Source organism: Globicephala melas, chromosome 17, assembly GCF_963455315.2.
Source record: "Globicephala melas chromosome 17, mGloMel1.2, whole genome shotgun sequence".
Classification (NCBI taxonomy): Eukaryota; Metazoa; Chordata; class Mammalia; order Artiodactyla; family Delphinidae; genus Globicephala; species Globicephala melas.
This window is the reverse complement of record NC_083330.1, coordinates 62,665,272-62,737,360: the sequence shown is the minus strand read 5'-3', so window position 1 is coordinate 62,737,360 and position 72,089 is coordinate 62,665,272. Positions and strand designations below refer to the sequence as shown.

General features: G+C 39.5%; 1 protein-coding gene across 1 annotated transcript; it reads left to right on the top strand.

The window, feature by feature from the left end:
* Window positions 1-13,528: 13,528 nt before the first annotated feature.
* HAS2 (hyaluronan synthase 2) lies at window positions 13,529-41,677 on the top strand. Its single transcript, XM_030875702.2, has 4 exons — window positions 13,529-13,967; window positions 26,741-27,367; window positions 38,154-38,255; window positions 40,190-41,677. Exons 2-4 carry the CDS (start codon window positions 26,741-26,743, stop codon window positions 41,117-41,119), a joined length of 1,659 nt encoding a protein of 552 aa, XP_030731562.1. The 5' UTR covers window positions 13,529-13,967; the 3' UTR covers window positions 41,120-41,677.
* Window positions 41,678-72,089: the final 30,412 nt, after the last annotated feature.

Below are 72,089 nucleotides of genomic sequence, written 5' to 3'. Positions count from 1 at the left end.
CCTATAAGTCACCTGGCCAAAGGCAAGTAATTTGTCCTGATGGTAAGATTCTTATCTGCAGAATGGATGCAGTGGTAGCAGTTTTATCCTCTCAGCATTGCTAGGAAGGAAGAACAAATAAACACACATCACGTTCACTGCAAATGTCTCTTACTCCGTTTATTTCATGCCTTACTATTTCCTTTTTTTCTGAAATTTTTGTCTGTGTAAAAAAGTAGCATAGATCTGGATTGGCTCCTCCCAGAACATCCAACCACAGTACTGCATTAGGTCAGTTATATAAAGAGATACAAAGTAACCAGCTGCGACTTTACTCTTGAATTTATCCATTCAGCCACTATTTATGAAATACCTGTTATTTTCAAGGTTTTGTATCAGGTGCTCCAAGAGATACAGAAGAGAATGACGCGATTCCTTTCATATTACAGAAACCCTAGTTTTAAGACTTTATCCCAAGGGGACAATTGTACATACCTGAAAATATTTTAAATGAAGGTCATGTCTTCAGCACTTTTATAATAGATAAGAAAGAACAGAATAAACTATCAAGCAAGAGAGATTGGTTAGATATACTCTTGAAGTATTACTAGTATAGAATCATATACAATCATTAAAAGGATTATGTAGATCTCTAGATCATTAACTGAAAATATACAAAATATTCAGTTAAACGAAGAAAAATTTACAAAAAGTAAATGTTCCTCTTTTTGTAACTTCTGTACATCGACCCATGTGTCTATATGAAAAAACTGGCACCATTTCGGAGTTTTTATTCTTTCTGTGCTCTTTTGTGGTGTTGCTCATTTACAACGAATAAAGATTTCTACAAAAACAATAAAGCTATTTTCAAAGAGCTGAAAATAAATAAATGACACAGGAGAGTCTTCAAAGATTCTACAACCAAAGCTAGGAGAGATTACGTATATAAACATGACGATAAAATTAGAAAGGGGTAAGTATGATGTGAAAGATAGGCATGGAGCATCAAAAGAGATGAGAAGAGGGAGAGATAAGAAGAATACTGTTACAGGCAGAGATGGGAAAAGAGTATTTTAGGCAGAAAGGACAAATGGACTAAGGGTTTGAGATGGAAACGTGCTCTAAGTTGTTTAACCTAGTGTGCTCCACATGGAAAGGTTTGCTATCAGATTGGAATGTTTAAGGCAAGATCAAACTAAAGAGTTGGGCCTTTGCTGAGTTACCAGTGGAAAGTGGTGATATTCTAGAATAGAATAACGGTATGTTCAGATTACACAGTGTAACGATTTCACCTTATACGGATGCCCTGACACACCGACTGGCAGTACAACCCTTAGACCCAGGCATGAAGGCCCGCAGTTCTGAGCCTATTTTCAGGGCCAGCATAAGCTGCTACCCTGGATTTGGAAGTCGGGGGTCCAAAGAATTGTGCAGTGGGTGCCTGATATGGGGAACGATGGATGTGTTTGGATGTGTCAGCTGGTATATTCAATGCATGTCTTCAAGGCCCATCACATTATGGCATATAGTCAGGAGTGGGAAAAAAACATGGATGGTCTCAGGACCAGAGGCAGGAGACTGGTGCCAGGGGGCTGGTGGCTGGTAGTGTGTTTTTTCACTGCTGTTCTGGCACAGAATGCTAAGGTTTTTGAGAACTCTAACTTTGAAGACTTGCAAGTTTATACAAAGGTATATTTTTCAAGGTAGGAAGAGGAACTAATTTCATTGAATACTTTGCCAGCTTGATCTATAAAGATCAAGCATTTAGACACATGGCATGTGAGCCTCTATTAAGACTCCTGTGCTGAGTTCTGCACATGTTAGCAGTAAGGCTGTAGATGGCGCATTGTAGATGCTCAATCAACTTTTGGTGGATGAATGCTTGGCAACAATGAACACAAGGACTCCAAATGAGGAGAGATGACAGAGAGTAGACCAAATTGGCCAGAATTTCTAAGAGGGAAACTTTTCTGCTATACTTCCAGTTCCATATCGTCAAACAGCCTAAATTCAGTTATTTGGAAGAGAGTTGGGAAGTCATGCTCAGGTTGTTATATTTAGAAATATCTTTTATTTTATTTGGGAATTTAAATAAAGACATGAAAAATAGCAAATATATCCTTTCTTTTTGCTCTAAAAGCAGAGGTGTAAAGAGGAAACTTTTCTGCTATACTTCCAATTCCATATCGTCAAACAGCCTAAATTCAGTTATTTGGAAGAGAGTTGTGAAGTCATGCTCAGGTTGTTATATTTAGAAATATCTTTTATTTTATTGGGGAATTTAAATTAAAAAGACATGAAAAATAGCAAATATATCTTTTCTTTTTGCTCTAAAAGCAGAGGTGTAAAGATTTATTTTCAGTGAAACATTTATTTTTGGACACTCCTACCAAAGAAACTTGCCAGAAGCCCTGGCAAAAAAATCCTTGATTCAATCTGGCCTGAATCACTGACTCATTGCGTGTGATGTGGGGCAATTCATTTGACCTCTTTTCACCTCAGAGCTTTTCAGCTGGAAGCATAGGTGTAAAGCAAGAATATGCTGAAAGCCAGATGCTCCATCTAAGTTAGCTTCCTTGGGTAAATACATTATGCAAAAAAAAAAAAAAAAAGAACATTCAACTCTTTCAAAGAAGTATTTTAACTTTGGCTTTTAATTCTTAAACATGCGGCTTTTTATAATTTAGGTAAACTCAGTGAACACTCATATATCAAATAGCTTCTGAACTATATATTTACTGCTGGTGCTCAATAAGTATTTTAACAGGATTTTCTTTAGGAATTGAAAGCCCAGTCTGTAGCTTTTACATCTTCAAAAAGATTTGACCAGCTTCTTAAGTTTTTGAATTCTGATCATAGTCTAGAAGTTACAGTAGCAGGAAGCCTAACCGGAACAGGAGAAATTGAACATCTCCATGACACAAGGGAGGAACAAGTTCTTAGGCGCTATCTTTTCAACAACACCAGTAATTATGGTTCACATTTATTGCACACTTATCAGAGCTTTACATAGATAATTTTATTTACTTCCAACATGAACTTCTAAGGGAAAGTTTTACTACTTTCCACATTTTACATAGACAGAAACTGAGACCTAGAGAGATCAGGCAATTTGCCCAAGACCACACAGGTAGTAACTGTATGGGGACCCAAAACAAGTAGTTTGAGTCCAGAGCCCTCAGGTGTACACGTGAAACTGCCTCACTCCTGGTCGAAATCAGTAGATTAATATGCCAGTTGATAACCTATTGATTATACAAACCTCATCATGTTCCAGATAATCATACTGTCATTGAACAGAGAAATTCTTTGGAATTCACAATTCAACTGTATTTTGCAAAAGAAGAGTTTTTGCTCTTTTGTTTTCCAAGTAAAGACCCAAAATCTAGTTTTAAAGAGTTATGTGTAGAAAGCCCAAGAAACCAATGTCTTCATCTACAATATTCTTAAAGCAGAAGTTCCCAAGCTTCAGGGTGCATAAGAATTACCTGAGGAAGCTTTCCAAGTAGGTATATTCTCAGGACTCACCACTATAAATTCTGGTGAACTAGGTCTGTGGTTTGGACACAGAATCTGTATTTTTAAAAGCAACCAGGTGATTGTGAGGCAGGAGATAGATGGGCCCCAGGCTGAACGTTTCTCCCCTGTGGACAGAATCTCCACAAAAGCAGGATAATGGAGGAGGCTGGGCCCTGCCCAGATAGAAGATAAGAGACCACATATTCCTCATTCTCAAAGTCAGGGAGACCTCCCTGACCACACATGCTCAGAAAGGCTCCCTGGAGGTCAAAAAGGGAGTGGGCGCCACACCATAGTAAGTGATGCCAACTACCCATAGACCTCTTCACTAGAATCCATCTTGGCTAAGAGATGCGCACGCACACAGGGGTGGACCCTGAGATATACCAGACGCGGACTCAGAACAAGGCAAAGCAAGATGATTGGTCAAAGGAAACCAGAAGAAACGCCCCATAAAAGTGATTCAAACTGCCATGGGGTGCGACTCTCTCTCTGAGCGCCCCCCCCCCCATGTGTCTATCCACACATACTGTACCCTTTTTCCTCCTAATGGACACTTTACTTGTTTCACTACTTTCCATCTCTCTGTGGAAATTCATTCCTTCATAGCTGATGGGCCAGGGCCTTGTCACTGGTGGTCTGGTGGCTAGGATTCAATGCTCTCACTGCCACTTCCCGACCTTAATCTCTGGTTGGGAACCGAAATCCTGCTTCAAGCCACTGCAGGCCGAGGCCACCCGAGATCAGTTGCGCTGCAAGCTGCCCTCAGTCCACACTCTGAGACGTCTTTAAGTTTCTTTTCACCTCTGATTCTTGGAGTCACCTGGCTTTTCAAAATAAACAACATGGCAACTTCCCCATTTGCTTAATTAGAAGTCTTGAGAAATTCAGTGTGAACAAACAACAGGTGCCGTCTGCAAGAAGAGAATCGGGAACAAAATCAAAATATGTTCCAGTCCTTCGCTTAAGCATAGTATATAGTTGGCACCACTGCATACTAAGTTCTCAGACCCACATAGATCTGGGTTGAACTTTGAAACTTTAAAATACTGGAAAGCAATGCTATGGCAGAGAACATGAGAATGTCATTCCTTTGACTAGCATGACAATACTTTGCTTTCATCTTCACATTATCCTGAAGTCTAAGGTAGGCAGGATGTGACTAAGGCAATGCATACAGTCACACTTCTTAATGGCATTTTTAGGGCTGACAGCAGCAGTACCAGCCCTCGGGTGCCTTTGGAATGGTAATTCTGCTAATTGGGTTTTGGAGCTAACACCTCGCTTGGACAAAGGTAGGAAGTCCCACTTTACTGAGTTGGTTCAGGATTTTCCTCTCAAGGATTTCAGCCACCTGTATTTGAAGGCAGGCTTCTTACCCCAAAAGCTTGAAGTAGAATTTAGATTTTCTTGTTCTCCTAAAAGTATAAAATCAGGTTTCAATGCCCGAGGAAAGGGAAATGAATGGATTCTTTAAAAATCTTATATTCCCGATTTCCTATTACCCTTGGATGGCTTTCTCCCCAATGCCTGATTCCCTTAATTTGAGATTTTACTTCCCCCAAATTGAGGCATGAAAAAAAAATTAGTGTGAATCATTAGAGAAAATAAAAGGTTTACTTAGTTCCCCCTCCACCTTGTGTTTTAAAAAAGTATATGATGTGGTCTCTAAAGAAATAAAAGATTTAGAGTTTCATAGTATTTCCGAAGACTGAACAATACTTCTCTTGGACAAGAAAAACTTTAATTTGTCCATGAACAGATTTGAGGGAAAGCAATCTGTAAAGCCCCTGAAATTATGGACATTTTTGAGCGTATATTCACAGTCTTTTTTTTTTCTTAATTATCAATAAAAAAGGTTCCTCTACCTAGAAAACTTTTAACTATCCCCTCTAATAAGAAATACATTAGTTTCCGGAAATTAAGCATATCTTCAAAATTTTTAAAAGCTGGAAATCTTGTCAAGCTTTTCAGGAAAAAGGCGAAATGCCACTTGATCTCCAAAGAAGATGATTTAAATTATGTGTTTCTATCTCCACAATTACAGCTATTAGCAATTGCTTGTGGGCGCTTCCATTTCAAAATCTTCTCCTTAGTCATTATAAGGAAGACTATTAAAATATCAAAGGACAGTTAGTTTCAGACTTCCCCTCAAGTAGTGCTCTCTACTTTTATTGATTTGTCATGTAAAATATAAACTCTTGCTGACAGAATTTGTTGGTATTTAAATCGAGAAAAAACAGTTTTGTTCTTTTCTGTAATCTGGATCAGAAAAGGCAAGTGATAAAAATGTCATTTAGGCTGTTTGAAATAACTTTATCCCTCTCTAATCTGAAACACATAGACCCAAGGGATAATTCTTAAAATTTAAATAGTCCAATAACATGAAAGGAAAACTCCCACATATTCAATGCTTTAAGGTAAAGTTTTAAAATATAAGGTTTTCTCTTCTTTCCTTTTTTTAAATAATTCATTCAGATGGTTGTATTTGGGAATTTTGATGTCAATCAAATCACAATCGTAAGTCTCAGGTACTTTTGAGTATTCATCTTTTAGGGTTTAGACTAAGTCATATAATATTTTAAAGCTAGTTTCCTCACCCATGGAAAGAGATGTTGAAAGACAATTATAACACACCATTGTAAAGCAATTATACTCCAATAAAGATGTAAAATAAATAAAAAAATAAAAAGAAGCCAAACAAGAAAGAGTGAAAAAAAAAAAAAAAAAAGAAAGGTTGAAAGAACATTATCAAAATGTTTAAAAGAGTTTATCTCCAGGTGATTGTATTAAGAAGGATTTTCTCTGCACATTTCTGATCTTTGTAAAATTTCTACATTGAATGTGTATGGCTCTTGAATAAGAAAATAAAAATTTTTTAAAGATATATATAAAAAGAAGAGTGTATATGATGAGGAAAGGGAGTTTTTGTCCCTTTTCTTTCATTTGGGTAATCTTTAAAGCACAGCTCTAATAATACTCAGAATCTAATTTAAAATAATCAACAATTGACAAATTATTCTATCTGATATAGTGAGATCTTCAAAAACTACGATGAGAAGTAAAATCATCCTCTTCTACCTATATAAGTGTATCAATAAGTATTTTGATCTCTTCCAACCTGTTCATTCTAATTTCCCGGGTATCTGATAGATGCTTCAATATCTCCCTCTACCCACAGTGAAAAACACAGCCATAGCTTCTTCAAAATTTGGTCTGAATTAATCCTAGAGCCTCAAGAGTTCAGCTTTGGAATTAACATTAAAAGTAAGCAGTCCAATTTCTATGAACTACTAGAAACTTCTTCACATCATCCAATTTGGAAAACTAAATTCCAGAGCAATCTCTTTCCATCTTTGCACAACTCGGATTCTTACAAAATTCTACCTTTTAGGAAGCTGAGATATATTGTGTTTTAATCCCTATTTGCGTACTGTCTTAAGCTCATAGAGAATATCTTAAATCTCACATGTATATGCCAGCACTGTAAAAGTTTTCCAGTGTCTGTTAGGTTCTCTGAATCTTTTCTGTCAATCTAGGCATTTCTATTTCCTATAGTCATGTTTCATATGACAGGATTACTATTAAGATTCATCTTCCCACTGCTAGATCTCTACTCAATGTGAAACAGTTTGCCTATGTTCTTAAAGTAAAACACTCAGATTTATACATTACTGCATCTGGTATGCTTAACATAAACGAGCATTTTCCAAGGCAGAGTCTGTAGATGCTTGGGAACCCCAAGACCCTTTCAGGGGACCACCAAGCTTAACACTATTTTTATAATAATAAGACTAAGAAATTATTTTCATCTTTCAACATGTTGACATTTACACTGATGGTGCAAAAATAATGGTGAATAAAGCTGCTTATACCATAGCATGAAACAAGGCAGTGCATCAAATTGTACTATCAGTCTTTGTATATTTTACCCCCATACATTTACAGGAAATAAAAAGCGAATTTCATTTAAGAAAGTTCTTGATAAAGCAGTAAAAAATTATTAATTTCATTAAATGTGAATTCTTGAGTGTATGTTTTTTAACATTCTGTGTGAAGAAACACCGAGCTATCATGTTTTCTGGAGGAAAATCTTTCATGTGATTAAGTTGTGAGCTGAGCTAGCCACTTTTATCCTGGAATACAAGAGCAACTCATAGACAAACGACTATTATTCAGACTTAGGTATTTTGGAAGACATTTTATTTTTTTGAAAACTAAGTGACGTGAACTTGCCATTACAATGAAAACTACAGTTACTGACATTATTTGATGCTAGTGAAGATATCTGAGCTTTCAAGAGAAAATTAGAATTTCAGTAAACTTTATTTGCCACCATGACTATGACAGTTTCCCAATATTGGAAGACTTTTTTGGATAAGACTGGTGGTGATTCAGTGATTGTGATTTTTTAAAATATGGAATAATGAAATATACCAACAATTGGAAAATCTACATAACTTAGTGAACTGATATCTTATAAATGATTGATACATGATGTCACAAATTCATTAATGGTTGTCAAAGATGCATTAAAGTGTAAGATAAACCAGCAGATTTTAATGTGACAGAGTACACAAAGTTCATTCCTATTGTTTTAGATTCAACATTGCAATTTACCTTTAAAAAATTACTGTTTGTCAAGTTTTGACATAGCATCAAAGAACAATAACTAAAAAGGCTATTAAAATACTTCTCCATCCTAATTACATATCTGTTTGAAGCCAGATTTTTTTTAATATACGTCAATCAAAACGATTGAATATGAGGCAGATATGAGACTCCTCCTATCATTAAGCCAGATAGTAGAGATTTGAAAACATGGAAAACAATGCCACATTTCAAAAAAATATTTTATTAAGTTGACAAGTCATTGTGTGTATTAGTTTTAATGAATTAATAAATATTTTTAAGTTGAGACACAGATGTAGAGAACAAATGTATGGACATCAAGCGGGGAAAGCGGCGGGGGGGCGGGGGTGGTGGGATGAATTGGGCGATTGGGATTGACATGCATATACTGATGTGTATAAAATGGATGACTAATAAGAACCTGCTGTATTAAAAAATAAATGGAAAAAAAAGAAGGAAAAAATATTTTTAAACTTTTCTAGTCAGCTTTTTAAAAAATGTATTTGATTCAAGTATAGTTGATTTACAATGTTGTGTCAGCTTTTATTTCTAACATGCTAAATATTGATGCCTATAACCTATATACACAAGTTTTTTGAAGCCCTCAATAAGTTTTAAGAGTGTACAGAGGTACTTTACACCAAAATGTTTGAGAACCACGTATGCAGAGAATTATGAAGGTACTAAATCCTTGTTCTGGGGAAATTCCCTGGTGGTCCAGTGATTAGGACTCTGAGCTTTCAGTGCCAGGGGTGCGAGGTCAATCCCTGGTTGGAGAACTAAAATCCTGCAAGCCACGCCACGCGGCCAAAATAAAAAGAAGAAGAAAATAAATCCTTAAATCCTTGTTCTGGAAACCTTGTCTCTCAGACACATACACACTTGCTCTGTGTTGTGGGAGGGACGAGCTCAGTAGCAGGTCACATCAACTCCAGCAAATCTCCTGCTTCTGCGGTTCCTTGCTACATTGTCTTGTACAGCTGAAAATGTAATAGATACAGGTTGGATATGGTAGGTCTTAGAATGTCAGAACCTGGAGCACCTATCATCTTCTGATCCAAGCAGCTCATGTTCAGAATAGTTAAATTGTAAATTAATTATCGAATGTTATTCAATTGGTTGATGCCATCGCTTGTTTGTGAACTGGATCTCACGTCTCCTAATATGTTGCTTACGAGTCAGTACTAGATGGCTGATAGCCATAAGTCAGGCCGGGACTCAGAAAGGAATCTCAGTTAAATGTGAAGGTTTGGGGTATATCTGTGGGCACACAGAAGAATTTAACCTATGAGAGTCAGTGAGGGGGCAGAAGAAAGCTGAAGTAGGTCCAATAAGTGAGCATAGGGTAAAACTTTAGTTAATGTTTATCAAGAATAATATAAAGACTAGAAAGCCAGGAGAAAGGTACTACTATTGTTTTGAATACCCACAGTGGTTATATTAGGAACCATTGGGTTACATTAGGAAGCTCTACCTAAAGGAGAGGCACCACATTAATCTCTTCATATAATTTAACACATTCTATCATCGTAACAACTCTGTAAAGCAGGTATTCTCCATTTATCAGCTAGGAAATAGAGGTCTAGAGAGGTGAAATATGATTTCAGGATTACACAAACGGATCATGCAATCTTGCATCAAAAGTGGGATTTGAAGTTAAGGTCTTTCTTATTCTGGATCCCCTCCCTAAGAAAATCTGGTAGATACAATATTCTGCCTTCAGGGAACTTTCACCTCTGGCTTTAAATTGTGCTATCCTCTTCCCTCTTCTTTTGGGGGTGGGGGAGGCATTGGTGGTGGGAGGGGGAAGAGACTGATAGAAATACATGAATGTGTAATTAGCTTTTATACTCATCTATAGTTAGGGGACATTTTACTTTTGCTTTATGAATCATGAATTACAAGTAGAAGCGGATAAACAACAAGTGTGTTTTTAAGAAAAGAAACCCAATTTTACTGAACGTTCTCATTGCTTGAACTCTTAGCACAGAAACAGTTAAATGCTACCAAGAAATAATGAACAGTCTTGCATTACATATAATATTCATGGAAATTTAGAGGTGAGGTTGTGTTCCTTTGTGGGGATCCACAGCTAGACACTTGACATCCCACAATTTCCACCCTACTTCTAAGTCAGTTTAATTCACATTACATGTAAGAGTACATATGTTAGATAATATATTTTAAATTATAACTTAGCATGTAAAAATCACCATACAACTAAAAATCACAAAGCCGGAGTCTGATTCAGTGAGACGAACTTGGGCTCTGAAATTTAAACCAGTTTCTCAAGAGTTGACCACCTAAGGCAAGGTTCAAACAAAGCCTGAAGTCTTCAAGGTTTGCAGGAGAATATTAGTAAGTGAGTTTCCCTGCAGAGGTGTGAACTCATCAGGCCAAGGTAATACTTCTCAGAGGTGTAACTGCTGTGTGTGGGGGTAAGGTGGAGGTGATGGGGTAGAGGTAGGGTGGAGGTAGGGTGGAGGTGAGAGGGTAGAGGTAGGGTGGAGGGATGGGGTGGAGGTAGGGTGGAGGTGATGGGGCGGAGGTAGGGTGGAGGTGATGGGGTGGAGGTAGGGTGGAGGTGAGAGGGTAGAGGTAGGGTGAGGTGATGGGGTGGAGGTAGGGTGGAGGTGATGGGGTGGAGGTAGGGTGGAGGTGATGGGGTAGAGGTAGGGTGGAGGTGATGGGGTGCAGGTAGGGTGGAGGTGATGGGGAGGAGGTAGGGTGAAGGTGAGAGCGTAGAGGTAGGGTGGAGGTGATGGGGTGGAGGTAGGGTGGAGGTGATGGGGTGGAGGTAGGGTGGAGGTGAGAGGGTAGAGGTAGGGTGGAGGTGATGGGGTGGAGGTAGGGTGGAGGTGATGGGGTGGAGGTAGGGTGGAGGTGATGGGGTTGTAGGTAGGGTGGAGGTGAGAGGGTAGAGGTAGGGTGGAGGTGATGGGGTGGAGGTAGGGTGGAGGTGATGGGGTTGTAGGTAGGGTGGAGGTGAGGGGGTGGAGGTGAGAGGGTAGAGGTAGGGTGGAGGTGATGGGGTGGAGGTAGGGTGGAGGTGATGGGGTTGGAGGTAGAGTGGAGGTGATGGGGTGGAGGTAGGGTGGAGGTGATGGGGTAGAGGTGGGGTGGAGGTGATGGGGTAGAGGTAGGGTGGAGGTGAGAGGGTAGAGGTAGGGTGGAGGTGAGGGGGTGGAGGTGAGGGGTTGGAGGTAGGGTGGAGGTGATGGGGTTGGAGGTAGAGTGGAGGTGATGGGGTGGAGGTAGGGTGGAGGTGATGGGGTAGAGGTGGGGTGGAGGTGATGGGGTAGAGGTGGGGTGGAGGTGAGAGGGTAGAGGTAGGGTGGAGGTGAGGGGGTTGGAGGTAGGGTGGAGGTGATGGGGTGGAGGTAGGGTGGAGGTGAGGGGGTTGGAGGTAGGGTGGAGGTGATGGGGTTGGATGTAGGGTGGAGGTGATGGGGTGGAGGTAGGGTGGAGGTGATAGGGTGGAGGTAGGGTGGAGGTGATGGGGTAGAGGTAGGGTGGAGGTGAGAGGGTAGAGGTAGGGTGGAGGTGAGGGGGTGGAGGTGATGGGGTGGAGGTAGGGTGGAGGTGAGGGGGTGGGGTAGGGTGGAGGTGATGGGGTGGAGGTAGGGTGGAGGTGATGGGGTTGGAGCTAGGGTGGAGATGAGGGGGCAGAGGTAGGGTGGAGGTGAGGGGGCGGAGGTAGGGTGGAGGTGAGGGGGCGGAGGTAGGGTGGAGGTGAGGGGGTGGAGGTAGGGTGGAGGTGAGGGGGCGGAAGTAGGGTGGAGGTGAGGGTGTGGAGGTAGGGTGGAGGTGATGGGGCGGAGGTAGGGTGGAGATGAGGGGGTGGAGGTAGGGTGGAGGTGAGGGGGTGGAGGTGGGGTGAAGGTGGGGGCGTCGGAAACCGTAGTACTTTGCAGGTTGGTCCCTGGGGACGGGCTGACACCTGGTGTTGTAGTAAAATTCTTGACCTCTAATCACAGCCCCCTACACCACATCCTGTGAGACGTGTTGAAAAGCATCGCTCCCAGTTTACTGACTTTTCTGTTTTGACTTGTTCATTATTGTAGAAGATACATGATAAGGAGCAAGAACTCAGTTTTCAAGGCCTAGTCGAGTTCGAAGGAAGTCCACTCCTCAAAGGAACCTTGGAGGAAAAGAAAAAAAAAATAAAGAAAGAAAGAAAAGAAAAGAAATCTCTTTTATCCTATAGTAACTTCCAGGAAATCTCCAAAAACCGAAATAGTTAATTTGTAAGCTCCCTTTCATTTTTTCCTAAACAGTGCCACCTACTGTCCATTTGAAGTCATCAGGAGGCTTGCTGGCGAGGACCAAAGAGAAATAAAGAAAGGGGAAAAAAGGAACAGAGAAAATTAACTCCCAGCCTTGGGTCGTTGGAAGAAAGATGAGAAAAGACCATTACGAAGCAAAAATAAGTATTTTGACTCGTTATCTGTTTAAAAGGCTCGCGAGAAGCAAAAGTCACTTAAGACATTCCCTTAAAATAGCTTTTTTAAGGGCGCTATTTTGGAGTCCTCTAGAGGACGGTTTTTATTTTGCTTTATTTTCTTTATAATGCTCGCTGTTGGCGTATTTTAATGTTAGGGGACCAGGTTAAGAAAAAATACAATTATTTTTGTACTTTTTCGCTCACCCAAAGCGAAACTTCCATGTAAAAGGGACTTTTGACACTAGACATCAGCTCAGAAACTTTTGAGTTGGTGGGAAGAAAGGGTTAACAAGTGGTAGAGCAGTCACGGATCTTTTAGAGTTTGAGCCGGCTTTCGGAGGCTCCAGGTGTATACACACACACACACATACGCACACACGCACACACGCACACACACCTCCCAGCTCTCTCTCCCCAGGGCAGTTACGTAGCCTAAGGGCACCATTTGGTTAAAGCAAATTACTTAAACAGAACTGGCAGGGCATCGCGAAGTGGGAATCCTTGCAGCTCAGAGGAGTCAGTCTACACAGCGTGGCCTCCCGGCTCCACTGCTGGAGGAAAGGAGGGAATCAGGTGGTGGCCAGCATGTGTGCACAACATTTCTCTGCACACGTTTGCAATCAAGTTAATTGAATTCATTGGCGTTTAGAACCGGTCGCTAGCTCAGAGAGAGCTTTGAATGGCCAATTTCTCTCTCCCTCTCCTCCTCCCCGTCTCCCGCCCGCCCACGCTCCCAGTTCCCTCCCCTCCGGGTTCCCCAGTCCGCACCTCCCTTCTCCACTCCCCTCACCCCCACTCCCTCCTCCGCCCTATTAAAACACCCACCAGCTCACTTGTTAAGACCCCCTTAAGTTGGAGGAGGCAGAAAGGCAACAACCGCGAGGAAGGAGAAGTCAAGACGTCTGGAAAGAATTACCCAGTCCTGGCTTCCAGCAGCCCATTGAACCAGGGACTTGAACCAGCCCCAGCCAAAGACTTTCTCCCGATTCTACGCTTCCTGGGTTCTGCTGAGTTTTCACCAGGCTTTTTTTTTTTTTTTTTTAATACGAAGAAGAGACTTTACGATATTAGGGGAGGGGGAACTAGAGCATAAAATAAAATAAAGTTAATTTATTTTCAAAGCACAGATAACATTTTCTTTAAGAGTTAGAAGATTGAAGTGCAACGGAAATATTAAAAAATACTAGTGATTTTTTTTAAGTGAGGGAGACCTAAGCATTTAAGACTCCCCCAACCTTTTTAAATGTTGTTTTTAATTTTTTTATTTTTTTTGGCCGGTCGTCTCAAATTCATCTGATCTCCTATTACCTCAGTTTTGGAAACTGCCCGCCACCGACCCTCCGGGACCACACAGACAGGCTGAGGACAACTTTATGACCAAGAGCTGAACAAGGTACGTTACGCTGGCGCGATTTGGTGAACGGTGAGGGTCCTCGAATAGGCCAGGGAGAGGGAAGACATTATTCACGTTAAGAGTTAAAAACAAATTTAAGTCAGTTTTCGACAGAAAAGTTTGAGGTCTGAAAATTTCCAACAGACTGCAAATCAGGGGATATTTCAGATCACTGTCAGGCTTAGCAACATTTCCTCTGTTTTCTCCCATCCCTGCGGCGCTCGCCAGAAATCCGCTGCCTTTCTGGAACACAGGTAACCTCTTTGCCTGGGAAAGGCTGCAAGTCCTTGGAGGTACTTTTCCATTCCGCATCTTCCCGAGCTGCAGAGGGGCTCACGAGTTAGGAAACAAGAATTTCCACTGTGTATGGAAAATGCATTCCGCGCAGCCTCCCCCTTCCCCCTTATTCCCATCACTTCTCTTCTTTTTTTCCCACACATTCTCTGTGGGAAGGAAAGCCCTGGACAGCCTAGCGCGTTTTGCAAGTGGGAAGCCTGTTTCTTACTTGGAATGCAAAGGGTTAAAGCGATCCTGGGTCCCAGCTCTGGCCCCAGAGAAGGAGGGTCCTTCGCCACCTCGTCGCAAGCTACCGGCCTCGTTCGGCCACTCCCCGTCTTCCCCTGGCCTCCCTCCTTTGCACTCCCTGCACCCCATTAAAGTGTCACTGTGGGTCTGTCCGGGCTCAGCCCGGCTCCAGAAGCCATACTACGGTCTGGGGTCCCTGACCCAAGCAGTGGCACTCGGAGACCCGAGCGAGAGGAGGGCGCGCATCCCTCCTCTCGGCTGCAGGGCTGCCCGCCGGCCCGCGAGGGCAGGGCGTGCGCGGGGACCGCGTGCTGCGCGCAAGCAGCTGCAGCGTCCCGGGAGCCAATTCCGACGTGGCAAAGAGCACGCTGGCGCCTCTTTCCGCAGCTGCAGCGCGGGACACAGTCGGGTGGGGATTTGGGGGTGCCTTCCCGAGCGCCCAGCCCCGGGTGGGGGATGGGCTGTGGGAGCCGGGGTGAAGGTGGGAGGCGAGCCAGAGGCTAGGTTGGGATGGATAATCAACACCTTGGGCGGAATTCGTCACGGTGGTTCCCGCCCAGCGCGAGCGAGGGCTACAAAATGGGTCCCTGTGAACCGGAGGGCGGGTCTGAAAGGAGGGTCTGTGTGAGAGCGAGGGCTGAGAGGCTAGAGGCTTTTCCTCAGGCTGAGGATACGCAGCCGAGGGGAAGTGGCTCTGAAGGGATAATGAAGGCTGGAAAGAGAGGCTGGGAGCTGAGAGGCGGTGCCTGGGGAGGAGGGTTTTCAAGACCTGGGTCCTATTACACAGCCTTAGGTGCCAGCTTCCCGCGGCCGCTCCCTCCATCCCCCAGACGCCCGCGCTAAGTACGTGGGAGTCACCAACCCCACGCGCCTCTGGCTGGAGTGAGCTGCTACAGCCCTGCTCCCAGGAGGTGGGTGTAGGAGCTCTGCTGGCTCCTCCCTGCCAGGTTCCACACCCTTGGGGGCCATTGCTGCCGGGTGTCTCCCTAACAGCTGCCCAGAAAGGCTACACTACTCCAACCCACGTGACTGGCCTGGGATTGCCTTTGACGTCACACCTAGGGGGGAGGTGTGACGCAATAGGTCGGGAAGTCCTGATTGGCGACCGAGGGCTTCCCCAACTTGAGGCCTGAGTATATATACACTTTCAGCTCAGCCTTAGAGTCGGTAGTTGAACATTGCTGGAAAAGGGAAGCGACAGATAAGAACAACTTCACGGCCCACTGTAGATTTCAAGGCTTTTTTCCGGCAGATTTCTTATTGTAGTGAAGGCATAGGATAATGTGCCTTTGAAGGTTTAAAACAGGATTGAGATTTTTTGAAAAGGTCATTTTAACAAAATATTGTAAAGGTCAGCACACATTCAAACATGCCAATGATGAAAGGCTAAAAATTAAAATGTGTATTTACATAGAATTGGGTAGAACAAATAGTTACGCCCATCAAACTATTTGTAGATACAATTGAAAATGTGACAATCGGTTTGAAAAGAGCTCTTCACTTCTAAACTTTTTTTTCCTTTCATTCCAATTTGTGCAGATTGAATCATTCATTATATTAGTTTTCACTGCATTATTCTAGAAGCTAAATAAGATTACTCAGGCAGCTGAAATACTGTCTTTTCTTTTTTAATACTTATCATATCCCACCAAAGGTTTTCCTAATATTTTGGCTATTCTTTTAAATTTTCAATAAAGTTTAACTCTTTGAAGTACAAATTTTAGTATGTATAGTTGTGTATGCATTAAGCAATATTGGGGCTAATAGTTCAAAATTCTGAGACATTTCTGGATTAGAGCATTATAATGAGGATATCATTTCTCCTGTTTTCTTTCTCTTATTTATATAACATCTGAGTTGGGTGAACAGAAAAGCTTATTGTAGAAGTGTTGACATGTAAATTACCAGAATTACTTCTATTGTACCTAGAACTGAATCCTTTCTTATCAGAGAAAGCTATGGTGTTTATAAGAATTCAAGGTCTTAAATCAGTGACTAGCATCAAATTTGAATGTCACTCTCCACAAAATGTTTAGTCAGCTACCTTCCTGGAAAACAAGAATTGTGCAACAAATGAGTAACAGACTTACTAGAAAGTAAGTCATATTGAAACTAATCATTAATGTTAAGTCTGTAGAATAGTCCCACGATGTTGAATTTCATAAATATTTTTTTGCCCATGGTTTCCTTATCAGCTAAGTTTATTTTGAAGAAATATTTCTTGACTTGTTAAATTCATGCCTGTCACTGATTCATTTATTTTCTATCATTGGCACTGTGAAGAAAGGCCTTATCTATGGATTAATGGGGAGATCCCCTTTAGCAAAGCTATATTACACAGTTTTATATATATATATATATATATATATATATATATATATATTTTTTTTTTTTTTCCGGTACGCGGGCCTCTCACTGTTGTGGCCTCTCCTGTTGCGGAGCGCAGGCTCAGCAGCCATGGCTCACGGGACCAGCCGCTCCACGGCATGTAGCATCCTCCCGGACGGGGGCACGAACCCGTGTCCCCTGCATCGGCAGGCGGACTCTCAACCACTGCGCCACCAGGGAAGCCCCACAGTTATATTTTTAATCTAAGAACAAGTAGAATATTACATTATTAACTTCTTGAGTTTTATACAATGTGGGAGCTATGAGTTAATGTAATTGCAGAATAGAGCATGAACCCCATTGTCCCTTTCTGGGTTCTCTTTTTATCCATGCACACCCAAGCTGTGTTCCACGAAGAGGCTGTAAGGACAGAACCAGTGGCAGTGCTAGGACAGCTGAATGGGGGGACAGCTCCCTGCAGGAAAATCATTTCCATCACCCCAATTTGGTTTTAATCCTTTCCTCTGTAGCAGCAATCTGCATAGACTTAGTATCATCCCACTGCATATACCATAAATTCAAAAATATTTTGAATGTTACTTATAACTTACTGTTAGCTATAACATGTGGAGTTTATATACTGCCTTACAATCTAAGAAAATGTCACTGATATATGAGTCAAAATAAATACAAGGTCAAACTCAAATATTTTTCAATTTAAATAATAAAATATTTAGAAATGAATGTCTCTTAAAAGCGTAATCTGTACTGCAGTTTATTTAAAAATGAACAAGATGTAGTGCATATCTAAATCGAATTCATCATAGAAAAAGCATACTCAGAGAAGTTTAGTGTTTTTTTTTTAATTTATTTTTGGCTGTGTTGGGTCTTTGTTGCTGCACGTGGGCTTTCTCTAGTTGCGGTGAGCGGGGGCTACTCTTCGTTGCGGTGCGCGGGCTTCTCATTACGGTGGCTTCTCTTGTTGCGGAGCACGGGCTCTAGGCGCGCCGGGCTTCAGTAGTTGTGGCTCGCGGGCTCTAGAGCTCAGGCTTAGTAGTTGTGGCACGCAGGCTCTAGAGCGAGGGGTCAGGAGTTGTGGTGCACGGGCTTAGTTGCTCTGTGGCACGTGGGATCTTCCCGGACCAGGGCTTGAACCCATGTCCCCTGCATTGGCAGGAGGATTCTTAATCACTACGCCACCAGGGAAGTCCCTGAAAGAAGTTTTTAAATAACCACAGTATAAGGCAAAATGCAATCTGGCCCATAAAGAAGTAAAGTAATAGCTACTATTTATCACATGTCTAATACGTATCAGGCATTGAAGTAGATACTTGACATACATTATATCTAGTATCCCTCCTGCCCACCAAAGAAAACTTTATGAAAAAAAGGAACCTTGCCTCAGAAAGCTTAAGTAACCCACTCAAAGTCACAGTCACAGTGTTAATAAGGAGAGTGGATGAAATTTAATACAGGAATTCTTGAATATAACACCCTTGAGCTGGACTATACTGCAGCTGGGTTAGTCAAGTTTTATGGGGGTTCACACTGAGGAGAAAACACATCTGACTGAGAGAGATCAGGAAAGATTTCATGAAGAAATTTGGCATTGTGGTATATATGGCTACATAGGGAATGACCTATAGAGACAGGGCCCATGATGGAGGAACATGTAGAGCTAGGATTCCATGCTAAGTCTTCCTGTAATTTCCCCCTTTGCCACAGCGAACTTTAGGATGAAGTTGAGGATGGCAAAATTCAGGAACCAATAGGGCAGTTGGGAGAATGGACATCTTAGAAAGTCTTTGATCAATACAGCTGGTGCAAATGAAGAGAAATCTGAACCTAAAGTTCTGGATCCAGAGACAGCCCAGGTGACAAGGTCTTCGAAAGGTGTATTGCCTAACCCTGCAAGCTCTGGTCCAGGTCTCTGCTAGAGTAAGTGCAGTGGGACTGGAAAGACAAAGGCCAGCTTCAAAGCCAGAGAGGGAGAGGAGGTCAGAAAGGGAGAAGGGGAGGGTCATGTGCTCTAACGTGTAGAGTGCTGGGAGATTTCATCTGGGTACTTCTCTTAGGATTTCTAGTTGAGGACGGTAGCAGAGGCAATACACCTGAGGGATGTATAACAATGCAAATGAGATCATGAAAGTTTTCATAGACTTTAAGCCAGTGATTGCCAAACTTTGTCACAATTAGAATTACTTAAGGAGATTTAAAAACTCCTGATGCCCTTGTAGCACCCCATGCCAATTAACTGGGAATGTTTCAGGAGTCACACGTCAGTAATATTTACAGATTCCCTGGTGATTTGGATGTACATCAACATTTGGAAACCACTGCTTTTTGATCTTTTGCTCACCATGCTTTCTAATCCACTGTTAGCAGACAAATGGCCACAAGCAGAATATGTCTTGTTACAAAGAAGTACATTTCCATATGCCTTGCTAGTGTCACCTGCCTAAGTAAATATTCCTAATTCTAATCATTCTACATGACTTGAGGCCTATTTCCCCCTCCTCCCACACGACACCAGTTTACGAGTAAAGAAAACCTGTGTTCTAAAACCATTTCTGCTATTTATTTATATTAGATGTGATCTTGAGCCATGCATTCACTAAACAAGCATTTTAAAAAATATCTCCTGTTGTCCTTTGTGCTTTTGTCTGTTTAAATATTGGCTACAAGTAAAAGGACATTGATCTTGTCTTTATTAGATTTTGCGTGTCAGTCCCTGAGATCAATCTATTCCCTCAGTAAAGCTTCCTCTAAATGTGCCTTTTACCCCTCTGTACTGTGATACTAGGCAACAACAAGATACCTCGCAGAAGTAGAAAGTGCAAGTGTTACTTGTGCAAGAGTAACTGTTCCTTTATGTTAAGATATTGAAGCCATTAATATCCCATTAACGCTGCAATAAATATATGTATTCCTTACCTGGTTACAGTAAGCCTGCAAAAAGTATCATTCCCATTTTGCAGATGAGGAAATGAGGCTCAGAGAGCAGATCCCAATATCAGTTTGCTCTTTGCATTCACCCTTGCACAGGTGACTATGATGAGACTGCCCACAGTGCAGCCTGCATCCATCCTTCTTCTAGACACTCAGCCCTGGTTAAAATCATTAAAATGAACAAATTGAATTATACCCCAAAATATTTGATGTCAGGGATATTAATTGTCCAAGGACACATGGCTCTCATTCATAGACCCCTCAAGTGCTTTGTTTAAAGTTGGATGGTTAATATGAGGCAGAACTTGGGCTTGAATCCATCTCTTCCCTGCCCTGTTATTCTTTCCATTATGCCAGAGTTACCCCTTGTTAACTAACAAACAACAGCTTAAAGGGGAGGAGAGTCAGGCTGATTAGGTAGGTACTGGCAGGGTATTAACCCGCAGAGAGCTGACATCACTGAGCTCTGCTGATGATTTCTTTTTAGGTATTTAAATGAGCTCCATCTTTTAATCTCATAATTAGGTGAAGTCCATATGACTAGTTCCATTTTATAGATGAAGAAACTGAAGATGACAAGTATTATGTAGCTTGTTCGAGGTTACCCAATCTTTAAAAGAAACCATTAAAAGATAGCCAGGAGTCTATTCCAACTCAGTCTGGTTCCAGAGGCCAATATATGTGGGTGTGTACACCCAAACACACACATACACACACACACTCACAAGTCATTAGCACTAAACACAAAGCGGAGTGTAGATTAATGGACAATAAATATTGTAAGACAACTAGAGTTTAAATGGAAAAAAAGATGATCTCATTATCCCTCATGCTCCAAACTTGACCCCTGAACTCATAAGATTACTCAGACTACAACTTATAATTTCAGGAAATGCTGTTAGGGACCATTTGACTTTTTTTTTTTTTTTTTTTTTTTGGCGGTACGCGAGTCTCTCACTGTTGTAGCCTCTCTGGTTGCGGAGCACAGGCTCCGGACGCGCAGGCTCAGCAGCCATGGCTCACGGGCCCAGCCGCTCCGCGGCATGTGGGATCTTTCCGGACCGGGGCACGAACCCGTGTCCCCTGCATCGGCAGGCGGACTCTCAACCACTGCGCCACCAGGGAAGCCCCCATTTGCCTTTTTAAAGTCTGTTACCCAAAGGTCTTGTAGAGCCTGTCTGGTACCCTCTACAATCATGACCTTTAAATAGCTGGGCAAGAAATCATAGAACTGGTTTTAAAAGAAGGAAAAAACCTGCTGGATGAAGGATACCCTTAAGGGCTCAGCATATTCATTGCCCCTGCAGCAAAGATAGAGGAGGGCCCTGTGCTCTGTCAGTCTGCATTGACAACGTGGGTCCACATGATTTATTCACTTATTTAAAATGTGTTTATTGAGTACCTACTATGTGCCACACCTTGTTTTATGATACAGGAACACACAGTTAATTGAGATACGCAAGTCCCTATGGCCAAAGAGTGTTCTTAGTGTAACTTAGAAAATCAAACAGGGTCAGAAGAGAGAGTGACAGGGAGTGAAGAGAGGGCAGGGTGGAGGAGTCTTTTTTTTTTAAATGTTTCCTTTTATTAAAAAACTTTTTTTTGGAGTATAGTTGATTTACTGGAGGAAACACTTTGGAAGGAGTGGTAAGCTAGGGCCTCTCAGAAGAGGTATCACTTGGCCTAATGCCTGCAGCCTTTCCTAGATGCTGACTTGACTCATTTGAATTCACTTTATCTTCTCCCTGATCCAAAACAGAAGGCCCCCTTCATGAAAGCTGAGGGAACTCGGTTCTCACCACTGCACTAGGGCAGTGAGAGCAGCTGGTAGTCTCTCTCATCCGCCATTTGCTGTCTGGTTAATACAAGGAAGGTCAAGGGGAGGAAAAGGCTCTGATGCCCAATGACCTATAGAGTCCCACTTGGGGTATACGAGCAAACAGCAAGGCTTATATCTGCTCTACAGGTGGAACCAATGGAAACCGAAGCACCTCTCTTATGGTTAAACAGGATTTTGACTGTTGGCATTAAGAGCAACACTGATGCCACGTAGGTGGAACCAGCAGCCAGCTCCCTTTCGGACAACATCACTCCAGGTCCCTTTTGACTGTACGCACATAGGAAGGTATAGGACCCCAGCAATCTTCTCTGAGTACAGGCTGGTGTTGTATCTGTACCTGAGTACATGATATCCATTTTTCCATTACAGCAGGAAAACAGTTTTCAACGTTCTTTTCTAATCTTTCCTTACACACATGTTTATTAATCAGAAGCAAAAGGATGTTGCCTATTTTGTCATGAAGGTTCAAGTCTGTTCAGCCAACATTTATTTACTGAGGACAGTCTAGTCACCTGGCATTATGCCACCATGTGAACCCTACTCCTGGTTGTGTGATTTGGGGTAAGTTACCTAAATACTCAGTCTTGGTTGCCTTGTCATATGTATATGTGATTTGTAACATGAGATTAACAGTATATTTATCCCCTAAAGTTATTAAAATTAAATAGGATTTTGCTGTTCAAGTAAACAAAACTTGCTTCAATGCCTGGAGCCTAGTAAATGATGAGTAAAAGTTAGCTGACATAATAACGATGCCAATGATGATATTTAGGAATAAAGTCACATCTATCATTCAGCAAATATTTCCTGAATACCAACCATAACCCAGGCAATGTTCTATGTCCTTGGGGCACGTTAGTGGAAAAAAAATATATAAAATCTGTTGATTTTGTGGAGTTTACATTAAGGTGCACCAAGCTATTCTTTAGCACTTGGTTTGGCCTAGAATTCTGTGAAGACTAGTCCTTGGTGAATAATTGGTATCAAGTCCAAGAGCAACTTAAAAATCAATTAATAGACTAAAGTCTAATCCTGGGCAAAAAAAAATCCAAGTTTTATATTTTCAATCTTTATGGGAGGTAGATTTCTAAGTCTTCTATCAGCAAATGATCTGGGGTGAAACTAACCATATTTTCCAATTTAGCAATAAACCATATGTCTGAGAAGGAGGGTTTGCTTATGAAACAGAGTATTTGAATTGGGGATTGTCTCAGAAAGTCTCACACATATGGTGCCCATATCTCTGAAATTATAAAGAAACATCCTGTGCGTCAGTCCCTGAGATCAATCTATTCCCTCAATGCAGCTGGCTCTTTAACCCTTTGGCCTGTACTGAGATGCTACATGTGTCGTGCTAGGCAACAACGCGATACCTTGCAGAAATAGAAAGGTTCTATTGCTGCAGTTTACTAGCAATTTTTCCCAGGCTGAAAAAGGACATTCTGTAGACTCCTATGATAGAAGAGGGTGTTCCCACTTCAGCAGTGGCCAGCAGATGCTATGCGAACACTCTCTGCGTCCACACGTGCTGATAAAAGCAAGGAAAATGTGAATAATGGAAAAGAATAGCAGGCGGTTCTTTTGCTGGCTATGCTGATTTGAAACACAAGCAGAACGCACTTTTAAGCTTCTCCCAGGCAGAGAGTTTTAGTCGCCTTGAAATTTTTCACTCTTGGGAGAATGACTCATGTCTTGGAAAAGACAAGTTCCTAGTCTGGTGCTCCCAGCACCTTTAGGCATTAGTTAATGTACACTTTGGGAGTTTTCAGCATCCGATCAGAAGTTTTAATTAACAAGGGATGCTGTGCTCTCTTGCCTTTCACTGAAAACTCAGCATTTCACCATTGCCCAGCAGCTTGAACTTTCCATTTGTGTCATGATTACCTTTATCAGGGTACTTGTTGCATTCTATGAAATCCTATATACGTGCTAAAAGTGGAACGCACATTTGGTTTTTGTTTTGCTTTGTTTTTTTAGCTTCCATGTTAGCTGATACTTTGTATTGTGTTTCTGATTTTTTAAAAACAGTTTCACAAACACTTTGATTTTGCTCCTCACTGTAGCCCTGTGAAGGGTTGTTGACAAGTACCATCATCTCCATTTCACAAAGAAAAATAACGTCCACAAGCTCAAACCCTGGTCTCCAGCCTGCTCTGCATTACTTAGATTGTAATGAGTTTGGGAAGCTAAACCCAAAATGAGTAATGGGCACACAAACAAACACAAACTCAAAAATTATTTCTTGTTAACATAAGAGTCCAAGGCAGGTATTCCTGATTGGTGGCATTTGTGGCTGGCTTCCTTCCATGTGGCAGTTGAAGGAAGCTCCCTCTATCTTTGGGCTCTGCAATCCCTTAGGACCTGTTGATATGTACATCAAGACTGTGGAGGGAAAAGAGATATTGCAGGAGGCCCATTCTCCCCCTTAAAAGCCCTATTGGAAGTGGCACGTCTCAGATTAACAAAGGCTGGAATGCCATGGCCACATCAAGCAGTCTGCTCAGAAGGAGTGGAAACACAGTTGGTGAGCAGTCACAGTAAGCTACCCTAAAGTGTAATGCATACCCACTCAGGACCACCTCAGTGATGACCACAGGGGCTAGAATGTGAATGGTGGCACTTGGAGCTGAGGGATGTGATGGCCACACAGCTAGTAAACCAAGATGTTAATAGGGTTTATGTCCACATTCAATTTTTTTTTTTTGCGGTACACGGGCCTCTCACTGTTGTGGCCTCTCCCGTTGCGGAGCACAGGCTCCGGACGCGCAGGCTCAGCGGCCATGGCTCACGGGCCCAGCCGCTCCGCGGCATGTGGGATCTTCCCGGACCGGGGCACGAACCCGCGTCCCCCGCATCGGCCGGCGGACTCAACCACTGCGCCACCAGGGAAGCCCTCAACATTCAATTTTAAGTCTTAATGTGGAATAGGAAAATATAAATAGCATATCCAATAAGAGATTTTGCAGAGGTAATTGCTTAGCCCAAAGTAACTTTGAAAATAAATTTACTTAGCTTTCAAAAATTAGTTGAATTAAGGGAAAAGATTAAATTGGAGTTACTTGCAAATTTAGAGATGTCTTTCGTTATGCTCATGAGGTGACTTTTGGAATGCACCTGGTTGAGGCTGGTTGCCAGTAGAGCCAAACATGTGATTAGAGGGTTGGAACTTCCATTTCCCTGCCCAGACCATTGAGGAGGGAAGACAGGCTGGAGATTGAGTTCAGTTGCCAATGGTCAATGATATAATCAATCATGCCTATGTAATGGAGTCTCTAAAAACCCCAAAGGAGAGGGTTCAGAGAGCTTATGGATCGATGAACATGTGGAGATTTGGGGAGAGTGGGGCCTGGAAGTCCATGCCCTTTCCCCATACCTTGCCCTGTGCATCTGGCTGTTCCTGAGTTACATCCTTTTATAATAAACCAGTAATCTAATGAGTAAACAGGTTTCCTGGTTCTGTGAGTTCCTTCTAGCAAATTAATTGAACACAGGAGGGGGTCTTGTGAACCTCTGATTTTTACCCAGTTTATCGTAATTACAGGTAACAACCTGGGCTTGCAACTGGCATCTGAAGTGTGGGTGTTTGTGGGCGGCAGTCTTGTAGGACTGAACTCTTAACCTGTGGAATCTGATTCTGTCAGGCATATGATATCAACATTGATTTAATTGTCAGGCACCCAGCAGGTGTCTAGAGAATTGTTTGTGACATGTGTAGGAAACCCCCTCTCCTCCACATGTTGGAACTGGGTCTAGGAAACCAAAAAGAAACAAATTTTAAAGGTCTACCAAGCACCTCTTCTATGCTCATAATTGGAGATGCTTTGAGAAATATGAAATATATGATCCTCCTGTACTCTAGTTCAAAACATTTCAGGAGATTCACAAAGGCTAGGGAGGTGTACAAAATTGTATATTATTAAGAACTGGGATGTGTTTTTAGGTCTAATGTGTTAAAGCTCTTAAGACAAAAGAAAATTTACCTGTTGAAATTAAGCGTGATGCTATTTCTTCTCTAATTGTATGATTTATTTCTGCAAACATTTATTGTGTTCTTACTGTATTCCAGTAAAGTTCCTGATCACCAGGTTCGAACCAGCTGGTATGAATGATGGATGAGGGAGACAGCCATTTGAACACAGGAATGTAATACAGAATTTCAGGGGCTTTGATAAATGTCTGTGTAGGATATCTATGCATAAAGAAATTTTAATGGCAACAGAGACTTGGGAAATAATTGAGTCTAAATGCCCTCATTTAACAGATTTTTAAAGACTAAGGCCCAGAGAGGAAAAGCAACTGGCTCGAAGTCACACAGCTAGTTGATGGAAGACCTAGAAGGATAGAATCCACGTATCCTTACGTTCAACCTTGGCTAGCTGCATGGGAAAGGTGTGAGCTGAGGGATTTCCACTGGAGATGAGATAAAACTACACATGAGAGGGACTTCCCTGGTGGCGCAGTGGTTAAGAATCCGCCTGCCAATGCAGGGGACACGGGTTCGAGCCCTGGTCCGGGAAGATCCCACATGCCGCGGAGCAGCTAAGCCCGTACGCCACAACTACTGAGCCGGCGCTCTAGAGCCCACGAGCCACAATTAGAGAAAGCCCGTGCGCAGCAACGAAGACCCAACACAGCCAAAAATAAATAAATAAAATAAATAAATGTATTGAAAAAAAACTACACATAAGAAATTTAGCAAAACCTGTAGATTTTTCACTGGTCAGTATTGTGGTGAGGGAACACGATGGCACAAGAAGAAAGAGTGCCTGGCTCACAAAATATTTAGATCTTATGCTTAGCTATGACCACATACATAGAGTGCATCCTTAGACAAATGATCTAACGTACTAAAACTAATGCATATGTGCATTACGGTTTTCAATGGTACACTGCATCATCCTCTCATTTGATGTTTGAAACAGTTCTCTGAGGTATGCAGAAAGGGCATCCTTATCCCTGTTTTGCAGATGAGCAAACTGAGATGCAGAAAGTCATACAACTAGTTAAGTGAGAAACTCAAGGTTAGAACACCTGGAATGCTTCTAGTCCAATGCTCTCCCTGTGATACCAGGTATACAACAAGTATGGGACAAGAGTGGCTAACCAAGTATATCATGTGATTATTTTGCAGATGCATTGTGAGAGGTTTCTATGTATCCTGAGAATAATTGGAACCACACTTTTTGGAGTTTCTCTACTCCTTGGAATCACAGCTGCTTATATTGTTGGCTACCAATTTATCCAAACAGATAATTACTATTTCTCTTTTGGACTATATGGTGCCTTTTTAGCATCACACCTCATCATCCAAAGCCTGTTTGCCTTTTTGGAGCACCGAAAAATGAAAAAATCTCTAGAAACCCCCATTAAGTTGAACAAAACTGTTGCTCTTTGCATTGCTGCGTATCAAGAAGATCCAGACTACTTACGGAAGTGTTTGCAATCTGTGAAAAGGCTAACCTACCCTGGAATTAAAGTTGTCATGGTCATAGATGGAAACTCGGAAGATGACCTTTACATGATGGACATCTTCAGCGAAGTCATGGGCAGGGATAAATCAGCCACTTATATCTGGAAAAACAACTTTCACGTGAAAGGTCCTGGTGAGACAGATGAGTCACATAAAGAAAGCTCACAACATGTCACCCAGTTGGTCTTGTCCAACAAGAGTATTTGCATCATGCAAAAATGGGGTGGAAAAAGAGAAGTCATGTACACGGCTTTCAGAGCACTGGGACGAAGTGTGGATTATGTTCAGGTAGGTTTCCACATCTGCCAGGACAAACACATTTAAATAAAGCATCTTTTGTATCTCTCCAGTCATATGCTATAGTCCATCCTTGTCCCTTCTGGACACAGTGCTTCTTTCAGTTCATCTGAAAACAGCATGACTGTTGAAAGCACATTCTGAAAGAGAGAGAAAAAAAATCTTGTAAAACGGTTAAATCTATCTATGAAAATGCTTAGCTTGTGCAGTGTTATTGGTTGGAAATCAAGATTATTTTGAACGTGAGACCCTTCCTTCCTTCTTTTCCCCTCCCTTACCTTCTCTGCCCCCTTGGTTCTGCCAAATCAATTCCAACCTCATTTTCCACACTCTTAAAATCTCCAGCGTTGTAAGAAAATAGTGTCTCCTCCGGCAGAATGAGCTTGAGAAAATCTGCAGGGCCAAGGGAAAGCTATAAAATATTTTTCACAGAGACTAGGCAAAATGGGGGCGATGAAAACAATTTTGATTTAAAAAAGTGTAGGAATTCAAAACTGAAACACATAGAAAAAGAAAAAGGGAAAAGGAAAACAAACACAAAAAACAACCTTCCCAGAACAAAATCTAAGTCATGTTTATTTCACTCCCCAAACAGCATTACCTCACTCCATGCAACTTGACCTTTGAAAGCATTTGTGATGGTGTTTGCTTGCATGAAAATTAGACAGGCTGTGTCTCTCATTAGTTCCCTGACTGCTAATTCTGCGGTTTCTCCTCTTCTAGTTCTCACTGAAATTTCTTCTTTAGAACATTAATAGGGTACATGTGAGTTTTCTAGTTGTACTTTTGTGCAGATATTTTAGTTAGATTTTATTCATGATGATATTGAGAAAGGAGAACTACCTCTGGCTTCAAATATCCATCCGGACACTTTTCCTCTTTTCTTAAATGTGAGATCCTTGTTTTTGGAAGACCCATCATATGTTTTAGGGGATTTATCAACGCAAAGTGATGCCCAGTGTGTCTCTCTGTGTAATGGGATGGCAGTGGCCCCTGGCTTCAATGTCAATTGACTGAGGTTCTAATTAACAATTTGTAGCTGGTTGACCTTGAGCAAGACCACCTCCCAAACCTCAGTTACCTGATTAGAAGGAACAAATCTCACAAGGGATTTGAGAAAATTATTTCAAATTATGTATCCAAAGGGGCTTAGCAAAAGTTGTTGATAATGGCATTGTTAATATTATTAAAGCGTTTGCTGTTAAAGTATTATTTCTTATATGATTATCTAGTCCTTACTTGAAAACTATACTACATGTCAATTGCTAATTAACATGTTGTTAATTTAGCTAATATCTGAACAATTTTGAGGTATTTCTTCAGTTCATACCATCTGCCTAAAAGGGAGTTGATTAGAGTTTCAACCCCAAGTGTCTCCTAATTTCTAGAACTTTCACAAATAAGGCTGTTTTAGTTAAACCAAGACATTTTTACATATTTACCTATCGCAACTTCAGGCCCAGATGAGAGCATAAAATGAAACTTTTAAATAAGGAATGGCTAGGGAACTTACAGAGGATTTGAAGTATGAAGCTCTGGGCCTAAAATGAGAAAACATCTGTTTTGATGTTTTGCCTTTAATTCTAGTTAAAACAATTTACATTTGTCCTTTCTAATCATGACATTATTGTGAGATTTTTCTTCTTTGTTTTTCAACCTGCTTCTCCCAAAGCCCCTTCTCCCAACATTTTGCTTGGAATTTTGTTTTTATCCTTGACAACTTGGCTTGTGCCTGTCCAGGAAAAACTAATACAAAATATAAAATTTTAGAGTAGGCTTTTTGCTAGTGCCCTCATCAGGCTTGAGAACTTTCCTTCCTTCAGGTTGAAGCCTCCAGATAGACTGACCCTAGCAGCAGCTGTTAACTGGCCACCAAAGCCGCTTGAGACTTCCAGTCCATTCAGAGCACTCAAACAGGGGTAAAAAACCTTTTGGCATTCTGAAACTAGTAAATACTGTCCTGCCATGCCTCATCGATGCCCTGTAAAAACAGAAATTGCATAAAGTTCAATCTAATATAGTACTCTCATCCTTCCTTCTGACTGACCCAGGGTCCAAGTGTTACAGAGCAGAAGCCACAGAAAGACAAAGAGCGAGGGGTTTGAGGATGTTGGCTCCTGAATATTACAAGTGATTGAATGTGGAGTTCAAGTTGGTTAGGGATGGAAGGAAGCAAAATTCAGGTGCTAATACACAAGAGAGAATGGGGGCTAGGGGAAGAAATGGACCATCTGCTCATACTTGCTAACCTGGCTAGAGAACACTGTTTAACTGTGCAGAGAGATGGCCAAAATGATTGGTTTCCAGTTGCAGCTGGATCCTCAGCACTAGTCAGCACTCTTTTCACTTGATCTTGAATAGATGTCTTGCTTATTCCTCTCGCGTCTGTTATTGCACATCTTCATCACTCTCCTAGGGCCTTACCCAAACTCCTCCCTGCTTAACTACAAACAGATGATCTTGCCTTCTACAAAAGAGAACAGCAAAAGTACAGGCTGTGAAGGCCGTCAAGATCTGACTCTCTTCTGCTTACAGTCTCAAGGGTACCACACCTCACCTCCTATCTCAAGGTTAACCTTTCTACCTGCACTCCTGAGCCTTCTGGGTTGGCTCCCTCTGGTTTCTTTCAGAGCAAGCCTTTCTCCATCACCACCTCTTATATCTCTCCTCTCTCATCTCTAGTCTTCTATAGTAATTACTCTTTCAGCCTTGTAGCCTCTCAAATAATAAATGCTGACATAGAACATGGAGGGAAGCTTTAGTTTAAGACGAAGCCAACATGGTAGGAAATTCATCTATGATGCTAGTGGCTGCTTCCAGGGATAGATAAGATAGAAAAGCAGCAGAAGAAAAATAAAGTGAGAAAATCAAATACAGGGAATGAGAAATAAGGAGGTGAATGAGGAAGATTTTCTTAATTTTGAATCAAAGTATTTTCTGGAGAAACTTTTTCAATGATGTAGAAAAGTGCAATGAGCAAAATTAAAATAATCTGCAGCAGAGAGGGGAAAGATAAATTAGGAATTTGGGATTAACGGATACACACTACTATCTATAAAGTAGATAATAAAGAGCTACTGTATAGCATAGGGAACTATATTCAATATCTTGTAATAATCTATAATGGCAAAGAACCTGAAAAAGAATAGATATGTATGTATGTATAACTGAATCACTTTGCTGTATACATGAAACATAGTAAATCAACTATACTTCAATTTAAAAAAATCATCTGAAGCGAATACATGACCCATACATAGATTATCAAATTTAATACTTTCCAGCATATACTCTTCTATTTTTCCTTATTTTAAAAACAATTTTGAGATTATATCATGTTTACTTTTCTGTATTTTTTACTTAACAATATCGAAGACTTTTAAAGTGTCTTTTGATATCTAGATTAGATAATTGATTTATTTATATCTCTTTTCACTGAACATTGATATTTCCACATAAGTGGCCACCAGTCTATATAACAAAGGAAAAAAGCAGTATCGTCTGATGTGTGTATTAAGAATTTCCCAGGTAAAAGTTATACAATAAGTATGAACATTTTCTAAAAGGGAAGATTATAGGAAGCAATTTTATTATTAATTTAATCTGGCAGTACCATAGCTATCCAAGATTCTTTGAGCAGAAGGAAAGTAAGACTAAATCATTCATAATAGTAGAGTTGACCCTTATTATTCATGGATTCTGTATTTCCAAGTTAACCTACTGACTAAAATGTATTTATTACCCGAAAATCAGTAGTTGCAGTGCTTCTGTGATCATTTGCAGACATGTGCAGAATGGCAAAAAAAAAGTGAGTCATCTGATGTGCATGTTCCCAGCTGAGGTCACACAAGATTATGCTTTGCCTTTTTGTTTTACCTTTTATACTGTAAACAAGTAGCTTCTTTAGTCTGTTTAATATTATGTTTTTCACATTTTTGTGCTTTTGGTTGCTGATGTAGCTGTTTAAAATGGTCCCCAAGTGTAGTGTTGAAATGTTGTCTAGTGATAGTAACACAAGAAGGCTATAATTGCCTTATGGAGAAAATAGGTTTGTTAGGTGAACTTTGTTCAGGCATGAGTTACAATGCTGCTGGACATGAGTTCAATGTTAATGAATCAATAATACATATTAAATAAGGTGACACAAATAAACAAGTAAGCACAGATACAACAAGGTTAGGTATTGATCACTAGACAAAGATGCCGTGACCAGAGACTTCGAGGAACCTAACTCTATATGTCCGCTAGAAGCAATTTTTTAGTATTTGCTAACTCACTGTTCATGGAAGCTTTGTAGAACATAACTACCGTGCATAATGAGGATTGATGCGTATAACATTTGATTGGTTCCTATTTTCTGAAAATTTCTGAAGGGTCATGTTGAGAATGTTAATGTGACTTTGTATACTTCATCTTAGAGAATGAAATTGAGCACATTGAAATAAGAATGGGGAAATCTGAATTCTTGATTTAACTGTTTACTTGCTATGGGCCTCAACTGGTAGAAGAGATGATTTCTGAGATCACTTTGAGCTAAAGACTCTAACTTAGGACTGTCTTAATTTCTTCCTAGCAACATATGTATGCTTTTCAAGATTGGGATCAAACAAACAAAAACAACAAACAACAGCAACCACACAAAAGGGAGTATAGCATTAGAATTTTCTTTTCATTTTTAATCTACACTTTCCCTCAAAGTTGGGTTCTTGAATGTAAACCCTGATTTAAGGCAACCATTATGTGCTTTCCAACCATTTGGAATAAGGGTGTTTCCTGGCTTAAGCCTAGAGGTGACATTTGGTTTCTCATTTTTCCAGCTGGCTTGTCACCTTTGCTTTACACCTACAACTATTACTTGTGTATAAGCCTTCCTGAAAAAGAAAAGAAAAACCAAATGACTCCTTAATGTCTTAAAAAGATTCTAGGTTGCGTGAAGGCAAATGTCACTTTATAACAATTTGGGTAACACATTCTAACAAGAAAGGTATATATCTTCCCAATTCCTTTTAAAAAGAGCAACAAATAAGGGCCAAATTGTTGAGGTTTTTATGATTTAGAGGCTTTTTATTGGCTAGATTTGAGGTCTTATACCATAAACAAAATTACTACGAGAGAATCATCTTCCCTATCCCCCATCCCTCGCCCCCAAAAAAGTTTCTGTATTTTTCTTTGAGAGCATTTATTTTTTCCTGGAATGGTCTCACTGATTAATTTCAAAAGGTCTTTTTAGTCCTAAAATTCTTACATCCTATGATTTTGTTTTTGCCACTCACAGTCTGCCATAAACTGCTCTCTAATCTTTTTCCCTAGTAGTCAGCCCAATCTAAGGATTTTTATATTGCCTGCTCAATAATCCAGCTTGTTTAATTTAAATTTGTTGGGCATTGGACAAGGCATTAGTTTTTGCTCTCTGAGCGAGTCATGGTTTATTTACAGTACAGATAAGAAGGACCCCTTCCCTCATTGGACTAGTGTTCTTAGTTTGTGCCTCTGGTTTTGATGATCACTTCTTAGTAGATATGTCTTCCTTTTAATGAGCATTTACTATGAGCTAGCCCTTATAACTGCTATACATACATTATCTAGTTAATTCTCCATTACAGCAAACTTATGAGGTGGATGTGCATATCCATATTTTTCACCTGAGAGATGGAGACTTAGAAAGGTGAGGTAAGGAGTTTAAGGTTACAAAGCTAGTCCAAGGGAATATAACTGGTCAATTGTGGATTGGGACTCAGATCTGTCTGATTCCAAGGTTTTGCATAGTGCTTTCTTTTCCTTTCAGTAGTGTGTTTACTCTGGCATTGTACTGTTAGGAGTTCTGGGGGCTAGCACCATCTTGTGTTTGCCAGTAACTATCTATCGGTGAATTTTAAAATTCTGGCTGACTTCTTTTCACTAGGGGGAATGTCCTGGGGGAAAGAGGGGGTAGGGGGTACTTTCCATTTACTATGTGGTTAAGTTTTGGAAGGGAAACTGGGCAGTGGGATCATGACCAATAGTAAACTTCAAACATGGTTGAAATAAATCATCTCCCTGTGTTCAGGTTAAGATGAAGGGTCAAGATGAAGAAAGGATTGAGGTTTACAAGCAGGCAGAGGGTGAAAGCAGTAGCAACAGAATGAGTCTTGATTTATCTTCAGCCTGTTTCCTCATCGAAGGCAGCCAGAATAGTTAAGGCTTCCTCTTGCTGTGTAGCTCTCAGAGCCCTTTGAAGTGGTGCGGGGCAGGCAGAGGTGGAGAATCCACCAGTCAGTCTGAAAGGAAATATGTTTAAAAAAAGGTGAAACATGGATACTCAGCATTTTAGACTTGGGTCTTAGAAGTTGAAAAACATATGGTAGAATAACTCACAATATTTCTACAGGATATTTTGATTTAAATTGTTGTGAGGTAGATTAACTAAGATCAGTGAGATAAGTTGGAATGGACTTCAGTCTAACAGCTTATTTAACACATTTATAGCAATTTATATATCTATAGGTGTTTTGGATACATTGGAACTTGTTCATTGTGACAAGATATTCTTTTTTTTTTTTTTTTTTTTGTGGTACGCGGGCCTCTCACTGTTGTGGCCTCTCCCGTTGCGGAGCACAGGCTCCGGACGCGCAGTCTCAGCGGCCATGGCTCACGGGCCCGGCCGCTCCGCGGCATGTGGGATCTTCCCGGACCGGGGCACGAACCCGTGTCCCTGCATCGGCAGGCGGACTCTCAACCACTGCGCCACCAGGGAAGCCCAAGATATTCTTAATATGTAATCCATTCTCATGTTCCTTTTGGTGATTCTCTTTACTGAGTCACCTGTTCATGGTGATAAGTGGGTTTACTTAGCATGTATAAACAATTAAAGATTATTACCCTATACTAATGGCATATATGACTTTTCTGTGAGCCTTTGTAATTTACCGAGTACTTTTACATACAGTGTGTCACTCTGGTATCATGATGATGGTAACAGTTTGTTCAAGGTCATAAAAGTAGTAAGCCTCTTGATTTGTTATAATAGTCAAATCTTGGCCTATTATAAGAATAGGAGATAGAGGCAATCGTAAAAACCTCTAGTAGAGTTAAATGGGGACTTAGAACATACTTTATCTCAACTTGTTCTTTTAGTTTGTTCTTTGTTTTTTTATGAAAGAGACCCACCCCCGGCTCCCCAACCAATTCTTTTAGGCTCAGGGTTGGCATACTTGCTTGTAAAAGGCCTGATAGAAACCATTAAGCTTTGCGGGCTATATGGTCTGTGTTGCAGCTATTCAACTTTGCTGTTTTAGTGTGAAAGCAGCCATAGATAATATGAAACTGAATGTGCATGACTGGGTTCCAATAAAACTCTATTTATGGCCACTGAAATTTGAATTTCATATAATTTCCATGTATCACAAAAAATTCTTTTTCAATTTTTTTTCAGCTATTTAAAAAGGTAAAAGCTATTTTTAACCCCCAGGCCACATAGAAATTGGTGGGAAGGCAGACTCGTCCGTAGACCTTAGTTCGCCAACTCCTGTTTTAGATACGGAGAAAGCGGCGGCACTGTCTCTTGGCTAGAACAGTGAAGGACAGGGAGCCATGGTCTTAAGCAATTTAGCCGATGATTCTGTGGTTAAGACTGAGGTGGCTGGTTCCTCCCAATAACGTCTTCTTGTCTTGACATTTTCCACTCATTTTAGTCAAAATTTGGTGACTTTGCCTCATTTCCATATCTCCTAGTGAGAAATCTTATGACTGGCGATCATGTAGTTTAAACAAATTACAGTGATACATTCAGCGTGGACAGAAAGACATTTTGATTTGTTCTCCAGTTGTTTCCTGTGTGCAAATCAGTCCTGTGGTTTTTCCCAGTGTGAGGTTAAGCTCCTTGTGAACTGGTGTATTTCTCCCACAGTTTCTAGCCCAGAGCTAAACAGCCAACATTCGTGAAATCGCACACTTCTCATTAATTGGTGAGGAGACAGCTAGAAATCCTGTTTTTACTAGACTGATTTTAAGAAGGGCTACAGTTATACCCTTTACACACAAACAAATTAATACTGTTATATCCATGAACATACATGCTTTCACAGACTGTCATCGACGGTGGTTTTCTAGTTGGCATTCTATCACCAAAGAACATCCAGAAATTGAACTTCTTTAGAAAACTCTTTGATCCCACTATAACAAACCCCTCCCAGGAGATTTCTGAGAGCTTTCCCTTCTGACAGTTAAACTCACCATGTGAACAATCTCTCTCTGAGAACTTCTGGCACTTTGCTGTTGGAAACTGGGAGGGGCAGGGCCAATTTAGATATGCAGAACCTCAGAAGTTTGGTTCAAGTTTAGTCATTTCACAGAGGCAGTTCCCTTGGCTTGCTTATCTTACAAGCAGGCGGAGTTACTTGAACATTAATTCTAGGTTGCCCCCTTCCTGTTGTTTTTAGTCTTATTTTAGCTTTCTGGTTTTACCTTTCCCAGCTTGAGTCAATAGAGGTGGGTGTGGCCATAAACTCTGGATGCTGAGAGGTGGAAAGGTGGCTTTGAAATTATGCCTTCACTTTCTACTACCCTAGTTACTGGCCTGCCAGGCTTATAGCCGTATACAAAACAGTGACAGACAAGGCATGAGAGAGGCAAAATATCGCTATTGGAGGAATTTGCTTCGGTTTCTGAGGCTTGGGACCCTTGAGTATAAACTGAAGTATTAGAAAAATCCTATTTTTTTAATGGAATACTAATGCCTAGCTGCTGTCTATTTTTTTCCTCTAAAATAAGTAAGACCATGCAGACCAAAATAGAATGCCCCCTCCAAAAAAATGGGACAGTAGGTTATTTAGAAAATGCCTGTTTCTAAATAGGTAAAGTAATATACAAAATTCATAAATTAACTTTAAAATTGTTATAGTTAGTTGAGTCCAGAGAGGTGATGATTTCACTTTTAATAATTGGATACCCTATATACTCCTTAAGTCATGTTACAATAATGCATTTGAATTGCTCTTTTCACCAACATTCTTTATTAATATATATTAATGTTTTTCAGAAAAAAAACTATTAATAAAATTAAGATAGGCACTCTTTTTTAAATGTTGAGACTTCCTAGCTATGTATGTGAGGGACTCCTCCGACATATAAAATCCCCTTTAACTCAGAGTTCATGCTTCTAAATATTATTTTCATTCAAAACTGGTATATCAAATCCGTACTATTTTTATGAAGCAGCTCTGAGAACTGCACAAATACTTGCTTTTTATATAAATAAAGAGACTAAATCTTGATTAAATTCATAAATGTAGCCAGACTACATAGAAAAACAGTGGAATTGTAGATAACACTCCCGTCTCTGCCAATCATATCATTTATTGCTTAGATGGGGATGTGAAACTGGTTCATTACATGTCAATTTTCATCACTTTATGTCTACTTGGGCCTGGCTGCATTTTCCAGAAAAGGATACTATTTTATTAATATCAACCAGGAATAGAGAGGTGACAGCTCTTTTCCTACTTTTGATTTTCTTTGATCATGTGGAAGAAGCTCCATCCACAGGTGTAATGTACCTAATATCTCCCTAAGAGAAGTGACTTAATCTGATTGGTGAGTACGGGAGGAGTAAGGGGTAGCCTAGCTCCTTCTTCCCCCTTTCTTCTAGAAGTGAGCCGCCATGAAGGAGCAGGCATCTGCCATCCCTTTCGAAGGGGCATTAACTGTCTTGAGGAGGAGACTAGTCCCACTTAGATGCTATTTGGAATTGGTACATCAGTCTAATTCTGGGGAACATAGTTACAAAGTCTGCTACTCCATTGATATAAGCCCTATTCTCCATATCAGCTTTATGAGTATACATGTCATATTTTGGTTTCTCCTCTCCTTTATTTTTCTGTTTCATTCAATAAGTTCATAAATCAGCTTGGGAAGAAAAGTACTATTTATAACCCTGTACCTTTGGCCTCCAGTAGAAATTTCTGGGAGCGGCTAATGGGTATAGACAAATCCTAATAATTTTCTTGAAGTTGTAGTTGGTTTGGTTTCAAAATTGTTTTTTCGTCCTGTATAAAGTTTGTTTTTAAGAATAATAATTAGCACTTCTAGAAAAGCTTAAGATAATTTGACATCTACTTCTGTATACAAAGAGCTAGACGAATACTTGATACTCTAAAATAAAAAGGTGGACTGACCATCAGGCTAGTTTCCTTTCTAATGGAATGTCATCTGCTAAGCCCAGGTCAAATGGACATCTTGCTTCAGAATTAACTATACAACCAGCCTTAGTAGAACTGCTTTCCTGTCTTAATCACCATATTAAAATAGAGAAAAATAATCACTGTTAAACATGCCTTTTTTTCAATACTGTCATAGGAGTTTCCTATCATCATTCAGACCTGAGGGATAAGATATCTAAAAGCCTTATGGAAGGCAATTTTTTTAAAAAAAGAGATATCTATGGTGACCAACCCAAGATGTTTTCCAAGTCCTGGAAATCTAGGATGTTACCTGGGACATGAGACTTTCATTGCCAAAATTGCGTACATCCATGGCAAACCAGGCAAAACTGGTCACCCTACATGACATGCCTAGGTCATCACTTTAGCTGTTCTATCCAGCCATGTCATTAGCTTAAATATTGAGTTTGCAGGTTCTTTGTGTTGGCCATCATGTAGCAAACTCTCATCCCTGTGTTACTCGCTTATTGAGGCCTTGTGATGATAGGCTGAAGGCATAATATATATGCCCACTTTTGACTACACGGAGTACACTCATCATCTTCTTTTCTTGAACTTATTTCATACTTTCTTCTTTGCAGGTTTGTGATTCAGACACCATGCTTGACCCTGCCTCATCTGTGGAGATGGTAAAAGTTTTAGAAGAAGATCCCATGGTTGGAGGTGTCGGGGGAGATGTCCAGGTACATGAGCTCACTTTTTGCATGAGTCACTTTTAGTAGTACCCTCACTCACTGATTCTTTGAACATACGTTTATTATACACCCAAATCTGTGCCAGATATTGTTTTTGGTGCCAGAGACATACTAGAATGTTCCTTGGACCCACTTTATACCTCTTCTGCTGTCTAAATTGAAGTTAACTTATGATTGCTTTGCTTAATCCTGGGTTATAACACAAGTATGTAGTGGCTGATAAGTTATATAAACTATAATGTAAATGTGTAATAATTTCTGCCATATCTTCTTGAGCCACAACTTAATGTTCTGGTAAAATGATGTTGGAATTCATTTAGTACAAGGGTTAAGAAATGGAGGTATGGCAGGAGATGGAGTCTATGTCATATAACTATGTATTTAAAAGCTGAACAATATATGGTTGGTCAAAAATCCAAATTGGAATACAAAGGAAAAAAAAGAGAAACAGCGTCTCAAATTTACACTAGAGAGAAAGTCAAAGGAACAATTAAGTGAGTTTTCCAATTATTATTTATTTCCCATTATTTGCTATCAATGGAGAAACAATAAGTGAAACAAATATTAATGAAGGTGATTTGAAATTTATGGAATGGGAAAACAAATATGTGAAAATATATGAAGATTAAAGTGAGCTCTTTGCAAAAGTGCACTAGATTTTAGCCAAAGATGTGAGAAGCACGTGGAATTTTGACTTTAAATGTAGGTATTGTGTTGCTGTATAACCCATATTTACATGCATGGTAACAGTGAAGGCAAAGAAAGTGCACTAGATGGACAAAGAAATACCCTGGTGATAAAAAGGAAGCATGTAAAACCCAGATGAAAACTGAATAAAATTGAGACAGAGGAGAGAATTAAGAAATATTGCCCCCCAAAACTAATAATTTTAATAGCCTTTGTGTAGAGCATTAGTTCAGGATTCCAGATCTGGGGTGAAGCCAGAGCAAACCCTTTTATCACTGGCATTGCTAAAACTGGGGAGGAAGGAGAATAATAGAGTTGGATGAGTTGAAAAGAGAAGAGCATAGGACTTAAAAACTTTCAAATATTAGATAGTAAGGAAGTGGGAGAATAATTTTTTTTAAAAGATTTTTTGATGTGGACCATTTTTTTAAAGTCTCTTTTGAATTTGCTGCAATATTGCTTCTGTTTTATGTCTTTGGTTTTTTGGCCGTGAGGCGTGTGGGTGGGATCCCAGCTCCCCGACCAGGGATGGACCCCCCCGCAACCTGCATTGGAAGGCGAAATCTTTAACCACTGGACTGCCAGTGGGAGAATAATTTAAGGGCTGAGAACCAAAGCCGAAAAAAATCTCAATTTTATAACATAACAAGAAAAAGAAACAAAACACATAACAAAAGAGAACAGAGAGTGATGGAGTAGAAAAAAATTATTGTCAAGAAGTCCCAACACATACACCCAACTTATCAAATTAATATAGTATATAGAATCAAAGAAAATAATGTAAAATTGTGTTAAAAAAAGGAAAGAGGCTAAATAGAAGGATAAAAAAAACAAACATGGGCTTCCCTGGTGGCGCAGTGGTTAAGAATCCACCTGCCAATGCAGGAGACACGGGTTCGATCCCTGGTCCGGGAAGATCCCACATTCCATGGAGCAACTAAGCCTGTGCACCACAACTACTGAGCCTGTGCCCTAGACCCTTCGAACCACAGCTACTGAAGCCTGTGTGCCTAGAGCCCGTGCTCCGCAACAACAGAAGCCACCGCAATGAGAACCCACGCACAGCAACGAAGACCCAATGCAGCCATAAATAAATAAATAAATTTATTAAAAAACAACATCAAAAACAACAAACATTACTCTAGGTAGTAACCTCACAATGGTGCAGATTTTGCTGGAATTTTTAGCTGGGGCTTACCTTTATTTAATTATTTTTACTTTTATTTTTCTTGCAGATTTTAAACAAGTATGATTCCTGGATATCTTTCCTAAGCAGTGTGAGATACTGGATGGCTTTTAACATAGAAAGGGCCTGTCAGTCTTATTTTGGATGTGTCCAGTGCATTAGTGGACCTCTGGGAATGTACAGAAATTCCTTATTGCATGAATTTGTGGAAGACTGGTACAATCAAGAATTTATGGGCAGCCAATGTAGTTTTGGAGATGACAGGCATCTAACGAACCGAGTGCTGAGTCTGGGCTATGCAACAAAATACACAGCTCGATCCAAGTGCCTTACTGAAACACCTATAGAATATCTCAGATGGTTAAACCAGCAGACCCGTTGGAGCAAGTCCTACTTCCGAGAGTGGCTGTACAATGCCATGTGGTTTCATAAACATCACTTGTGGATGACCTATGAAGCAGTCATCACTGGGTTCTTCCCTTTCTTTCTCATTGCCACAGTAATCCAGCTTTTCTACAGGGGTAAAATTTGGAACATCCTCCTCTTCTTGTTAACTGTCCAGTTAGTGGGTCTCATAAAATCATCTTTTGCCAGCTGCCTTAGAGGAAATATCGTCATGGTCTTCATGTCCCTCTACTCAGTGTTATACATGTCAAGTTTACTTCCTGCCAAGATGTTTGCAATTGCAACGATAAACAAAGCTGGGTGGGGCACATCTGGAAGGAAAACCATTGTTGTTAATTTCATAGGACTCATTCCAGTATCAGTTTGGTTTACAATCCTCCTGGGTGGTGTGATTTTCACCATTTATAAGGAATCTAAAAAGCCATTCTCAGAATCCAAACAGACAGTTTTAATTGTTGGAACGTTGCTGTATGCATGCTATTGGGTCATGCTTTTGACACTGTATGTGGTTCTCATCAATAAATGTGGCAGGCGGAAGAAGGGACAACAGTATGACATGGTGCTTGACGTATGATCTTACGTTTGATGTTTGCAGTTACAGATGCAGACACACACAAAACCTTAGTTCCTCTAGAGACTGTGCGGTATTGTGGCATCAGATAATGCCACCAAAGGAGACATATCACTGCTGCTGGGACTTGAACAAAGACATTTGTATGGGTTTATTTTAATTCTGCCAAAGTAAAATGATACATCAAGAAGAACTCAGATTTAACCTGATATTTCTATGAAAATGGGAAGAATTCTTTGATTATGCACTTTTTCCTTATTGTACATCTGCCTAAGTGTTTTGCCCTATATACCTCACTAGTCATGCTTTATGTGGGTTATCATGTAAGAAAAGGATTTTGGAAACTCAAGGAAAAGTTCTTTCAACATATACAATCTAACTTATGTACTGTGTTGATAGCTAATTTTTTTTTAGAAAGGTTTTTCTGTTTAACTCTACCAAATGAAATGCCAAAGGAAATTTACAGGCCGTTGGCTGTGCTGTATTTTTATATAATTGTACTGTGTTTTAAAATTTTGTATGCCAATTTTAAAACAAATTTTGCATATTTTATATTTTACTTCTCTGCCAAAATACACCTGTTCTTCCTTTTTTTTTTTTTTTAATAAAATAGGTTCTGAAACAATTCATACTTAAAAAATTTTTACCCAAAATGTGAAGCTTGGTTGACTGATGATGTTCATGATAGAAAGAATAAAATGTTTCTCTCTCTCTCTCTACCTTTAAAATTGAATAGTTTATTTCTGTGAAAAAGTATTTAAACTCTCAATATTTTAACTTTTTTTCATTTCTTTTAGAAAAGGCCAATATACCTGTCACACTTCGGGAGTAGAAATTCATACTTGTGTGTACAAAAAAGAAGTCATTGAAAATCAAGGCCAAAGGGGTAGAAAAGTGCAATTTTTTCATAAGATTGAAAAAAAAGGGAATGCCAGTTCTCAAAAGAAAATACTAGGCATCCAGCAGTGGACAAAATCTGGGTATCAAAGATTGTTTTTGGAGATTCTCACAGTGTTTTCCCAGGCTAAGTAAAAAGGAAAGTGGGAAAAATTGACGGTATAATTTGGACAAATACACTGCAGTTCATCATTTTGTTCTGTGACCTGTATTCACTGGATCCTGTCTATATGTTGAACATACTTTACCTACCTTTTTTTCCCCAGATTGTCAGTTCACTTTACATGTTAGTATGAGGTTTATACGGGTGAGTGGGATAAATTATAATAAAGATAAAGCATATAGGTTCAAAATTGGCCAAATCAAGCTCCATGTGTACTCTTTAACTTTCTAGGGAAGATTTTTTCTGAATTATACAGATAATTGCTTCATCTCTTCTGTTCTTGACCTAAATAAATGTGTTTACATAGTAGACATGATATCAAGGTTTAATAGTTGTATAAAGAATTGGCACATAAAAAAAATTGATGGACCCTCGGCCTGGTTAATTTAGCTACTCCGGGGCCTCAGTTATCCAGTTTGACTTTTGACATGACCCATCTTGCCTTGTAGCTGGTGCTGTGTAGACCTGTGTTAAAAACAATTGAACACATGAAGGGTTGCAGAAAAAAAGTATTGTGATGAAGCAGAAATGTGAAGTGTTCAACCATGTGCTTCCTGCCTTTCTGCTTCCTTTTTATGTAGACTTCTATATTTCATCCATCCTGTCTAAGAAAAAACCTGCACATTCTACCTTCAGAGCACAAAAAAGTATATAACGTTCTACAACTTAGACTCTCACTGATTGGGGAGCTTGTGGAAAACAAACAGACCATGCCATTAAATGAAACTAAAACTTGAGTTTGCCTTTTTAACTATTTATGTTCTAAGTTAAGCTTTGATAACATTCAAATGTCAAATTCTCTCATTCTTATAAAAGATTGAATTAATTGCCTGTATTTATTTTAGCAATTATTCAATGTATTTCCAGTATAGGATGTATAGTATAATTGAATTTTTTTGTAAATAAAATATTTTTGATAAGATTATTGCCTTTTTTTCTAAGGGAAGCGGGAATTCAAACAAAACGAAACAAAATGTTTTATTTTGATTGTCAGGGTATGGATTTAAGAATGGGGTATACAGAAAAATAAACATTGTTGGTCAAAGATAATGGAAGTCGTTTAATGTTACTAATCAGGAGGTAGAAATCTCCAAAGTTGGTATAGTTGGAAATCTGGAAAAATAGAGAGAGAGAGAGAGAGAGAGAGAGAGAGAGAGTCCCAATTAACACAACCCTTGTCTTTCTTTAATCTTCTCTTTCTTCTCCTTCCCTGAAAACAGCCCAAATTTAGGCTAAAATTGCTTTACTATAGTAATCTGTCATAGTGGGAAAAAAATCACCAATTTTTCAGAGACGTCGTAGGCAAGTTTGTTATAGCATTATTTACAAATAATAACAAAAACTTAAAATAAGATTTAATGATGAGGGAAATAAATAAATGAATTATGGCATTTCCAAACAATGCAATATTATTACCCATTAAACATAATGTTCTCAGAATATGAAGTTGTTGGAGAAATGTTACATTAAAAATATATAACCATTTTGTACAGTTAACATCCCAATTTTGTAAAAACAAAAATGTTTAAACGTGGTTATCTCTACTCTTGGGAATATGACCGATTTATATTCTGTATACATTTTTGTATTTTCCAAGTACCGTAATCATGTATTGCTTTTATAATCAGAAAAGGACAATAAATATTGCTTTCTTTAAAAAGTGGGTTGGGGCATCTAATAGCATTTCCTGGTTTGAGGAGCTTTAGTGGTAATTAATTCATTTTACTACTTATCCCTCAAATTCATCTTATTTCCCAATCCTTTTTATTGTTCGGTTCCTAAGAATCCTTTATTACCTCGGTACAGTTACGTTAAGAACAGAACACTATAGCCATTGACCATTATTGCCACTCTAGACACCAAAATAGTGATGGTTCTAGTCCCAGTAATTTACTGATAAAAGTCACTTGGTGCTATATTAGAGGTTGTCAACCTTTTAAGGTAAAGAGCCAGATAGTATACAATGCAGGCTTTCCTGGCCATATGGTCTGTCATGTGACTACTTAACTCTGCATCCATAGGCAATATGTATACAAATTTGTGTGGCTGTATTCCAATAACATTATTTAATGGACACTAAAATTGAATCTTGTATAATTTCCACGTGTTAGAAAATATTTTTCTTTTGGTACTTTTCAATCATTTAAAAAATTTAAAACTATTCTTAGTTTACTAGCATTACCAAAATAGGTGGTGAGCCGGATCTGGACTGCAGGCCACAGTTTAACCACTCTGGTCTTTAGGAATCTGTTGACTTCTTTGTACCACTGAATTCTCACACCGACACCTAATTTTTGAGCACGTGCCATGAGTCAGGCACTGCCAGAAACACATTTTATGGGTCAACTATTTTATGAATAGTTCTCACTGATAAAATTAAATGAGAGGCGTAAAATCATAAAGCTAGTGAATTGTGGTGGTGGAATTTAAGTCCAGGCATTCTGATGTCAGACTGACCCTTTAAACTAGCGCTATTCAAACGTCTTCCTCTTTCGAAATCATCAGCATAACCTGGGAATTTTTAGAAGTGTAACTTCGTGACCCCACCCCAGACCCATTGAATCAAAATTTCAAGCTAGGCCCGGAATCTGTCTTTAGGAAGATCCCCAAAACTTACTCATATTCAAGTTTGAGAAGTGCTGCTTTAATCTAGTATTTTATATTGTTTCCCTTAGACTAAGTATAATTTCTATGATGACTCAATTCAAAAATTTGTATTTTCCTATTGAACTTTTCTACTTTTATTATCATATATGTATGTTGGTAGATATCTGGTTTTAATTAAGTTTACTGAACACCTGTCATTATCAACAGGTGTACATTTTCTCTATACCCCAAAAGCTTATAATTGTGCAAGAGTGATATAATTATATGAGCTTTTGACACAAAATGAAATAATAGGAGTGTAAATAGTGGGTATAAAAAAAGAAGGAATGAAATGTACAATTAGTTCTGTAAAGGTAGGCTTCGAGATAGCATGGTATTGAGGTGATTCTTAAAGATGTGCAAAGTTGGGTGGGAACTAGGGACTTTTAGATGAAAAGAATCATGGGAATTAATATGGACAATAGAGGTGTGATTCTGATATGTGATTTTAAAACAATTGACAAGTTTCATTAAGGTATAGGCTGTGTATTAAGTAAGAGTTGAGATTTAACTACAGAAAGTAAATTTCACGATGGGTCATGGAAGACAATAATCCAACTGGGAGGAACACTAGAATGTGATGTTTAAATTTGAAAGATCGTAGTGCATGCAGGTATTTTTGAATAGGGTGCTACCATTGTTGTAAACTGAACTACTTTATGGTGTTTTGGATTTGAATATCCCACACAAACATTATGGTTATAACATGATTTGGTTCAAGTGTGCTTATAATAAACTGGTATTGTTCTTCCAGTCACTTCCTTGGCTACTCTCATCATATTTCCTCCAAATCTGCCTCTCGTTTCACATCCTCAGTTAATGAATAGCATCACAACCTTCCAGTTGCCCCAATACTATCTTTGCCTTCTTTTACACCCCCTGTAACCAGCAGGTCACTACGACCATTTGATTCCACCTCTGCCTTGTCCCTCAAATTCATCTCTCACATTGGTTAAGATGTTCTGTATTTCCTACCTGAACTGTTAAAAACACTTCCTAAATCCTTCATTTTCCCCCACTTCAGTTTCATCCAATGGATTCTCTACATTTCTGTCAAAATTATCCTTCTAAGGTCTAACTCTGAATACAAAGGTTTAACTTAATCTCGGTGTCAACAAGATAAAAGCATTAAATGTTTAAGAAAGACTCAGGGACTTTCCTGGTGGCGCAGTGGCTAGGAGTCCGCCTAGCAATGCAGGGGACACAGGGTCGAGCCCTGGTCTGGGAAGATCCCACATGCCACAGAGCAACTAAGCCCCTGCACCACAACTACTGGGCCTGTGCTCTAGAGCCCACTAACCACAAGTACTGAGCCCGTGTGCCACAACTACTGAGCCTGTGCTCTAGAGCCCATGAGCCACAACTACTGAGCCCACGTGCCACAACTACTGGAGCATGCGTGTCTAGAGCCCGTGCTCCACAACAAGAGAAGCCACCGCAGTGAGAAGCCTGAGCATCTCAATGATGAGTAGCCCCCGCTCTCCACAACTAGAGAAAGCCCACGTGCAGCAATGAAGACCCAACGCAGCCAAAAAAAAAAAAAAAAAAGATTCAGGGTTGATGATTATCTACTTATATCCTCTCTTGCAAGCCTTCATCTTCCTATTTTTGCTGTCTAACTAAACTAGATTTTTTGCTCCCTCTTGCACACACTTTGTCCTTTATCTTTGTTTGCATTTTACTCCCAACCTGAAATGGCTTTTTCCCTCCCCATATCTATTTGTCAAAATTCTTCTATATTATTCATTCAAGGCATAAGTTTACTACCATCTTCTTCCCCAAATGCCTCAACTTAAAGGGATTTCTTGCTCCCCCTCACTCTCATATTTCATTTTATCTCTGTCATGCAGTCCAGGCTTTTTCTTCTGCCTTGTGTTATGAATATCAGTGCACATCCTAATATTCTGGTAGACCAAAAGGTTTCTGAAGGTGACACATATTTTCATCATTTTTGAATCCTCCTTAGTGACTAGCAATTTGGTGAATAAGCAAATGAATACATAAAAGAACAAGGAATAAAGGATGGACTCAAGTAATTAATTTTCTTTAAAGAAAATCTGTGGCATTCTTTGCAGTTTGCTTACAGGAATAGCTTTGTGATGTGAGGATTCCACTTTCTTTTTGATTTGGGCAGTGGGCTGATACCTCTATCGCCAGAAAGAGAGTTACCTTGGCATTGTCTACTAAGTTAAGGCATTCATTCAACAAACAGATTTTGAGTGTGATTATGTGCCAGACTTTGCTGGGATTTCAAAAATAATAAATTTTGCTTGCCTTAAAGGAATTCTTTGAGTTTCTCCAGCAAACCACGCTCTTACTCTCCTGTGGGCATTTCCAAAAGCTTTTCGCAACCTAATTTCCTTCCCACCACCATCTTTGTTTAATTATCTTCTATACTACGCTTCAGCCCCAGTTCAATCATTACTTCCTCAGGGATGCCTTCCACAACTACCATAATGAGGTTCATTCCCCTATTCTATCTAATAGAACATTTTTAGTACTTTTTTTTTTCATCTCTATGATTGCTTAATATCTGTCTCTCTTACTAGTGGATAAACTCAATGCAAGAAGGAACTGTGTGAGAGTGTATCTGCATCCCATCTTCCGATCTTAGTATATAGTTTGTCACATGGTAGGAACTCCGTAAAAGCTTGTGAACTAAAAAAGTGGGTGAGGGAGTGAAACTCCCAGTACAGCTTGAGAAACAGCCAGAGTGTTGAAATTCTATAGAAAAAAATCAAGCTCCCAGCTTTCCATTTATAAAGAACTGTCCAGGAGTTATAAAGAACTCCTTTATCCCTGGACAGACTTATAACTTAAGGCAGAAAGAGAAGATAGAGATTGTGAGGCTTTCATAATTAAGAGAAAGGAACATCTATGGGTAGGAGGCTCTTTTTCAGTTATGAGAAAGGTGAAGCAGTGATTCACTAGAATTCCTGTAATAAGGATGCACAATTCTGAAAAAAATCACATTTTTAACTTAATAACTTAATGTTAAACGCTACATTTCCTGTTTTGGTTTGTGGTTCATGTTTTCCTTGATATATTTTGGGTATTTTTGACATGTGTTCCTCTGTTATCTGGTTTCCTGGGATATAAAGTCAGTCCTCTTACCCAACAAAAGCATTTCTGATAGTGAGTTTTGCCTTCAAAACATAAAATATATGGGTAATCGTAAATGATTAACAATTGCTTAGATACAGCACATGTGAGGACTTTCCTATACATGCACATTGGCTATATTCGTGGAGTCACCTCTTTGCATGGCTAACTCTCATTTATCATTTAAGACTCAACTCAGATATCACCTTCTCCAGAAATCTACCCTGTACCACTGCCACATATATTCCATAGCACCATATACTTACTATCTCTCTTCCATATATGATACTGTGTTACCATCATCTTGTTCTAGATTCTGCAGTCCTCAATTCCTAGCATAGAGCCTCTTAACTAGCAGGAACTCAATAAACATGGGTTGGGTGATGTTAAATGTACTTGTGTCAGAAAAAAATTATTCACAGTACAAGTCTGTGTAGATAAATATATATCCTTACTTTATAGAATTTCACTCATTCATGTACTTATTTGACTTTCTACAAATATTTATTAGGAGTTTACTATATGCCAGGCTCTGTGCTTGGAAAGAAAACTTTTAATGGAGTTAAGTGCTTGCTATTCCAGTGCCCTGAGATGATGAAAGATCTTGCGTGAGATAAAAGGGTGTTATCCTTAGGCGTGATTAGGAAACACTGAGGATATCAAGTTTCTTCACTGAAGAAATTCTCACAAACCTTCAGCGTGCTAATGAGCTTTATGAATCAGCAAGACAGGCCCATTACGTACAGAAATCTCTACACTTTGATAACTACGGTATCCTTTCCACAGGGATGTTGGTTAATATCTGGATTAACACTATCATCCTGCAGTACATAGTTTAGACAATGCTGGTATACAATGCCTGACACCACAAGTTGGATTTGTTTTCACTCAAGATTGAGAAACAATACTCAGAGCTTAACCTGCTTATGCCTTGAGTAATCAGCTCCAGATGTGAAGACCACGGGGAAAGAGGGAGGAGCTTGCAGGATCTTTTGTCTCTGCCCCTGAGCTATAGAAACAGGGTCTTCTCAAGAGAGTTTGGTTTACCCATTTGCTGTCAGAAAGCTCTCCACACTGTAGCTAAGACAAGCCTAAGTGACTTATTTTAGCTCTGCTATTCAGGGCAACAAAGAGTTTAATCCTGATATGTTGGGAAAATGTACAGTGAGTGGGTGAGCCTGATCTTTGCAATAACTTTGGCAATGTATGACAGCAATGACTCAAAAGAGGCACAACTGCTGTATAAACGAAGGGAAAGGTTGCATTTTCTTCTTTGCCTCGGATTGAGTTGAGTCACAAGATCAAATGCAATCATTTTTTGACCAGATCAGGATAAAATTACACTACATGTGTTCAGTCTTAGAAAGAACAGAGGCATGGGTATGTCATGTAAGTACACATCCCATCCCATCTCTCCAGACATGTGAAGTGTCTCTTTAACTAAAAAAAAAAAAAACAGCAAAAAAAAACCAGATGAAAGCTTTCAGGAAATAAAAGTCCTGGATGAAGGACGGTTTGGAATCGAAGTTGATTGGCCAGTTTTATGAAGCTATTAGCAGAATCAGTGTAGAAAGAAAACTTCAAGTTATTCAGTGCAACTCAGCTGCCTCAGATCTTTGTTGGAATGGGGAAAGGTACAAAGAAAGAAAGGGAGAGGGTAGAAAGTCCAAGATCTTTATCTCAAAAGATAAACTGCAATTCAGTTAACTTTACCACCTTGTTCTCAAGTCTTCACAGCTGGCTATAAACCCTGAGGCTAGCATCTGGGTCTCTTTTACCCAGATATTTTGGACCTGATTTGTAATGCAGAAAACCTCAAATCTGCAATTTCTGGGCAGTTACTCTACTCTTAAATTTGACATTGAGACTATGCTTGAATCCATTTCCGCCAAAAGGAATTGTAAATTATAAGCTCTAAGGCTTATGAGTCTTTGATATTTAGATTTTAAATAAAAAGCCACCCTGGGTAGTCTACCATAGTACCTGAAATTTTCAGCACCATTAAGAAGTATCATAACATGTCAAAAATGGAGATTCTGAAGTTCTCACCCCAAAATGAAGTTTTACCTTATTACTCACTTTGGAAGTCCACAAGGCCAGAACAAGTTTAGAGCTTTGATTCAAGGTGTCTTCTGGCTTTGGTTACAGATTTACTTGTATTCAAATGATGACACTGCAACCCATCAGCTGTAGAAACTTGAGAAACTTACTTCACTTTTTTGGAGCATCATTTCCTCATCTAAATGATAATGGGAGTGACACTCACCTCTTAGAGTTATTGTGTAATTAAGATAGCATATGAAAAGTACCTAGAAGGAATACTTTCCACATAATAGAGGTTTAATACAGTTTTCTTTTCTCTCCCCTCTTTCCTAAACAACTAACTGCATTAATGTTTCTTTCCTCGTTTTTTGTTTCATTCATTCCTTACTGTTTTCTAAACTTTCTTTATTCAGCAAACCACTAGACCAAGGACTGGGACATTTAACTCAAATATAAAGAACTTCTACTTCTCGAACATGCATGCATGCTTTTTTTTTTTTTTTTTTTTGCGGTACGCGGGCCTCTCACTGTTGTGGCCTCTCCCATTGCGGAGCACAGGCTCCGGACGCGCAGGCTCAGCGGCCATGGCTCACGGGCCCAGCCGCTCCGCGGCATGTGGGATCTTCCTGGACCGGGGCACAAACCCATGTCCCCTGCATCGGCAGGAGGACTCTCAACCACTGCGCCACCAGGGAAGCCCTCAAAAATGCATTTTAATTCACCCAATTTGGGGCTTCGCTACAGCCTTAAGATTTTCTCTAGAAATAGGTGGCCTTCTTCTCCTTTAGACACAGACGGGACAACTGCTATAACTGTCTGTTCTGACCTCCAGGAGAACTCAGTACAGACAATTCTGCATCTGAAAAAACAAAGGCTTCGGAACATCTAAAGTGTGGTCGGTGGGCCAGTAGGAAGAGCCTGGCATTATCATCCGATGGATTTGAGTCCTGGAGCCACTGTCCGTGTTCTGGTTGACTGTGGGTGGACACCCCAATTTCTCTACCTGTAAAACTACAAGGACTCCCCTTTACAAACCTCATAGGATGTCAGAAATTCAGAAAACTCTTCCAATTTGAGTTCTTGTTATTAGTTCTGAGCATTGGAAGGAGACATTCAGATTTTCCCATGGCACAGGTCAGATTAGGGCCTGAGTCACTGTGGACACTTGTCTTCATCCTCATTGCTTCCACCCTAGCCACGCTGCCATCATCCTGTGTCTATTGTCAGAGACACCTATCTATCTTTCTTCTGCACTTGCTCGTCTGTATTTCTCCAGGGAACAGCCAGTGTGAGATCATGTCACTCATGTGCTTGGAAGCTTTCAGATGTCTTCTGTCTCAGGACGCCCTGTTCCATAAGGTCCTACACGATCTGCCTTCTGTCTGTTTCCATGATTTCCTGTTGAACTTCTATCTTTCTTCCTTACTACACTACATATTGGCAGTTTTTGTTTCTCAGCCAAGACAAGCTTGTTCCCACTTTGGAATCATTACCTGTAGCTCCTAAAGCACTCTTGTCTATGAACTTGGCACGGTTGGCTTCTTCCTGTCATTCAGGTCATCTCCTCCAAGGGGGCTTGAGGAAGAAATTGTGATTCGCTAAGCTCAGCTCAGTATCCCCCCTCACCTGTGTAGGTGTGTTGTGAAGCAGAGTCACCCTCCTGCATGGTGACCATGGAGAGCAGAATTCAGATGAGGAAGGATGAGCAGACTATTTTGTATGTATCAACTACACTTGTTGTCCCAGACTCTAACAGTAAACCCACAAATCAATAATGAGTCTCTTGGTGAACCCTCGTGAACATGACTGCTGGAATGCCAACTGCCCCTGTCTTCCACTGACTTTACTTCTTACAGGACACCTAGTCTCCGAAGTGACTGTCCAAGTCCCTTCCTTCCACGAGGGGTTGTGATGCTGCTCTATATGCTTGGCACCCCACTGGGCTACCTCTGAAGCTGTCTTCTTGCTTTGTTGCAGCTTCCATTTAACACTGCTTCCATTGCTTTTCTCTTGCTGATGTTTCTTGTGGTCACCATTTCTACTGTTACTTGCACAATGAACATGCTCGTTACAGCCGCCCTTTCCAGTTGGTCCTCTGCAGCAACTTTTGAATGACTTAAGAGTGTAGGTGGCAACCCATGAAGTTTAAAACAGATTCCTGGACTTTTATACCATAGTCCAGGACTGAGGTCTTTTGTTGTTGATTTTTCTGAAGTCTAGAGATAAGCACCTAGAAAAATACTTATTTACAGTGTGTCTTCCATCCAATTCCTCAGTAATAATACTTTGAAATTAAAGTTTTTATTTTCCAGGTAGTTTATTAGGTCTGCTTTTTGAAAAAAAAAAAACTGAAAAATAGTGTGGGAAATAGGAATGGACAGAGGAAAAGTTGTTTAAGGTGCATTTGAAACTAAGACCCTAGTCTATCCCTCAGAGCTTCTAGAAATGGAATGGCCCTCCAGAGTTTTCCTAAATTTAGGCAAGGGGCCCATGTTTTTGTTAATACCCCTCTCCCTCCATATCAATCAGTAATTGGGTGAAGGATATTCTGGGGCAGAGACAGGGGAAAAGAATTCAGAGTTGGGAAACTCCCAGGGAGTAACTCAACTATCATTTAACAACAGATAGTACTATTAGTAACTGGGGGCATAAGTACCTCTGTCCTAAAGCATGGAAATAGGAATTGCCTCTACTATAGTGTGCTCATTAAAAATGCAGATTCGAGATGATTAGAGCTTTTTTGGTTAATAGACCCTTGGTGGACCTTAGGAGTCTGTACATCTCAACAACTGCCCAGAAAATTCTCATATAATTTGTACTTCTGTCTATGTATTAGTAAAAATTACTTCAATAAATGTTGAAGTCCATGTCTCAACTGAAAGAGCACTTCTCTTAATATTCTTAATATTCTCTTAATATTCTCTTAATATTCTTCCTCTCTCCCCATTCTCAGTCAGAATTTTCCTGTTTATCAGAAGACCTTCTCCTTGCCAGATTACCCAGCATAGATCTTTATAAGTACAAGGCCCATTTCATTTTTCCCTCAATTGCTTCTCACTTTTTTTTTCCTGAAGAGGTTGTAGATTGATGCCAATCTCTCCCAAAGGCAGCAAGCCCAGCTCTAACAAACTTGTGATGAAATATTACATTTTATTACCAAACCTTGGGACAAAATTTCAGGGCCTCCTGGAGGGATGTCATTAACACTCTTGGCTATTCTTTAATGAAAATCGAGTGAGAGGTTGTCCCCAAATCCGCTCTGTAAAAATGTGCTTTATTATACAAAAGTAAGAATGGTGCCTCCAGCTGTTTTCTTCAAAGTCCAGATGTGGAGGGTTATTTGTGCCTATAAAGCACATTTGTGCTAGGACTGGAAGTCCAGAGTCACAACCTTTTAGATGTAGCTGAAACTAGAGAGATTGGCTAGTCATTGTCATTCTTCATCTTGACATCCTCTTGTATTTCAGAAGAGTAAACTAAGAATGCTGAGAACCCTGAATCTGAAAAGAGAAGCAAAGCAAATTTTGGTGCCATGGGCTAGACCTAAATTCAGGTTTTCTGAAAATACAAATTCAAGAATCCTTTCTACCAAGCTAGGCAGGCATAGGCAAGGATAATTCACAAGTGCAACAAAGAAAATCTGTGCATGTTCTTTTATTATACAGCAGGAGAATCCTTTGTGGAGAAAGACAGCTTAATCAATTCCAATCCTTCTTACTTAAGAAATAAGTCAAGATAATCCTTGCTCATATAAGATAAATCTTTTTTCTTAGAGTTGTTGATACTACAGTCAGTAAGAGCTTGACTAGAATGACCTGTACCTGTTAACCACAAAACATTTCTTTTTGGAGCTCATATTTTTTTAAAAAATTAAAATGTTCATTTTAAGATAATTGTAATTTTAATACCATTGTTAGAAATAATACAGAGAGGAGTGGCCAAGATGGCAGAGTGGGAAGACCCTGAGCTCACCTCCTCCCAAAACACACCAAAGTTACAACTATTTACAGAGCAACTATCATTGAGAACAATGATAGTTCTAGTCTTCTAGTTTGAAGACTAGAAGAAAAGATATTCCACAACTAAAGATATACAGAAGGAACCATGAAGATACAGGTAAGAAGATAGTTAATATACCCACACCCCTGGGTAGGTAACCCACAAGTGGCTGGTGAGCTCCAAATACTGTACCAGCAGGCCATGCATATAAATCCCATGGTAAACACAAAACAAAAGTCTAGAATAATACACACACACAAAAGAAAAAAGAATCCAAATATAACACTAAAGTTAATCATCAAATCATAAGGGAGGAGTGCAAAGCAAGAAGAAAGGAACAAAAAAGAACAACAAAAACAACCCCCAAATGATTAACACAATGGCAATAAGTACATTCCTACCAATTACTTTACATGTAAATGGACTAAATGCTGCAATCAAAAGAGTGGCTGAATGAATACAAAAACAAGAGCCATATATATGCTGCCTACTAGAGATCTACTTCAGATGTAAAGACATGTACAGACTGAAAGTGAGGGGTGGGAAAAAGGCACTCCACGCAAATGAAAACTAAAAGAAAGCTGGAGTGGCTATATTTGTATCAGACAAAATAAACTATAAAACAAAGACTGTAACAAGAGATGAAGGACATTATATAAAGATAAAGAGATTGATCCAACAGGAAGATATAACAATTATAAATATATATGGACCCAACATAAGAGCGCCAAATATATAAAGCAAATATTAACAAACATAAAGGGAGATATTGACAGTATCACAACAATATAGTAGGAAAATGTAATGTCCCACTTACATCAATAGACAAATCATTCAGACAGAAAATCAACAAGGAAACACTGGCTTTAAATGACATATTAGATCAGATGAACTTAATAGATATATGTGAAACCTGCCATTCCAAAACAAAAAAAAAATGCTCATTCTTCTCAATTGTACACAGAATATTATCCAGGATAGATAACATGCTAGGCCACAAAACAAGTCTCACTAGATTTAAGAAGATTGAAATCATATCAACCATCTTTTCTGAGCACAAGGCTATGACCTATAAATCAACTATAAGAAAAAACAGTAAAACACACAGAAGCTAAACATATGTGACTAAACAACCAATGGGTCACTGAAGAAAAACAAGAGGAAATCAAAAAAATTCCTGGAGACAAAAGAAAACAAAACACAATGATCCAAAGTCTTTAGGACATGGCAAAAGCAGTTCTAAGATGGAAGCCTATAAGTTTACCTCAGGAAACAAGAAAAATCTCAAATAAACAACCTAACTTTACACTTAACAAAACTAGAAAAAGAAGAACAAGCAAAACCCAAAGCTAGTAGAAGGAAAGAAATAATAAACATCAAGTGGAAATAAATGAAATAGAGGCTAAAAAAGTAGAAATGATCAATGAAACTAAGAGCTACTTCTTTGAAAAGCTAAACGAAATTGATAAAATTTTAACCAGACACATCAAGACAAAAATAGAGAGGGCCCAAATTAAAAAATCAGAGATAAAATAGGAGAAGTTATAATCAACACCACAGAAATACAAAGGATCATAAAAGATTACTACAAACAATTATATGCCAATAAAAGGGAAAACTTAGGAGAAATGGATAAATTCTTGAAATGTACAATCTTCCAAGACTGAATCAGGAAGAAAAACAAAATATTAACAGACCAGGGCTTCCCTGGTGGCGCAGTGGTTGAGAGTCCACCTGCCGATGCAGGGGACACGGGTTCGTGCCCTGGTCCGGGAGGATCCCACATGCTGCAGAGCGGCTGGGCCTGTGAGCCATGGCCGCTGGGACTGCGCGTCCGGAGCCTGTGCTCTGTAACGGGAGAGGCCACAACAGTGAGAGGCCCGTGTACTGTAAAAAAAAAAAAAAAATATTAACAGACCAGTCACCAGTAATGAAATTGAATCAGCAATTAAAAAAAGAAACCCAACAAACAAAAGTCCATGGCCAGACAGCTTCACATATTAATCCTACAGAATACTTCAAGAGGAATTAAAGACAATCTTTCTAAAAATATTTTTAAAACTTGAGGAGGAAGGGAAGCTTCAGAATTCATTTCATGAGGCCAGCATCACCCTGATACCAAAACCAGACAAGGACACCACAAAAAAGAAAATTGTAGGATGATCATCACTGATGAACATAGATGCAAAAATCCTCAACAAAATATCAGCAAACTAAGTTCAACAATACAGTAAAAGGATCATATACCATGATCAAATGGGATTTATCCCAGGGATACAAGGGATATCCCCAAATCAGTCAGTGTGATATATTACCTTAAATAATTAGAGAACAGAAGTCATATGGTAATCTCATTGGATGCAGAAAAAGATTTTGACTAAATTCAACATCCACTTATGATAAAATAAAAAACTCTCAACAAAGTGGGTATAGAGGGAACATATCTCACATAATAAAGGCCATGTATGACAAACCTACCATCAATATCCTCACGATGAAAAGCTGAAAGCATTTCCTCTAAGATCAGAAACAAGACAAAGATGTCCACTCTCACCACTTTTATTTAACATAGCATTGGAAGTCCTAGCCACAGCAATCACAAAATTAAAAGAAATAAAAGGAATCCACATTGGAAAGGAAGAAGTAAAGCTGTCACTGTTTGCAGATGACATGATTCTATACAGAGAAAATCCTAAAGATGCCACCAGAAAACTATTAGAACTATCAATAATAAATGAATTCAGGGATGTTGTAGGATACAAAATTAATATACAGAAATCAATTGCATTTCTATACACTAACAATGAACTATCAAAAATAGAAATTAAGAACACAATCCCATTTACAACTGCATCAAAAAGAATAAAATATCTATGAATAAATCCAACTAGAGAGGTAAAAGACTTTACTCAGAAAACTGTAAGACACTGATGAAAGACTGAAGATGACAAACAAATGGAAAGATATACCATGCCAATGGACTGGAGGAATTAATATTGTTAAAATGACCATACTACCCAAGGAAATCTACAGATTCAATGCGATCTCTATCAAAATACCAATGGTGCTTTTCACAGAACTAGAATAAATAATTCTAAAATTTGTAGGGAAACACAAAAGACCTCAAACAGCTGAAACAATCTTGAGAAAGAACAAAGCTGTAGGTATCACACTCCCTGATTTCAAACTATACTACAAAGCTAGGTAATCAAAACAGTATGGCACTGGCACAAAAAAGACACATATCAATAGAACAGAATAGAGAGCCCAGAAATGAACCCACACTTATATGGTCAATTAATCTATGACAAAGGAGACAAGAATATACAATGGGGGAAAGATGGTCTCTTCAATAAATGGTTGTGGAAAAACTACATATCTACATGCAAAAGACTCAAAGGAGGCTACTTTCTCACACTACATACAAAAACTCAAAAAGAATTAAAGAGTTATATGTAAGACCTGAAACAATAAAACTACAAGAAAAAAAACACATGCAGTGTTATCTTTGACATCAGTCTTAGTGTTTTGTTTTTTTTTTTTTTTTGGCTACTCAGGCTAGGGAATCAAAAACAAAAATAAATAAATGGAACTACATCAAACTAAAAAGCCTTGCACAGTGAAGTAAACTATTAACAGAATTAAAAAGCTGCCTACTCAATGGAAGAAGATATTTGCAAATGATATATCTGATAAGAGGTTAATATCCAAAATATATAAAGAACACATAGAACTCAATGTCAAAAAAAAAAAACAATTAAAAATGGGTAGAAGACCTGAATAGACATTTTTCCAAAGAAGACACACAGATGGTCAATAGACACATGAAAAGATGCTCAGCATCACTAATCCTCAGGGAAATGGAAATCAAAATCACAATGAGATATCACCTCACACCTGTCAGAATGGCTATTATCAAAAAGACAAAAAATAACTAGTGTTTATGAGGATGTGAAGAAAAGGGAAGCCTTGTCCACTCTTGATGGGAGTATAAATTGGTGGAGCCACTATGGAAAACCATATGGGGGTTCCTCAAGAAATTAACAAAAGAACTACCATATGATCCAGCAATTCCACTCCTGGGCATTTTCCCAAGGAAAACAAAAACAATAATTCATAAAGATAAATTCACTCCTATGTTCACCATAGCATTATTTACAGCAGTCAAAACATGGAAGCTACCTAAGTGCTCATTGGTAGACGAATGGATAAAGAATATGTGGTATTTATATACAATGGAATATTACTCAACCATAATAAAGAGTGAAATCATTCTATTTGTGACAATGTGGAGTAAACTGGAGGGTATTATGCTAAATGAAATAAGTCAGACAGAGCAAGACACATACCATGATTTCACTTATACGTGGAATCTAAAAAACAAAATGAATAAACAAACATAACAAAACAGAAACAGAATCATAGTTACAAACAACAAACAGGTGGTTGCCAGAGGGGAGGGGTTCGGGGAGGAGTCAAATAGATGAGGGAGATTAAGAGGTACAGACATCTAGTTACAAAATGAATGAGTCATGGGGATGAATTGTACAGCACGTGGAGTAGATAATAAAGTAATATCTTTGTATGGTGACAAAGTCTAACTAGACTAATCATGGTGATCATTTTTTAACATATAGAAATATCAGATCACTATGTTGTGAACCAAGAATTAACAGTGTTGTAGGTCAATTATACTTCAGCCAACCAACAAACAAGAACTCATAGAAAAAGAGATTGTATTTGTGGTTCTGGAGTCAGGGAGTGGGCAGAGGAAGAATTGGATGAAGGTGGTCAAAAGGTACAGACTTCCAGTTATGAGATAAATAAGTATAAGAGAATGTTATGTAGAACGTGGTTAATCTAATGAACACTGCTGTATGTTATATATGAAAATTGTTAAGAGAGTGAATCTTAAGAGTTCCCTTCACAAGGAAAAAAATTTTTTTCAATTTCTTCTATTTTGCATCTGCAGGAAATGATGGATGTTCACTAAACTTAAGGTGTTAATTATTTCATTATGTAAGTAATTTTAATTGTTATGCTGTACACCTTAACCTTATATAGTGCTGTATGTCAAATAATCTCAATAAGACTGTAAAAGAACAAAACTCGATTGGCTAGGGTTTTTTTACCCAATTAAAAAAGGAAAAAGAAAAAAGAGTAGAGAGAGATCTTATTCTTTTTACCCAGTATTCCTCATGCCTCAGTGGTAACAACTTGCAAAACTATAGTACAGGGGACTTCCCTGATGGTCCATTAGTTAAGACTCCCCCTTACAATACAGGGGGTGTGCGTTCAATCTCTTGGTTGGGGAGCTAAGATCCCACATGCCAAAAAACCAAAACGTAAAACGGAAGCAATATTGTAACAAATTCAATAAAAGACTTGGGGGAAAAAAAAGGAAATTGACATTGTTACAACCCATTTATCTTATTCAGATTTCCACAGGTTTCTTTTTATACTCATGTGTATGTGTTTTATGTGTATTTAGTTCTTAGATGAGAAAAGGTATTGCAAAGAATATTTTACTATCATAGGTCTTTATCAATTTTATGAAGATCTTGGGAATAAAAAATCAAATGAATGGAGTAAAGTATGAAATCCTTTATTCGTACATGAAATTCGGAAAGTGAAAGTGTGCCAGGATGTTTTTTGAGCCCAGGTCACAGCTTGCGCACCCTGAAGATGGGTTGTATATCAAAGGTCAGAACTCAAGAAGCAATGAACAAAACTCAGCATAAGCCCGTGCTCTAAATAAAGAGCCACAGCCAGTCTGGTCTCAGCCTCCGAGCTGTGGAAAGGGAGCCAGTGAAACAATGAGACGTGCTCTGAGGGAGGGACCGACACTACCTGACTTAACTCCTACAGACAGGACTTTTATGTGTTCCCAGATTACTGCTTAGGTGAAAAGGTTTCTTAATGATGCCTAACTCTGTCTTCATTTTTGGAAAAAAATCAAAGTCCCAAATTAAAAAATAAATCAAGGAGCTATATGCCTTGTACTATGCTTTTTAGAGGCTCAGAAGAGAACATGGCATTCTAGAATACCTAATTGAGTATCCTGAGCTCTTTATAACAAAGAAGAGGGTCTCTGGCAACCTGCCCCCGTTACAAATCTTGTGTTCCAACTTTAGGCTCCCCCAGTGCTGGCCCTGACGGTTTTCATTTAGGGCTGGTTGGACCCCCAAGTAGAAGGCTTGGAGATTGCTTCTGAATCAACTCTGCCATGCAATACTTGGGGTTCCAGATTTGAGAAAAAAAAAAAAGGGAAAAAAACCAACCACAAGAAATATGCTTGAAGTCCAGAAAAGCTTGGCTCAAAGGACATAATAAAAAAACAACAAAGAGGAAAAAAGTGTGTGTTTGTTCTTATAAAATATGGGGTTAGAACTTTGGAGCCAAACTTCTCTATCACAGCTGTTGCTAAATGCATCCTAAAAGAGCTGCCAGGTGAGTGCTTAGTTTGGGATTATGAGAAACTCTGCTTGACAAAGCTGTTGATTTCATCACCAAGGCTAATTACCCAGGCAGGGCAGCCAGACCATTGGCTATCTCCAACATAGAGACTAGATTCCACGTTCAGTTTAGTAACTTAAGCCTCCCTGGGTGTCCAACCTCTGCTCCCTACACACACTCAGAACAGGCTGTTCTGAGTCTTTGTCTACTGAACCCAAGGGGAGAGGGAAGGCAAGGAGGGATTTTTGTCTGTCCTTTCAATCTCCATCTGAGCTGAGGCTTCAAAAGGCCAATGACAGATTCCCATATCCCTGCTCTTGACCTTTTCTGCAATTCAATCTCCAGGATCTGAAGAGTTTTAAATCAATGTGTCTCTATCCTGTTTAGAGAGTATCATGGAAATCTCCAAACCAAGCTGTATTTCATTTCCACTCCAGCCTGTGGGGACATGCCAGTCCCAGGCCCTTAGGTTTAGATGACATTTTGCCAGTTCTCCAGTGGTTAACAGGTTTAGTGATTAAACTCTATTTAGATGTGGAGTATAGAAGTTTTGAATGGAAGCTGCAGAATCAGATTGCCTATGGCCAAATCTTGGCACCAGTGTTTAAAAATTGCATAAACCTAGTCTAGTCAGTTAAACCCCGAGTCTGTTTCTGCATCTAAACTACAGAGGTAAAAAATAGTAAACATTTGTGTAATTCTTATTCTCTGAAATATGTTCAAAGCATTATATATGACTTCAACTCTTGTAATCTTTATAATATTCTTATGAAGTGGGTACACATCATATTCATCATCCCATTTTATTAAGAATAATATAGCACAGAGTGATTAATAACATGTCCCAGGTCACAGCCTAGCACTCAGTGTACAAGGATTAAGTCCAGCAAGTTTAACTCTAGTGACTAACGGCCCAGTTACTATGCTGTACTGCTTCTCCAACTTTGATAGAAATGAGTAGTGCCTAACTGAAAGGGGTAAGGTGATGCTTAAATGAGTTCTACATAAACAGGTTAGGATAGGGCCTGGACCACAGTAAACACTTGATTAAGTTCTAGCTATAATTATTATTGATGAGGGTGATGACAATACGGGGGTTATGAGAATGTGATGATGGCGATAATGATGCAGTTTGAGAAAATATACATCTATCCTTCCCAAGCCTAGGTCAGCTTCTTGAGCACAGGTGTGCATGGCAGTGGAGCTTCTCATTACCTTGAATTGATGGAAATGGAATGCAGCTCTCAACTCTTTAAAAATATCACCCTACTTAGGGCTCCACAGTCATCGGGTGACGGTGAAAGAGAAGGGATAGAGAAAAAGTCAAGAGTCAAAGCAAGAACTGCTTCCCCAGATTTGACTTAGTATAGCTAGTCCCTGTACTAGCTGATTCCCCCAGCACATTTGCTGGCTGGGTATCATTTTACGATTTTACCAATGAAGACATTTGAGTATTAAAGACACTAAGAAACCTTTTGAGTACTGCAAGCAGAGAATCCCTGAGCTAGAGTTTAATCCAGGCCCGTAGTGCAATGTAACTGTGGTAATCAGTAACTGTGTGTGAAAAATAATTGAAATAAACTGCAGAGAGTCCCCAAGGTAAGAAGCATCCCTGTCTCTTCACAGCATCACTCACTGACAAACATATAATGAGCCTCTTGTAGATACGAGGCCTGAGTTGCCTGATGACTTCCACAGACCCTGCACAGCAGGCTTCAGAAAGGGTCTGGTCAGTTGAAGGCAGGGTTCCAGAGCTGTTAGAACAGAGGCAGCTGTCCAGGAAGATATTACACAAGGACACAGACTCAAATTTCCAAACAGTTGGGAATGTGTTGTTTTAAATACCCTTCAGCTCCTCTTTAGTTCTCTGCAGGTAAAAATAGCTCAGTTGCCAAGAAACCTGGGAGTGGTGCTAAGTTCTCGTGAAACAGATGCACAAATTTGTTGGTAAATGAAGCTCTAGAGGACGGTTCTTTAAAGTGTCAACTCAGGTATGGTACTATATAAGTTGGGCCCATCATCACACCCTAAAATGTGTTCTTATATTTAAATAATATAAATTAAGAGAAGAACACACTGACCACGTAAAGTTAGGGTGTAGGTAACGGTTCCTCTCCACCTCATCTCAGAGTCACGGCCTCCCTTCCCCCACCATTGTAGGTGAGCCAGAGTCTGGGGTGGAACGAACTGAATCAACACCTTGGGTGGAATTTGTCTGCTGCTTCCCGCTCAGCGCCAGCTAGGGCTCCAGAGTGGGTCTGTGCGCACGGGGCGGGGGTGGGTGGGTGGGGGCGTGTCCAAAAGGAGGGTCTGTGTGAGGGCGAGGATGGAGAGGCGAGAGAAGCTTTTCCTCTGGCTGTAGAAGGACAACGAAGGGAAAATGGCTTTGAAAGGATAATTAGGGCTGGAAAGAGGGGCTGGGAGCGGAGACGTGGTGTCCGGGGAGGAGGGTTTACAAGACCCGGGTCGTATTGCACAGACTTAAGTGTACTTGGACTCACCGATCGAGAGCTGCTACAGCCCTGCTCCCAGAAGGTGCATGTAGGAGCCCTTTGGGCCTCTCTTTGCCCAATTAATTGCGCACCCTTGAAGACCTTTGCTGCCGGGTGTCTCCCGCACAGCTGCTCAGAAAGGCTACACTCCTCCAGTCCACTTGGCTGGACCAGGATTGCCTTTGATGTCACACCCAGGGAGGAAGTGTGATGCAATAGATCTGGAAATTCTGATGGGCCACCGAGGGCTGCCCCCCAACTGGACACCTGACTATATGTTGCCTTTCAGCTCAGCTTTAGAGTAAAGCAAAGGGGCTGGTAGTTGAAGAAGGGAGGTGACTGAAAAGAGGCAGAACAACTTCACTGCCCTTTGTAGATTTCAAGGTTGTTTTTGTTTGTTGTTATTTGTTCGGCTTTTTTTGTTCGTTTTCCCTGTAGATTTCTCATTGCAGCGAAGGCATATGATAATGTACCTTTGGAGATTTTAAACAGGATGATGATATTTTTTAAAGGTCATTTTAACAAAATTTTTAAGGGTCAGCACACATTCAAACATGCCAATGATGAAAGAATTAAAATTAAAATGTGTATTTATATAGAACTAGCTAGAACACATAGTTATACCCATCAAACTATTTGTAGATACAATTTAAAATTTTACAGAATAGCGTTGAAAAGAACTCTTAATTTATAAAATTTTCCCTTTCATTCCAGTGTGCAAATTCACTCATTCTTTACATTAGTTTTTACTACATTTTTCTAGAGGCTAAATAAGATTACTCAAACAGTTGAGATAGTGTTTTATTTTCTTTTTAAAATAACTATCACACTAAATCAAGAGTTTTCCTAGTATTTGCCTATTCTTTTATACTTTTAATAAAAGTTTAACTCTTTAAATTACCTATTTTAGTACGTATATTATGTAGTGTATGCATGAGAATTTGGGACAAATTCAGAATTCTAGGTAGATATTTCTGGACCATAGCATTGTAATTCTGGTATCACTTCTCCTATTCTCTTTTTCTTATTTATATAATATCTGAGTTGGGTGATTAGAAAAGTGTATTGTAGATGTATTGACAAGTGTTTATTACCAGAGTTGCTTGTATTGTACCTAGATCTGAATCCTTATACTAATAGAGAAAATTATGGTGCTTATAAAATTTCAAGGTCTTAAATCGGTGACTAGCATCAAATTTGAATGTCACTCTCCCTAAAGCAAAGACGGTATTTATCTTTGGAAAACAGGAATTGTGCAACAAATGAATAAGAGACTTACTAGAAAGTAAGTCATTTTGAAACATCATTTTTTAAAGTCTATAGAATAGCCCCACAAAATTAAGTTTCATAAATACTTTTTCATACTTGGTTTCCTTACCAGGTAAATTTTCTTTTAAAGCAATATATCTTGAATTTTTTAACACATACTTTCCACTGATTTATTTATTTTCTATTATTAGCACTTTGGGAAAGCCTTACCTCTGAATCAATGTGGAGATCCCCTTTGGCAAAGCTATATCACAGTTACATTTTTAATCTTAAGAACAAGCAATATGTTACATTATGAACTTCTTGACTTTTATATAATGTGGGAGCTATCAGTTAATATAATTGGAGAGTAGAATATAACCCCCACTGTCCCTTTCTGGGTTCTTCTTTTGATCCATGCACATCCAGGCTGTTTCACTGAGAGGCTATAAGGACAGAACCAGTGGCAGGTGGTATGACAGCTGAATGGGAGGGACAGCTCTCTGCAGAAAAATCATTTCCATCACCCCAGCTTGGTTTTAATCCTTTCCTCTGTAGCAGCAATCTGCATAGATTAAGTAACATCCCACTGCATATACCTTAAATTATTCAATAATATTTTGAGTGTCATCTATGTGGAGCTCATATATACTGACTTACCCACAATCTAGAAAAATGTCACTGATATATGAGTCAAAATAAGTACAACAAAGTCATATTCTTAAATATTTCTTCAATTTAAATAAGAAAATATTTAGAAAAGAATGTTTCTTAAATGCATATGTCTATACCACAGATTATTTAAAAAGGAGTAAGATGCAACTCATATATTGGTGGAATCCATAATACAAAAAGCATTCTCAAAGAAGTTCTTAAATAACCATAGTATAAGGAAAAATATGATCTGGCCCATAAAATGTAAAATAATAGCTATTATTTATTACACATCTAATATGTATCAGGCATTGAGTTAGCTACTTGACGTACATTATACCAGCTGCACCCCACACACAAAGAAAACTTTATTAAATAAAAAAAAAAGAATCTTGCCTCAGAAAGCTTAAGTAACCCACTCAAATTCACAGTGTTAATAAGGAGAGTGGATGAAATTTAATACAGGAATTCTTGAATATAACACCCTTGAGCTGGACTATGCTGCAGCTGGGTCAGTCAAGTTTTATGAAGCCTCAAATTGAGGAGAAAACACATCTGATTGAGAGAGATCAGGGAAGGTTCCATGCAGAGATTTGGCACTGTGGTAAATATGGCTACATAGGAAATGGTGTGTAGCGACAGTGTCCAAGAGCTGATGGAGGAACATGTAGAGCTAGGATTCTATGCCACGTCTTCCTGTAATGCCCCCTTTGCCACAGTGAACTTTAGGATGAAGTTTAGGATGGGAAAATTCAGGAGCTAATACGGCACTTGGGAGAATGCGCATTTTAGGAAGTCATTGATCAATACAGCTGGTGCAAATGAAGAGAAATCTGAACCTAAAGTTCTGGATCCAGAGACAGCCCAGGTGACAAGGTCTTCGAAAGGTGTATTGCCTAACCCTGCAAGCTCTGGTCCAGGTCTCTGCTAGAGTAAGTGCAGTGGGACTGGAAAGACAAAGGCCAGCTTCAAAGCCAGAGAGGGAGAGGAGGTCAGAAAGGGAGAAGGGGAGGGTCATGTGCTCTAACGTGTAGAGTGCTGGGAGATTTCATCTGGGTACTTCTCTTAGGATTTCTAGTTGAGGACGGTAGCAGAGGCAATACACCTGAGGGATGTATAACAATGCAAATGAGATCATGAAAGTTTTCATAGACTTTAAGCCAGTGATTGCCAAACTTTGTCACAATTAGAATTACTTAAGGAGATTTAAAAACTCCTGATGCCTTTGTAGCACCCCATGCCAATTAACTGGGAATGTTTCAGAAGCCACACGTCAGTAATATTTACAGATTCCCTGGTGATTTGGATGTACATCAACATTTGGGAATCACTGCTTTTTAACCTTTTGTTTACCATACTTTTTAATCCACCATTAGCAGGCAAATGGTCACAAGCAGTATATGTCTTGTTACAAAAAAGTACATTTCCATATGCCTTGCTAGTGTCACCTGCCTAAGTTAATATTCCTAATTCTAATCATCCCATTCTACATATGATCTGACGCCTCGTCCCCCCTCCTCCCATCCAACGTGAGTTTAGGTTATTATAAAGAAAACCTGTGTTCCGGAGCCAGTTCTGCTATGTATTAGACGTGATCTTGAGCCATGCATTCACTAAACAAACATTCTTTCAACATCCTTTATTGTTCTTTGTTCTTTTGTGTGTTTAAATATTGTCTACAAGTAAAACAGACACTGGTCTAGTCTTCATTGGATTTTAGAACATAATGAGGAAGAGAGACAAGTACACTTTATAACTTAAGTTACTTTTCCTTTATGTTAAGACATTGAACCCATTAATATCCCATTGAAACTTACATGTATCACTTTCAATGGGCTATCACTTGTGTGTGTGTGTGTATTTTATAATATATATATTATATATATATAATGTATATATATATAATATATATATATATATACATACACACACACACACACACACACAAGTACCTGGTTACAGTAAGCCTGCAAAAGGTATCATTCCCATTTTGCAGATGAGGAAGTGAGGCTCAGAGAGTAGATCCCAATATCAGTTTGCTCTTTGCATTCACCCTTGCACAGGTGACTATGATGAGACTGCCCACAGTGCAGCCTGCATCCATCCTTCTTCTAGACACTCAGCCCTGGTTAAAATCATTAAAATGAACAAATTGAATTATACCCCAAAATATTTGATGTCAGGGATATTAATTGTCCAAGGACACATGGCTCTCATTCATAGACCCCTCAAGTGCTTTGTTTAAAGTTGGATGGTTAATATGAGGCAGAACTTGGGCTTGAATCCATTTCTTCCCTGCCCTGTTATTCTTTCCATTATGCCAGAGTTACCCCTTGTTAACTAACAAACAACAGCTTAAAGGGGAGGAGAGTCAGGCTGATTAGGTAGGTACTGGCAGGATAGTAAACCGCAGAGAGCTGACATCACTGAGCTCTAACTGTTGATAATTTCCTTTTAGGTATTTAAACGAGTTCCATATTTTATTCTCACAATTAGGTGAAGTCAGTATAATTAGCTGCATTTTATAGATGAAGAAACTTAAAATGGCAAGTATTATGTAGCTTGTTCAAGGTCACTCAACCTTTAAAGGAGAAGCCAGGATTCTATCCCAACTCAGTCTGGTTCCGAAGTTCAATATATGTTCATGTGCGTACACACACAAGTCATTAGGACCAAAACACATCAGTGTGCAGATTAATGGACAATAAATATTGTAATGGGTTAATGAACAATAAGTATTGTAAGACCACTAGATATCAAACTGATAAAGATGATCTCATTATCACTCATGGCCCAAATGTGACTCCTAAACTCATAAAATTGCTCGGACTGCAGCTTACAATTTCTGGAAATGCTCTTGGGGGACATTTACCTTTTCTTTTCTTTCTTTCTTTTATTTTTTTTCAGGGGTGATTAAAGCACAGTCCCTAGTATATACCACATGTGTCCATGTGTGTGACAGGGAGAGAAAGAGTGATTATAATACCAATAAGTGATATGATAACATACAGGAGAGGCGTAGCTTCAGCTCTCCCCCATGGATTTCAGGGATCTTTACTAAGAATGCTTTTCTCTGACGCTGAAGTTTGTTAAGCTTGGGTGTTCTAGCAACCAGAACTGCAGTGAGAATTCTGGTTGTGGATAAACTATGACTTCGTGTAGGGTTATGGTTCTTTGTTGTAGAATTGTCAACACCCACTGCAACCAGCAGCACAAATTTCTTTACCGCTCTGCAGTAAACGAGATACATTTGCTCTGGACAAGGATGTCATAGAGCTGTTGCATCCCAGGAAGTTGCCTGAATTATGCCCATAGTGAGGGCTGGCACGTATAGCATGAAAACCGGAGGGTACTACTTCCATAAGTCATTGCTGAGCTGCTCTATTCTATCATGTCACCGGGACATTCTGATTCCTAGACTTTTCAAATCTGTGCTGACTCTGATTTAGGTGGGGTTTACTTTGAAAGAAGGAGTTCTGCATAACATCATTTTTTGCTTTGATTTTTCTTAGGTAAGTAATCCAATGCATCTTAGCCTTTACTTTCTGACTCAAACTGCACTAAGCATTCCTCCTTCTTCAACCTGAATTCAACCTTTATTCTTCTGAACTACTTAGCATTCAACTAAAAGGTAGAGATTTCTAAACAGTGTAAACATTTTTTTTTCTAAGTTATTTATACCTAGAACTTAAAATTGGACATGAATAAATCAAAAAGACATGGTTTTACTTAATACTTTGTTTTTCCTTTAGGAAAAAAATTCGGACTGGTTATTTAAATTGATTTAGTGCCGTTATTTATACTGCATATATGTAAAACAGATGCTTAATAAAAGGCTGTCCTGAAGGATCATGCTGAATTATCTCAGATAAAAATTTACCAAAAATAATAACATGCAAAAGATAAAAAATCTCAATGTTCTGATAAGATAGTGAAGGAGGGTTGAGAAATGTCTGTTTTGGAAAATATTTTGGGAAATTTACATCTGAGGGTATAGTCTTTTCTTTTTTTAATTGGAGTAAATGTTGTGTTAGTTTCTGCTGTACAGTGAAGTGAATCAGCTAATGTATGCCTGTATCTCCTCCCTCGTGGACCTCCCTCCCCCACCCCTCCATCCCACCTATCTGGGTCTTTAATTATAATTGTTCACCTTAGCACTGCAGAAGCTTGATAACTGCCCCAAGGATACACGTTTGCCACCCTGTGGGCAGAAGACATTGTTGTAGTAGTTTTCTAGCAGTATCAAGCGGCCTTTGAATTGTAAAACAAAACGCTGAGGTCAGGTAGATATTTGCTCTGTCTCAAGGAACAGTCATTAAATTTAACCTCATTTTTATTGCCTAATAAATAATCCAACAAGTTAAGATTTAATTCTCATTGTGTTTTTATTACTTGGAACTTACAATAGGAAACAGAATTCTAAAAGATAATTTAGGTACCTGTGTTACTGGTGGCTGAAACAAGCAGTTTTCCCATTTTCCAGAAACTTGGAGGCAATTATCTTTGTTCAAAACAGTAAACTGGCATCATCTCCCACATTTATAAGAATATCTTAATTAAAAGATGTAATAAGGTGGGATGGTCAAGGTCATAGTCTCCAGAGTCAAATAAGCCTTGGTATGAATTCCAGCCCCACCATTAAGCAGTTGTATATTTTTCTCTGAGCCTTAGAATCCTAATCTATGAAATGGGGTCAACAGGACCTCCTAGGATTGCTGTGAAGATTAAAGGAAATGCATTGAAGTGCTTAGCAAGGCCTCTGGTAGACAGTGTTCAATAAATATTGATTATTATTACTTCAGAATAGAGATGGAAAAGAAACATAATTTCCGATTCCTATACTATGATGGTATGCTTTTTAAAAATTCTAAAAAACAAAGCAGTTTACCCATTTCTGCCAGTCCCCACCCCCTTCCTCCAGCAACCACCGATCCATTCTCTGTATCTCTGAGCTGTTTTATTTAGTTATTTATTTAGTTATTTATAATCCACATGTAAGAGAGATCAATGGCATCTGTCCTTCTCTGTCTGAGTAAAATTCCATCACACACGTACATTACAGTGTACTTATTCATTCGTTTGTCACTGGACACTTAAGCTGTTTCCTATACTGGCTATTGTATGTAATATTGCAATGAACATGGGGGTGAATGTATGTTTTCAAGTTAGTGTTTTTGTTTTCTTCAGTTTTCCTTTTCTAACTTTGTTACAAAAATCTTCTAGAGCTGGTCTGATCACCATCACAACCATGACCTTTAAATAGCTAGGGAAGAAATTGCAGAACTGGTTTGAAAAGAAAGAAAACAACTGCTGGATGAAGGAGACCCTTAAGGGCTCAGTGCATTCCCTGCCCCTGCGGCAAAGATAGAGGAGGGCCCTGTGCTCTGTCAGTCTGCACTGACTGTTTGAGTCCACATGAATTTATTCACTGAATTAAAATGTATTTATTGAGTACCTACTATGTGGGAGACACTGTTTTTTGGTACAGGAATACACAGTTGATTGAGACACACACGTTCCTAGAGCCATAGAGTGTATTTAGTGCTACTTAGAAAATCAAGCAGGGTCAGGGGAGAGAGTGACAGGAAGTGAAGGAGGCTGGAGGAGACACTTTGGAAGGAGTGGTAAGCTAGGGAAGGCCTCTCAGAAGAGGTATCACTTGGCCTAATGTCTGCAGCCTTTCCTAGATACTGACTTGACTCATTTTTTTTTTTTTTTAGATGTTGGGGGTAGGAGTTTATTTATTTATTTATTTTGGCTGTGTTGGGTCTTCATTTCTGTGCGAGGGCTTTCTCTAGTTGTGGCAAGTGGGGGGCCACTCTTCATCGCCGTGCACAGGCCTCTCACTATCGCGGCCTCTCCTGTTGCAGAGCACAGGCTCCAGACACGCAGGCTCAGTAGTTGTGGCTCACGGGCCTAGTTGCTCCGCGACATGTGGGATCCTCCCAGACCAGGGCTCGAAGCCGTGTCCCCTGCATTAGCAGGCAGATTCTCAACTACTGCGCCACCAGGGAGGCCCCGATTTGACTCATTTGAATTCACTTTAGCTTCTCCCTGATCCAAAACAGAAAGTCCCCTTAATAAAAGCTGAGAGAACTCAGTTCTCACCACTGCACTAGGGCAGTGAGAGCAGCTGGTAGTCTCTCTCATCCGCCATTTGCTGTCTGGTTAATACAAGGAAGGTGAAGGGGAAGGAAAGGGCTCTGATGCCCAATGACCTATAGAGTCCCACTTGGGGTATACGAGCAAACCGCAAGGCTTATATCTGCTCTACAGGTGGAACCAATGGAAACCGAAGCACCTCTCTTATGGTTAAACAGGATTTTGACTGTTGGCATTAAGAGCAACACTGATGCCACGTAGGTGGAACCAGCAGCCAGCTCCCTTTCGGACAACATCACTCCAGGTCCCTTTTGACTGTACGCACATAGGAAGGTATAGGACCCCAGCAATCTTCTCTGAGTACAGGCTGGTGTTGTATCTGTACCTGAGTACATGATATCCATTTTTCCATTACAGCAGGAAAACAGTTTTCAACGTTCTTTTCTAATCTTTCCTTACACACATGTTTATTAATCAGAAGCAAAAGGATGTTGCCTGTTTTGTCATGAAGGTTCAAGTCTGTTCAGCCAACATTTATTTACTGAGGACAGTCTAGTCACCTGGCATTATGCCACCACGTGAACCTACTCCTGGTTGTGTGATTTGGGGTAAGTTACCTAAATACTCAGTCTTGGTTGCCTTGTCATATGTATATGTGATTTGTAACATGAGATTAACAGTATATTTATCCCCTAAAGTTATTAAAATTAAATAGGATTTTGCTGTTCAAGTAAACAAAACTTGCTTCAATGCCTGGAGCCTAGTAAATGATGAGTAAAAGTTAGCTGACATAACAATGATGCCAATGATGATATTTAGGAATGAAGACACATTCATCATTCACTTCCTGTATACCAACCAGAGCCCGGCAATGTTTTATGCCTTTGGGACACATCAGTGAAAATAAACACATACATACACACACACACACACACACACACACACACACACACATATATATATATAGAGAGAGAGAGAAAGAGTGAGAGAGAGAGGGAGAGAGAGAGAGAGACTTTTTACATTATGGTGCACCAAGCTACTCTTTAACACTTGGTTTGGCCTAGATTTCTGTGAAGACTAGTCCTTAGTGAATCATTGGTATCATGTCCAATAGCAACTTAAATCATGTCTATTAAAAGTCTAAAATCTAATACTGGGTATAAAAAAATCC

Excerpts from the sequence above, each read along its gene's own strand:
- HAS2 (XM_030875702.2), top strand. The coding sequence starts at position 26,741 with ATGCATTGTGAGAGGTTTCTATGTATCCTGAGAATAATTGGAACCACA. Across the intron at positions 27,368-38,153 it reads GAAGTGTGGATTATGTTCAG|GTTTGTGATTCAGACACCAT; the intron begins GTAGGTTTCCAC and ends TCTTCTTTGCAG. Across the intron at positions 38,256-40,189 it reads GTGTCGGGGGAGATGTCCAG|ATTTTAAACAAGTATGATTC; the intron begins GTACATGAGCTC and ends TTTTTCTTGCAG.